Source organism: Canis aureus, chromosome 11, assembly GCF_053574225.1.
Source record: "Canis aureus isolate CA01 chromosome 11, VMU_Caureus_v.1.0, whole genome shotgun sequence".
In the NCBI taxonomy this organism is placed as follows: domain Eukaryota; kingdom Metazoa; phylum Chordata; class Mammalia; order Carnivora; family Canidae; genus Canis; species Canis aureus.
In genome coordinates, this window is record NC_135621.1 from 42336269 (window position 1) to 42408357 (window position 72089).

At 36.3% G+C, this 72089-nt stretch overlaps 1 long non-coding RNA gene across 1 annotated transcript; it reads left to right on the forward strand.

Annotated features, from left to right (window-relative positions):
- Positions 1–5481: 5481 nt before the first annotated feature.
- On the forward strand, positions 5482–39297 carry LOC144323048 (uncharacterized). Its single transcript, XR_013388596.1, has 5 exons — positions 5482–5540; positions 7378–7471; positions 16273–16397; positions 37602–37673; positions 38484–39297. It is a non-coding gene; the product is annotated as an uncharacterized LOC144323048 (long non-coding RNA).
- Positions 39298–72089: the final 32792 nt, after the last annotated feature.

Here is a 72089-nt window from a genome sequence, read left to right on the forward strand (position 1 = left end):
CGCTCAGCAGGGAGTCTGCCTGAGATTCCTTCTTTCTCTCCCACTGCCCCTCCCCCTGCTCGCTCCCACAACACACTCTCTCATAAATAAATAAGTAAATAAATAAATAAATACTTAAAAAATAAATAAAATTCTTCCTAAATATTTCTGATTCATCTCAGTGTTAGCATCAGTTGATTATCCTTTCTCTCAAATATTGAGATTTTCCTATCCCTTGGTATGACAGATGATATTCAGTTGCATGCTGGATACTTTGGTTATTGTGTGAGGAGACTCTGAGCCCAATTTATATCTTTTATTTTAGGAGGCGGCCACCCAGTTGTATTCATCCCTCAGACCTTGACCTACTTTTGTAGGCTGTAGTTTTAATGACCATTTATTTTCAGAGCCTTCCTGTTACTCTTCGGCTCAGCTCAATTTATTTGCTGCTGCTCAGGCTGTCACTGGTTGCTGTTGGCACTGCTTATGATGGTAGAGATTCCCTGGGTGAGTTACTTGTTGCTTCTAAGTGAGGGAAGGGAGGATCTGGCCAATGAATGCTTCCCAGGTGGGGTTTCTTGTTGCCTTTGTGTTCTGGCCACACAGTGACTCTTGGTGGTGGAAGAGAATCTCAGGTTCAGTGCATGAGGAAAAATTTTCTCTTGGTCTTTTACTGCTAGCAGGGTTCCCAGTAAATGCCTTGGGAGATTCTGATGGAATCGCAGTTTTGTCAGCTGATCTCCCATTTGATCAAGGGAAGAAATGAACCTCCTTTTGGCCACATTCTACGTGTAGGTTTGGATTCAGAAAATGTCAGGCCTGGGTTACTTTTTCCTATTGGATTGGCTTGTGTGATACTCTGCAACAGTGATGTACTTTCACTGACAATGTCTCCAATATTTTTCGTTCACTCTTTATTCAGGAATCTTCTTGATTTCTTCTTTATTATTTCTAGTATTTAAAGTTATACTTAGTGGGGAGGAGCAGGAAGAAAAATGTCAATTCCATCTTGTCCAGAGCAGAAATCTTTATACTATTGGGGCCTCTGGGTGGCTCAGTCAGTTAAGCATCTGACTCTTGATTTCAGTTCAGGTCATGATCTTAGAGTCCTTGGATTGAGACCTGAGTAGGGCTCCACTCTCAGTAGGGAGTCTGCTTGAGGATTCTCTCCATCTCCCTCTCTCCCTCCCCCACCAAAATAAATGAAATAAACCCTTAAAAAACAAGAAATCTTTATATATGCAATTTAAATCACATTTTAAAAGTAAAAAGATGAAATCAAATTTATTAATATATTATCCAATATACCCAAAATATTATTTAACATATATGTTGAACCACCATATTAGACAGTACAATTCTAGATATTTTCATTTATTATGTACACAGTAATTATGAGGATATTCTTGAAAAATATGGTAATATTTCTTCTTGCATAAATCCCTTCAAAGACTTTCCAATCGACAGTGGAAACATTCTAAAAATTCTGATCATAGCTTCCAAGGCACAGAATGAGGTAATTTTTCCTCATTTTTTCCCCTGTTGATTCTTAGTAACAATTCAGATGTTAGCTTAATTGTCACACCCTCAGGGAAGCTTTCCCCAAACCCCAAAATAAGTCAGGTCTCCCTGTTAATACCTCTCAACGTGCATTGTGCTTTTTTTGTACAGTCCTTATCACAAATTTATATAACATATTTAATTATGTAGCTATTTGTTTGTTGATTATATTCCCTTTTACACTGTATGCTCCATGGAAGCTGTATCTTATCTATCCTATTCACTACTGTATCCCCAGTGCCACGTACAATACCTGTTGTTCAAATGAATAAATGAATTTCACTAATTCAAATGTGGAAGCTGGAAACCAAAATCATCCTATTCTGAAAATGATAGTCACAGAACTTCTAAATGGTTAGTTTTAAAATGCATAAGGAATATTATTTTAAATTATTCTTACTGAAATACTAGCTCATTTCTTGTTTTATGGTATAATGAAATTTATATGAAATGCTTATTTGCTAGTATAGCCTATGTTCATAATCCCAAATGTTATCTCTCTAGATACTATTTGCAGTAGAAATATAAAATGGATTCCCAGAGAGACCCTATAAATTGTGTCTTAGGCAGACACTAGTAAGTATTATTATCTAACATTAGGTTGTATTAGATAGTAATATTATGCACTAATCTTAGATAATAATCAGAAATTAAGAAGTTTTCCTTGGTAGTTTTGTTCTTGAGTTCTCTTTCATCGCTGAATTAGAATATGATGACTGAAACTGTGTTAAAGAACTAGAAAGACAAGCATCCCTGATAGTGAACTTCAGCTTCCCATAATTTCAGTTATGGCCTCCAAATTGTTTCTTTAAGTTCTGTCCTACAGATATATTTCCAGCACCTTCTTGAATTATACAAGATAGGACAGAAATGTTTATTTTCACTGAATTTGTCTAGTATTTCCAGTAAGTTAAATTCCAGAGAAAATTAAAAAAAAAAAAACAACTATGTAGCCTTTTGCATCTTTGACAGGCAACCAAGTTGAGGACTTTCATTTGAAGAATATTGAGTGCATGTGTGTGCATGTATGTGTGTGTGTGTGTGTGTTACTCTATAGTCACCTTCAGTAAATTCTTTATTCAGAGTTGGGTTTCTCTTTCCATTCATCACATTTGGGATCAGCATTTACCACTTTTCTACCTACTTGAGATACGCTGGAATTTTAACTTTTTGTAATTCTCTTTCCCTCAAATTATAGTTAGAATATCACAACAGCTTAAATGTTATAAAATCTTCCAAATTCAAATATCAGTGTACACAGCTTAAATGTTATAAAATCTTCCAAATTCAAATATCAGTGTACTTTGGCTCATGTCTGATTATGTATGAAAACATATGTAGGTAGAGCTAATGTATAGAAATATAGGAAAGAAGATATAGATACAGAGTCAACTACAGATATTTTGAAAGATCGAGGAATACAGGCATTAGATACTATAATACTCAATCAAATCTACAATTCTTCCTTCACTGGGATTACTTTTCAGTAAAGTATTTCCACAATTGGAGACAGAATTCAGCGTATGAAGATTATTAGTCTGCAATTTAGCCCCAAACTTGCAATGTATATTGTTTTACTTTAATTTTTTTTTTTTATAAATGAATACAACAAAGACATTGTTACATTGGTTTGAAATACCAATTTTGACCAGAAAAAAAGATTTGGATTGTGTCCACCTGAGTTAATCCAATATTTCTAAACAATATACTGGTTAAGTCAGTGTGCCACAGTTGTTGTTACTTCTTTCCACATGGTAATTAGAAAGACAGGTGACGGTACTGTCAGCAATTTGGCTATTTCATGTAAGCAAATGGAGTACACTTTTTCTGCCATTTGAAAACATTTTGTTCACTTACCCTTAATAGTGGCAATATTTCCTTATACACCCAGTTTTAAAAAGATCACTCTAAATGATCCTCCTTAATGAAATTTTGTGGAGTGCCCATCAAGTGCATACTGCTGTATTAGGTATACTCCTTAGATAATTCCACCCATTACAGAAGATAAGATTTCCTATATGAGAATTATAGTCTCTTCAGATCAAATGAGCTTACACTGAATCCCATTTCAACTGAGCATTATTTGGGTTCTTGGTATAAATCACTTCACGAGTGAGCACAGTGATTTTAAAAAAAAAAGTCATCACTAATTTTTAAACAATTTGAGAAAATGAAAACTGCAAAGACTATTGAATATGCATTGGTTTGGAGTTGAGATTATCCCATTACCTCAGCCATGCCCTTCACCAAATTCCCTTTGGAATCATTGTGAGGAGGAATTATACGTCTTTCTCCTCATGCCGGCCAGATCAGACACGTTTTTGTATCAATGAAGTCTGTTTCAAAGGCACATTGCCAAGATGATAATTTACCACAAACAAAATAAACAAGACGGAGGATGGGATATCAGATCCTGGCAGAAAGCGTGGAGAATGCAGAGAACGAGTTCTCTCCCAGCACCATTGGTGCTGCCTCTGCCAGAGCAAACCATGGTAGCAAAAGAGTCCCTGAAAATTTTTTGAGATTCTTTTAGATTACAGATTTTATTACAGAATCTTACATAGTTACACTGTAAATATGTTCACACTAGATGTACATATATACAGCTGTATATATGCATGTTTGTGTGTGTGTACATACTACATATATATCTCTGGTTGACCCTTGAACAACAGAACACTCAGGTCCACTTACACTCAGATTTTTTTTAGATAAAAAACAGGGACAGTGCTGTAGATATACTTTCTTCTTCCTTATGATTTTCGTAATAACATTTACTTTTTCTTTAGCTTCCTTTGTTGTAAGAATACAGTAAATAACACATATAACACGCAAAATATACATTAATTGGCTGTTTACACTATCCATTAAGTCTTCTGGTCAATTATAGGCTATTAGTAGTTAATATTTGGGAGAGTCAGGGATCCCTGGGTGGCGCAGCGGTTTGGCGCCTGCCTTTGGCCCAGGGCGCGATCCTGGAGACTCGGGATCGAATCCCACATCAGGCTCCGGGTGCATGGAGCCTGCTTCTCCCTCTGCCTGTGTCTCTGCCTCTCTCTCTCTCTCTCTCTGTGACTATCATGAATAAATAAATAAAATCTTAAAAAAAAAAATAAAAAAAATAAAAAAATATTTGGGAGAGTCAAACGTTTATATGCTGATTTTTGACTGTGTAGGGGGTTAGCACTCCCCTACAAATTGTTCAAGGGCATATATATATATATATACACAAATATACATACATATATATATACACACACATATAGTATACATACATATATTATGATGGTTCAAAATTAACCTATAACTAGGATTATATAGTTTCACAAACAAAAGAAAATTTTTTTTCCTGCAACTCTCTCCTTCAGGCCTCAATATTTTCAGGGAGAAAAAAAAAAAGTACTAAAACTTTTGTCACACAGATTCAACATCAGCTCCAGCAGCTGTCTCCCTGTCACCAACAAAACAACAAAATAAATTATGCATTGTGCTTTTTAAAAATTCCTGGGGACAAAAGTGATTCGATCAATTTAAGATCCAATGAAGATGGCACTTTAATCTACTACCTCTGCTCTGCATATCAATGAGTTGTGTGCATGGTGGAGAGGAAGAGTTGCTGGAAGAACTCAAATAGATAAAAGATAATAGGACAGGGGAAGTTGTCAGTAAGTACCCAGAGAAGTGCTGGGAAAAATGACCCGAACTAGCCAGAATGAAAGACAGGATCTTCATGGAAATAAGGAAAAACTCCCAGATTAATCATTTGCCAACCATTGTAAAGAAAGCGTTTCAATCCCTGAGAAAAATGGAGCCAACATTAATAGAGGTGAGGATGACAGGCTCCGTGGAGAAGAACAGGAAAAGGCCTGTGGGAACTGGAGTTTAATACCCTGTATCCTAAGACATTGTGACATTGCGTTATGACGCAGCAGGCGAAATTACGGATGAAGGATGGATCCCAGGACGGGGGACCTGGGGAAAATAAGAGCAGCATGTCCTGGGTAAGTGAGGGCATGAAAAACTAAAAGCAGAGAGAAACTAGCTGGAGTGTAAATCCGCAGTTAGAGTTGGCAAGAAATTTAATCAGAGAAAGCGCTTAGGAGTGAAGCAGAGAGACACTCCGAGGACAAAAACCAAGGAGCCCCGTGGCTCTCGGTGGATCTCACTGGGAGAAGATCTGGGGAGGTAATGAGGTGTGGGCAGTGTAATTGAGAAGGGAACAGGAGGGAACTGAGATACATGAATAACCAACGTAGGGTTAAGAGACCATTTGGCAATTATTTTGTAGTAACTGGCTGGTGATAATTGGAGCTAGGAAGAAAATGGGATCTGCGGGTGTGACTAGACCCAAAGCAAAGCAAACAGATAAAGAGCTGCAACTATGAACATTGCACTGGCATAGTCCAGTTGTAGATTTCAATACATAATCACAGTTTTATTTGCATCAACTTCATTATACTTTTCACAATTGCATCACTCCTCCCCCCCCCCCCCCAGAAGTCTGGGAGTTAGATCTTGAACATGCAGTGTCTTGTTCTTTGTGCTTTTACACACACACCCCCACCACATGTACATGTTCACGCAATTGAGTTCAGATTGACATGTATCAATATTCAAATGGATGTGCCCTCTGTTCAATATGTGGTTCAGTTCTAGGTCTGGAAATGAGATGATCCTCTCTTTAAGAAACACACAATCTAGAAATGGAAGAGATGGCTCCTTTTAAAACAGCCTAGCAAGTTGGCAGTTGCTATCCTAGTAATGGAAACAGAGTAATGAGGGAGCCTACAGAAGAGAAGCAATTAGCTGCCATGGACAGGAAGTGCCACACTATTCCATCCAATTAAATAATTTGTATAAAAGAAGAGTTGCTCCCTATCACATGCCTGGATTATCATTTGGAGTAAATGTATCTACATTAGTGGTCCTGCCATTGCTAGTTGCAGAGTGACTCCCATCTCTTGTTTCTCTTAACTCTGCCTTCGCGCTTAGAAGGAATCTCTTCATTATACCTTACTTCTGAGTGTTCCAGTGGTTTCCTGCATAGTGTGCAGGTCCCACAACCTTCCTCCTGATGTTTGCAGCTGATGTGCCTCTTTGTCTTAAAAATAAATCCTGACTAAGTGTAAATAGTAAGATACATTTTTTTCTTCCTAGAATGTCTACAGTTTGTAGATAGATCATGGGATACTGCCATTCATGCACTCCATTATATTGAGGAATTAACATGGTCACAACGTTTTATCAGCAAACTTTTAAATTTGTTTACTCTTATTTTATTTATGCTACTTTTATTTTATTATTTTATTTTACTTTGGGTTAGATAGGGTTTGCTTTGGAGAAAATGAATAAGAAATACTGGAGGAAAAATAGAATTGCCTCCTGGGTTTTTTTCCACTCCAATACCCAAAACTCTTAATATTGCAGCTCCTGGAAAATAACAGGTGCTGCAGGTGCCTTTTCACATGATTTTGATTATTTAGGAGCCATTCAGTTCAATGTTGTGGCTATGGGACTGAATTTTTGGATACCTGGTGACAGAGTTTTATACAATAGGTGACACCCAACTTTAAAGTGACAGCTTTGATAATTCGTAGCTGATGATTACATTTCCTTTAGATGTGAGTGTCCACAGCACCATGAGTGCCATCGTGAGTGGCATGCTGGAAGGAAACAATTGCACAAATAAGCACTAGGCTTAATATTAGCAGCAAAGTTTCAACTTGGGCAATGTGCATCTGCCACAAAGAAAACACATGTGGCATGGTTTTATCATAAAACATAAACTTTCTAAGGTGGTAATCTTACTGAGAAAATGTTTTTATCTTGAACTTATAGCCGTCATAAAAGCTACTCTGGAAATTCTTCAATGGCCCAGCATTCCACCTATTTTATATACTCTGTGTCCCACAAAAATCCAGTGAGTACTGAGGTATGAATATTCATCTCAAATATGAAAACATTAAAGCTATCTTGAACAATAGCTGCTAAGAGACAATTTTACATGGACTAGAAACACTCTCTCATTAATGCCTTCTACATGGTTGTTTTCCAGTACACATAGCCTGACTTACTAGAACAACAGATCCATTATAGATATAAGAGAAAAAAGTATTTCTGCAGAAACTACGTTTATATTTATTGATCCATATTAGTTAACCTCCTTTTAAAATATCTGTCAAAATAAAATAAAATAAATAAAATAAAATAAAATAAAATAAAATAAAATAAAATAAAATAAAATAAAATAAAACATTTGTCCATGCATCTCTTGCTAACTGAAAGTGAAGAAGTGGAATGGATTTGCTCAGGGGAAGCAAAGGAGGGAGGGAAGGAGGAGTGACACAGGTCTATGTGTATTTACCAGCCTGGGGACCTTGCAGGCAAAGCAGCACAGGCCTGAAGTGATAACTTTCAGGCCGATCACTTTCTTGTTCTGACTTGGGGAGGCCACTTCCTGCCTCTGAAATAGGCATCCCCCTATGTGAAATGGAATGATGGTATGTGCTTGAGCCACATCACAAGCTTGCTGAGAGAAGCGAGTGAGAACATTCTCCTGAAAGCACCCTGAGATGCCCAGAACAGCACCCTGCCCGGTTCTGACTCCAGGATTCACATGGGTGACTTTGGACTCATTTGCCTCACTTCTCTCTACCTGGTTTCCAGATCTGGAGAACCGTGGTGCTGAAATCATCTCCTCTTAAGGAGCTGTTGTGAGGATCGTATGAGATCATGTGTGTAAAACATTTAGCAAAGCACCAAATCTGCTGTCATAACCCAACAGATGACTCCATCATTATTCTTTCTGTCTAAGCATTGAAAGTTTACTGGGGAAGCAATTTGACTGAATTGCAATCCTTTGCGTTTCTTTGCAGTGTATGCTGTATACACGGGAATGGTTTTTATGGTTCTTACTGTGTCTTTGCCCTTAAATCACATGGATTTCGGCAGATGATTTCCATTCATTAGGGTGCTCCTGGAACAGTATTGTTTTTCGTAGCAGAGGGAGAGCTTGCTTCGTTGATCGATAGCAGCGAACCTCCCTGGGATTATGTCACGTGATGAAATAGGCATTAAAACAACAACTAATGGGCACCTCCTCTTTTTGTTGCTTGCCTTTGTTACAATCTCTCTGGTGCAATGCTCTTGGCATAACTCAGGCAGCCTGCTAGCAATGCCAAGGCTAGCACTGTGGTGAAGAAGTGAAACAAATCTCTGCTAAAAGTTTTAACCAGATTTCCTCCATTTAAAAATGATGATTTATGGTTACGAGTCCTCAGTTTAATATGCATTAAGAATTCAAATGCTATTGCGATAATTTTTTAGTAAAAGCTGCTTTTTAGGACTACCTTTGCACATTTTCTTCACAAGCAATAATTCTTCATCTGTGGAGTAATTTATTTCTTCTGGTTTTAATATGTTACAGATGAATGGTTGTATGTCTTTCCTGTTAGAGCATTACAAGACAGGCCACTTTTGCATTAGGCTGGTACTACAACAGATACCTGTGGTGCTCTTCATGGTTCATGTGGTACTAATTTAAATGGGAAGTTGCACATATTTCATTGAAACACTTGGTAAAGCCAGCTTTCACAGAAGGGTGCAAATGATGGACTGTTCTCTGTGTGCAGCCGAACTGCTTTAAATGTGTCAGAGAGGGTTATGGATCATTTCATTCACCCATCAACTCTGGTCCGCTGTGTGTACAAATCACAGCATAGTGTCATCCAACAGAACATTCCTGACAATACTAGAACATTTATAGTACTGCCATTTTTAATAGGAGTTCTGCAACCCCGCTTAAATAGTATTACCTCTTTAACACTTTCCTTCCTGACCCTTTGCTCCAGCTGGCTTGGCTGAGGTTGTAAGGTTGACTGGGGTTTATTATCACCATTTAGTCTTGGTTAGAGAGTGTTTGGGTAAATCTCACCTCACACCACAGTTGGGTCCTAACTTGAGCGATACCTATACTCCTATTAGGTGCTATATGTACCTCTTTCTTTTATCAAAAGCAATGCACTGATGTCTCCGTGGTTTGTTCTCAGGCACAGTGCCCCATAGCATCTCAAACAGGCAGCTCTGGTTTCCAATAAATAAATTGAATAAGTGGACTGTAAGTGTTATTTGATTACTAAATCCCTTGCTTTGCCTTTAGTATTATTAGCTAAGAAAACTAAAGCATTCCATGATTATAATTTTTTTCCTAATTGTGAGACTCTGTCAATTGTTTTAAGATTTTGTTTTATTAGGATAAAACAGCTTGGGGACTACTGAAAATAAGTGTATTGAGGTCTGTTTTCCCCAGCTTAAATTATAGGCTTCTGGACAATTGGGCAAAAACCCGACTCAAAATGAAATGACAAAGATCCCACCTAACACTGTCTATACTGCCATCACGAAAGAGAGAGATACATCACATGTATTTTGGGAACTCATGGCATTGTTTATATATATATTTTTTACTTGAAGTGTAATTGGCATACAACATTATATTCATTTCAGGCTATTATTTATGTTTGGATGCTTATTTCAGCTGCCTGGCTAGTGATACGAGTAGTTGCTTTTATGTAAATTGGTAAAGAAATGTGGTTTACAAGTTAAAGCTCATTGCTGACTGAAAGAATCTAAGACAAGTTTTAAAAATGATATTATAAATATGGAGAACACTAAAAAGGCAAGATGAAGCAGATTGGCTGATAGCCCTGGGATTCTATGTAAAATACTAATCCAGGTCCTGGAGTAAGACTGTTTTGTTGGAGTAAATGGAGTCAGACATAATGCAAACATTCAGAGATCACCTGCTAGGCAACCCTCAGAACTGAAAAATTACAACCTCAGGTAAAAAGTAAGCAACATCCTTCAAAAAAAAAAAAAAAAAAAAGTAAGCAACAGATATTATTCATAATTCTTAGAAATTAGCTTTGCCTTAGCCGCTGTATTTATTTACTGGAATAAACAGGAGCAAAATTACCCGAAGAAGGGTTCTATTTGGGATGCATGGGTGGCTTGGGGGTTAAGCGTCTCCCTTCAGCTCAGGTCATGATCCTGAGGTCCTGGGATCAAGTCTCGAATCAGGCTCCCTGCAGGGAGCCTGCTTCTCCCTCTGCCTATGTTTTTCCTCTCTCTGTGTCTCTCATGAAAGAATAAATAAAATATTTTTAAAAAGAAGGGCTCTATTTGGAGCATGACTCTCTCAAATTTGAGGTTTATTGTATCATGAAATCTGTGAGCCAATGACCCTTATTTTCCAGTTCTCTTTTGAGGTGAATATTTAGTCAGTGTATGCACTGTTAGTTTCAGTCAATAATATGAATATGACAAAAATTGGAAGAGTAATGCCATCCTGTGGCCTCCAGGGAGATTCTGGCTGTGGTAGGACCTCAACTGCACAGCTTCTTGAAATGAGATGGAAATAGTGGGATCTATCATGAAGAAGGAAAGAGGACCTTGAAAATCCAGCCTGGGGGATCCCTGGGTGGCGCAGCGGTTTGGCGCCTGCCTTTGGCCCAGGACGCGATCCTGGAGACCCGGGATCGAATCCCACATCAGGCTCCCGGTGCATGGAGCCTGCTTCTCCCTCTGCCTATGTCTCTGCCTCTCTCTCTCTCTGTGACTATCATAAATAAATAAAAATTAAAAAAAAAAAAACTTAAAAAAAAAAATCCAGCCTGTAGCAAAACATTAGAACATCCTAGCAGTCAATGAAATTTTAAGGTGAAAATACTCTGTGATTGTGGGATAGGAAACACAAATATTTTCCTGTGTAATTAAAGTAAACCGAAAGATAACTATTGATCCCTCAACCATTTCTGTTAAGGCAAGTGATACAGTAATTTGGTATTGCTTAGAATCAGGAAAGAACTATTCTCCAAATATATCTGAAGCATGCTTTCTCCCAAATAAATGAATATGCTACTGATCAATGACATCGAAGTATCAGGAAAATCAGTATATTCAGTATTCTTCTGTTGTTTCCTTGAGTCGTCAGGGTCCAGAAGTGGTCTCCAGAGATCGTTGAGGTGAGGAGAGTTTAAGAGGTCTTGGGTGGAGGGCACCTGGGTGGCTCAGATAGTTAAGCATCTGCCTTCGGCTCAGGACATTATCCTGGGATCCGGGGATCGAGGCCCACATCTGGCTCCCTGCTCAGCCTACTTCTCCCTCTCCCTGTGCTTCTCTCCCTATTCCTTCTCTCCTTCTCTCTCTCTCATAAATAAAATCTTTAGGAAAAAAAAGAGGTATAGGTGGGATTCGGGGAACAAATAATAGTGTTACTGCCTCTGGTCTACCTCCCCTCAGAGGCCAGAAAAGGGAAGAGGCTCACAGGACAGAAGTCCTTGCAAAGGTGAAGACAGACTGGTAGCAAAAGTGGCGTATGGGCCCAAACTGGGATAAAGCCTCCCCCAACTTGTCTGTTTCTCAACCCTCTCATCCAGACTGGGGCCTCTCATTGGCAGAACCCTACTTGAAGCCAGAGAACAGCCCATGAAGGTTAGCTTCCAAGCACAAAGCCAGGCAGACAAGTGTGGAATAGCCATCTGGCTGGAGAGAGAGGGAACTCACAAAACAACAGGCAAAATAGCCACATAGGAAAGCAATATAATTTAATTATCTCTGTTAGATAAGCCAAACAACCACAATCAAAACACTCTTATAGTCACCTTTTCTTCCCATCCTTGTCTCTGGCTGTTTAAATCCTTAAAATCACCTTACAGAGCCCTATTTGGGCAGGTGGCATGTTAGAGCCTATGGCTTTTTTCTACTGAGGTTCCTCATCTGAATTATGGAACACAAAACATAATTTTAGGTCATTTTCTCAAGTCTCCCAAGATTCATGACTGCTCCCACCTGAAGGAATGGGAGAAAAAATAATTTATTACATATGGTGAATGCTATTGGCATTAGTATTTGATTTCCCAGAAGAACCCAGAGGATAAATGCCAGAGAGCCAATGTTCTGGATCTTTGATGGAACTCCTGATATGTGAGTGGCTCCTTTTCTGACAGAGGTCCCATTCTGTCACTACTGGACTCTCTTGTTGGTGAAAACACATCGTGGCTTTGCTACATCTTGTGAAAATAAATGTTTTCAATAGAAATACCTTATTTCCCTGTGTCTAATGCAGAGCAGGGGCAAACTGGTGGATGAGCAAGTGAGTGAATGAATGAATACATTGACGTTTGGGCTGCTAAGTGAGGTCAGAAACCAACTCTCAACTAAAACATGGAAGCAACTTGAAAGAAAATCGTGGACACACAACTTATAATGGGCTTTATTTTGGTGATTTAAAGAATCAATTTGGAGAGGTACTTAAATATCTCTTTAAAAGGAGCAACACAGTCTTTCCTTTAATACCATCATTCCACTCATGTGTTTGTCATGATTTTTTTTTTTTTTTTTGCATTCCATTTATTTCCTTCCTGTGTCTTGAGTCGGTTAACTTCCTTAAATGGCCAATTTTCTAACTTTGAGTGTCATTTGAATCCATGTGTTGGCCACTTTCCCAATCCTTCCAAACATAAGTGCTCAAATTTAATAAAATGCATGGCTTCCCATCTGTGTTTTAATATCAAACTTCTAGAGAAATCAACATGTGAAGAATGTTCAAGGCTGTCAGAAAACATGGTCATGTTAGGGTGAAAAATTGAAAGAAAGATTTGAGGAGGAACCAAAGCAGAGAAGGCCTGTGTGTTCCTTCTCGGGCTCTGATTTTTCTATGGCTGTGCGGCAGCACTGAAAGGCAGCTAACACTCCCCATTGAATAGGGAAGGGCATAAATTCAAGCCCTGAATGTGTGAACTGCATTGTACCCTCTTTGTGAGCATTTCTGAATGCTACCCTGTTGTAAGCATTTAATTTCATTCTATAATAATTCAGTTGCCAAAGTCTTTGTCCTGGCTGCCTAACATATGCCCCAAAGGCTTGTTTCTTGCAAGCAGATGCCATTAAATATGTTTATTAAGCTTAAAGATAGAAAATACTACCTAAACCTGCATGTATGTTGTATTACAGTTTCAAAATTTAATGAAATATTCCCTTAAGAAAGTATTACATTGATTTCTATGTGGCATCAAATCATAGGCTTCCATAATTTCAAGAACTAATTAAGCAGATAGAAAGTAGTGCCTGTGGCTTAATCCTGTGATAAATCTGCATGAGCCCCAGACATGGGGGCATCTCTCCTTTGAATTTGCATTGGATCGACAAAATAAACTAAGTTCTGGAAGAAATACTTATTGTATAATTATAGTTTAAATATATGCACTAAAGTAATTATTTCAGTAAACAGGACTTGCAGACAATTCATGGAACTACAAGAAAAGGAAGAGCTGTGAATTCTGTAAACTGTAAATGCTTTTCCTTAGAAAGAATGTGCAATAAGCAGGTTAGAATTGGCGAAATTCCTAAGCAGTGAGAAAATCTCTCACTTGTTTCCCATTGATATGCCACAAAAGAACCAAACTTGGAAACCAATGTGGTTTTTCGGGAATAACTGAATAGAACCCTCAGGGGCATGCCGTTTTCAGGAGTTGGCACGTTGTTCAGTTTTGTCCAATTATCAATAAGTGAGAGGGATTAGCTGTTGGTAATAGCGCAATGGATAAAAGGCTCAGGTCATAAGCAGTGAATTTTGAAAAGTGAGAGTGTACTTAGGGGGGGAAAGCTTTTCTAAATTAGCAATAAAATGAGATGATTAGGTTAACTGTTTAGTTTCTAAAGTAGGTAAATCCTGGTGATATGAATTATACCCTGAGTGGTATGTCAAGGTTCATCTAACTTTTATTTCCTTACTGAAAAATAATCACTTAGGCCTTCGTCTAACAGGCAACAGAAGACCCCGAGTAAAATTTAAAATGCCTTTGGAAATGGCAGAAAATGACCTTGAGGAGAGAAAAGGACAAAGACAAACAGAGGAAAGCAAAACTCTGAATGGTTAATATAAAGTTTAGATTCAGATTAATGATTTTCTTTGTTTAAATGCCAGTGCTTGTATTCACATGAAAATCTGTCCTTAAAAGTACAGTTAGAATGCATCAATCCTTAAATGCTGCATACCAGAGATAAATGAAAACTCATTGTGCCAAAAAAATGTTGATTTATGGCTGGCAGGAGCTGACTACTAGCTTTTCTATCATCATTTTGGGGTATCAGTTTAACAAGAAAAATGTGCAAAGATAATTAAGAGAGGCAGAAAATTATGAATTTAGAATGCATTTTGAGACGTTTCTAACCATCCACACTATTCACATGGCATGAACTAAAGATTAAAGGCAAAAAGAGGTGAAAACACTTTTAGTTTATTCCTCAGTCATTTAAAATTAACCTGTATTCACAGTACTTCAGTGGATCATATTTGCCTCTAGGAGGTGATCCAGACTTGATTGGGGTGGGGGTGGGGGTCACGATCAAAGCCGTCCAGCTTCACTGATGTCCTAGTACATGTGACATTTCACCATCTTGCAAACACACTCTTCAATAACATCAGGAAGATCCAAGAAGTGTTACTTGTTGTTGTTTCCTTTTTTTTTTTTTTAGAGCTTTCCAAATGCACAGAGAAAGCACACAGTTAATATTTGTAAAAGCTTAGCAATAGAAACCCCAGCCAATGGAACATTATGTGAGATCTGACATCACGTGTTGTATAATTAACCGACGAAGTCCACCAGGCATTCTCTCTTTTGTATTGTGTAAGACATAGCAGTAGTTGCAAATCCAATTCACAAGCTGTCTGAATGAATAATTTGTGGGAGGAGTGAGGAGAGAGATGCTAGTATTGTAATATATTTTCATTTAAAAATGCCACCTTTTCTGCAAGCTGGGCCCCTGGACTTGGCGAGTTTCACTTCAGTACATAGAAATTGATACTTCAAGTTAAGTTAACTCTCTAAACAACACCACAAACATGGAAATGTCCGATGGGTGTTTCGTCGTTAAAAATGACTAATTTAGTGAGCTGTCTCTTAACTCATTTTTTTTTTTTAATTGTAATGAGTGTGCCTAGCAAGGAGATTAAGGAGCTACTTCTGTCTGCTTTGTCTCTGAGATTTGATCTACAAGGGGAAAAAAAAATTGGAATAAGACAGATGGGGGATTCTGTTTTATGGAGAATCTCCTGGTGTTACATAGTTTCAGTATCTTAAAATTCAGTATATTTGAAATTAACTATATTGGTGCTAGAAAAAGAAATGCATAATGTTACCCTTTTATCAACAATTGCCCCGCCTACTCCAAGTCACCCTCTTACCCTCTACTGCAGTGACCTGTTAGTAGTACAAATAGTACATCTCTCTCTATATATATATATATGCATTTAGTTAGTGGACAATCTCCTTTTGACCACTTAAGATATAATTAAGCCTTTGTTGGAAAAGAATATGTCCTTATGTAAAGTTTGAAATTTAGGCTAAAGGTTTGGTATATTTTAGGTATATAGCCTGGGACATGGCAAACATTTGCTAAACAACTCATGCTCATTGGCAAGCATTTTATGAATAGAGATAAGACACTTACACAAAACAAATATAAGAGAATTCGGAGGGAGGGGGGAAGTGCTGTTTGTTGTTGGAGTAAATGAACTTTAAGTAATAGAATCATTTATTCTGTATGGAAAACCTCCAAAGACTGAAGTCAAGAATGCCAGAAAGAACACCAAAGTTCACTTGTTTCAAGAGTTTGCATGTATATTTGACAGACTTTTTTTTTTTTTTTTGTGCTGGGCACATGGTAAACAAGGAGATGGCCTGCTGCATGCCCCCAAACCCTCTAAACTATGACTCTTGTTAATGAACTGCAAAAATGTGCGGTGCATTGCACCAGACACCACACACACCACCTGAGCCTCAGCATTACCCTCCAAGGTAGGTACAATTAAACTTAATTGATATGTGAAGACAGTAAGGTTTAGATAGCAGCAGTAACTTGCCCACATCCACAGTCAGTGGAATACCATAGCACGGTAAGCAAGTTCATATACTTTTCCATTACTACTAAAGGATAAGACTAAAGCCTTGCCCTTGGAAGCCTAATGGGAGAAGAGGAACAAACTTCTCAAAGGGAATGCACACCCATGTGAAAATTGCTCTAGTCACAGACTCCTAGGGCTTTCAGATAATAGCACAATGCAAGAAGATGTGAAGTTCAGAGTTAATTCTGAAGGATAAGTAAGAATTTCCCAGAAACATGGAGCAAGAGGGCAGTTTGTAGGCCAACTAGCAAGCATGGCGATGTTGATTTCTGTGGAATGCATACATTGTGAGGGCAAAATGGCTTACTGAAGCCCAGACAGTATCATGACTTTTGTTTTTTATACTATCCCATGATTTGAGAAAAATATTTCAGGGGGCACCCAGGTGGCTCAATTGGTGAAGGGGCTGACTTGATTTCAACTCAGGGCATGATCTTGGGGTCCTGGGATGGAGCCCCAAGTCAGGCTCTGTGCTCAGCGGGGAGTCTGCTTGAGATTCTCTCTTCCTCTCCCTTTGCCCCTCTCCCTGCTTGCACATGTGCACATGTTCTCTCTCTTTCAAATAAATAAATCTTTTTAAAAAATCTTTTAAAAGTAAAAAATACTTCAAATTCACTCATATAGGACAAGCAGATAGATGTACATTTCAACTCCCCTCTCTCTCTTTTTCTCACTCTCATATCATTATATGTATATATATTTGTGATATACATAAAATTACAGATGAGTAAATTCTCCTTTCCATAGAGAGGTAGACAGTTGTCCTTTCATTCAGTTCAGAGAGTTCAGATAAGCTGTTCTTATTGTTGTTGCTTTTCTTTTATTAAAAATTTACCATTATTTATTGTGAATGGTAATGTAGTTTAAGGCAGTCTATCATTACAAGCTAAGGATCACAGCTAATATATTAAACCTGCGTAATCCGGGTTATATTAATATAACCGGTTATAATATATTAATAATTCATCTCACCTTAAGAACAAATTAATTTTATTTCAAAAAGTCAACTTCTCTAAAGAAGTCCATTCTCACTATACCTTTAGCTCATTTCCATTCTTCCTTATGTATATAATTGTGCTTTCAAATAGCTGCAAACATTTGGAAGTTCCATCTTGGCATACTATCCTTGACAATGTTGAGTTCTTGATGTAAGCATCGGATTCTTTAATCATTATGTTTAACTTTCTGTTAAAAGATAACATTAATACAGAAACAATTTCAGATTATAAATGGAGAGCTCAGTGAATTTGCACTGAGTGGGAGGGCCATCCAGATAAAGAAAAAGACCATCACCTAACCTAGAAGGTTCCTTACAAGCATTCTTCATTTTTTCCTATAGCTTCTCCATGGTGTCATTATATTTTCTGTAGTTCCTATAAATTGACTGTTGTATCTAGAGGCTTAATCAGATCTCTTTGTTCTCTTTCCTTCCTTGCCCCTCTTCTCCCCTTTCTTTCCCTTTTTGGGGGCTATTTAATTCAAAGTACTATGGGTCTCCATCAAGAGGCATATTATATTGAATTCTCCCTGTTTGTGAAGTGAGCAACCACTGCAATGAATGTGAAATTCCATTATTTTGTCAGGGATTGAAAATATTCATATTCTAATTTTGTCATTTCTTATTCATTTCTTATTTGGAATAATTCAGTAAATAGTACATGCGTATTTGTTTTAATATTGTTGCTTTGATATCTTCATCAACTTAATGACTTAAATATATTCAATATGTTTCAATTCATTGCCTTTATATTTATTGATGTTCAAATTATCCCATTATTTGTAATGAGGACCCTTACAGTTGACACAGCCCTTTTGACATGACCCTCTGTCATCTTTGTTAGATTCCTTATTATCTTGTTTGATAAGCTCTTCATGCTTATTTTGTATATCCCTACTCTCTTCTCAGGGAGCTCTGGAGGTAGTATTAGAAGTCAATGTTTTGGGTGCTGGGGTGCTTGTGATAACTGAATTAGTCATTGTTTCTAGGCATTTTCACTGGGCAAAGGAAGGACAGAACTAAATATATCACAGGTTGATACTGATACTAGCAAATGAAATTCAGGATTATAAACTCGCTTTTACTTAGACTCCTCCATATTACAACTTTATTTTGTCCTTCCTCCCCAGTGGGTTCCCATTCTCAATGACCTTGGGAATAATGAAATCAGCATACCTTATGTTATTCATTTACCACATCATCTATGATACACATAACAGTTTTATAAAAATAATACTGACACTACCACCAAGAATATAATTACAAGAAACAGTTTAAGATTTCTTTTTCATATTCTCAGTGCACTAACAACGTACAGTTAATTACTATTTTAAAGTTTTAAAGTTTTTTTACATCATTCTTACCTGATAGTTATAACACTAATCGAATGCATATTTACATTCATGGCTTCTTAAAATTTAGGGATTGTTTTTAGAATTTAATTTTCTTTTACAATTATATATTTGAATGATTCTGACATCAAATTTCAGTAAAACATAGTATATAAAAGAAATCCTCTAAAGGCATTCCTATAAGAAGCTACTTTAAAGCTACCACTTGGGTAACACAGTCGTTAAGCGTCCAGCTCTTGGTTTGGCTCAGGTCATGATGTCAGGGTCGTGAGATAGAGCTCCACATTGAGCCCTGCACTGGGCGGCGTCTGCCTGAGATTCTCTTTCCCTCTCCCTCAATCCTCCTGCTCATGCTGTCTCTCTCTCTCTCTCAAATAAATAAATAAATCTTCAAAAAAAATAAAAATAAAAATGCTTTTACAATTTAGCTTTTTATTTTTTGAAAATATAATTGTACATCTGTATCTGCCTATTATCTATCCTCTTGTCTGTCTATCTATATCTCCCTTCCTACCTAGTTATCTCCTTTCATAAATAGTAGCACACTATACATACTTTTTTCTACTTTGATTCACACTTACTAAATAGCTTGGAGATTGCTCATTAATATATATAGTAATATTCATTATTTATTTTCACAACTTCCTAAAGTCCACTGTGTGAATGTGCTAGAATTGATTTGGTTGGTCCAGTTGGAATGATGGACATTTGAGTTGTTTCCAGTCTTTTGCTCTGTTTTCTGCAGTGAACATCCTTGTGCATAAGTCTTCCAATATTTTTTGCGAGGCTAAATTTTAGGCAGTTTGCTAAAATTGGGACTACAAAGGCAAATGTAGGTGCATATGCACTTTTGCTGGAGATTGCTAAACTCTTCTTCATGGAATTTGTAACATTTTTATACCTACTAGCAATGTATAAAAGTCTCATCAACAGAAGGTTTTACTGATTTTTTTTTTCATTTCACCAACTAATAGATGAGAAATGATTTCTAGGTATGGGTACTTTAGAATGCAATCTTTTGGGGATGCCTGGGTGCCTCAGCAGTTGAGTGTCTGCCCTTGATTCAGGCCATGATCCTGGGTTCCCAGATTGAGTCCCGCATTGGGCTGCCCACAAGAGCCTTCTTCTCCCTCTGCCTGTGTCTCTGCTTCTCTCTCTGTGTGTGTGTGTGTGTGTGTGTGTGTGTGTGTCTCATGAATAAATAAATAAATCTTAAAAAAAAGAACTGCAATTTTTCTATCATGAATAAAGTTAAGTATCATTTTGTAAAGTTAAGAGCAATTTGAATTTTTCTGTTGATTGCATCTTTATTTTTACAAATGTAATTAGAAACAAGCCATTTGTTTTCTTTCAAATATTTTTATTTATTTATTTGAGAAAGAGAGACAGTAAGCACACAGAGAGGGGGAGAGAGAGAAGAATCTCAAGGTGAGTGTGAAGTCTGACACAGGGCTCCATCCCATGATCCTGAGATCGTGACCTAAGCCAAAATCAAAATCCAGATGCTCAACTGAATGAGCCACCTGGATGCCCCAGAAACAAACCATTTCAATAATATTCACAAATATGTACACATACCACATATGTATGTGCACTAATGCATATATGTACATATACACATGTGTAGAGTGGGAAATATATGTGAACATATGCATACATGCATATGCACATGTATGTGAATATATATTTATTAGCATCTATCTCTAAGTTACTACTTACTGCACACAAGGGTGTGTTTTGTATTTGTGAATCATTGAGCTATAAACTCACTATTGTGCTTTCTTGTGTTTGTGATAAACTCCTCTGTAAAATGTAAAAACAAATATAATAAAATAGAAATTAATTAATTTTTCCCTAATGTAATCAGAATATTAGAAAAGCCTGTATGTTGCTTAATTGGGAAAAGCCAGAATCTTTCCCATTAAATCAAGAATAAGACTAGGTTGTCCATAATTCCCACTATTTAATATTACAGTGAAGTAAACTAGTAGATATGTCTTTCCTATCTTTCGTATCAGGGACACATGATACCAATATGATTTATCATTAGTGGTGTTTACCTTGATCACCAGTTAAAACAGCCTGATTTCTCTACTGCAAAATTACCAGTTTTCTCAAATTACTAGTTTTCCACTCTCTTCTCATTCAAAGTAAGTCACTCAGTCCAGATCTTGCTCAAGTAGACAGACGTTGAATCCCATCTCGTGCTGGGAACAGCTTCAATGAATTGTGGCCGTGTATGAAAACAACCAAGCAATTGGTAAATATAGGGGAGATATTTTGAGGCTTTGCAAGCATACTATATCCTTTAAAGTTTCTCCAACTAATTTCAACATTGCCTGATGCCATGTTACTGTGGTATTCTAGTAGAAAATTTCCACTTAGTGATATTTAGTTTCTTCTTTCACTTATAATCCAATATTATATTTAATATTCTTCACATTGATCATGAAGACATCTTTCAGGTTGGCTTCTGTGTCCCATGGCATGCCTTCATCTTTTTTTTTTTTTTTTTTAAGCAATTCTTTATTGTCTGGCACTACAAAACACTACAGTCTTGTCTAGTGTCTTGTGTTTTCTCCTTCCCGGAGCTACATTTAGGCCTTTCTCCAAAGAGCCTTGGTTTCTTTTAATGAAGAATGTATAAGAAACCAACATCTGGGTGCTGGGTGTATATATGCTGCTACTGGGGTGTTGCTGTTTTTGGGACCCCTCAAGAGGCACAATTAGGACATATATGCATTTATACTAATCAGCATATACACTTCTATCTATAATTATTTCCACATCTGTTTATTTATTATACCTTTGTATATTAAAGTGCATAGGAGTTAATACTGAAATCCCTGAATCTAATTCAGGCCCATGCATGGTCTATTCTAGCCTTTCTTTCTTGTTGCTTGTAATTTTTTCTCTGTTATAGAGAAACTTGGATTCTTATTGTCTAGATTTTATTTGCATGTATTTTTTACTTCTACTGTCCATGAGAAATTGTTTCTGAATTGTTAACCTGGACCATCTGAGAAACAAATTTAGCAACTTGATGGCAATGTTTATATGCAGACCTTTTTGTTTTCAACTTTATAACTTCAGGTTAAAGCACTTTTTTCCATGGTTGTTTAGTTCAACCTCTTTTTCCTCTGTTGCAGGATTGCAGAGTTCTTGTCTCATGGAGTCAAAAAATGAAATCTCACAGGCACAAAAGGATGAAGTGAAGTGAAAGTTTTTTAAGTGAAAGTGAGAAGAGAAAAAAAAAATCTGGAGTGAGCAGAGTACCAAATGAGTTGTTGTGAGGGCTTTTATGGATGATCTTTTATAGAAAACTGATCAGGGAATTTGGTCTCTAACATTTAAGACGAGCAAGGTGGATTTGTAACCATCATGTAAATATCTCATCCATATTTAGGACAAACAATGTAGATTCTATGTTCCCTTCTCTCTAGTTAATACCTCATCTATAACATTTCTCCATATGTAGGATTTCTGTGAGACTAGTTAGGGGAATTGGGGGCCTCCTATCTTCCCTGCCTTTACTTTAACCTATTCCTTACTCACCCCCACCCTCCTCCGTAGCATTATCACACATTTGTATTACAGTTAGAGCTATTTGTCACACTGCATTCAATCCTAGGATCACTGAATATCCTGGGTACTATGATTTTATCTGAGCACAGTTTAATTTGTTATTTTTTTGTGTGTGTGTACATTCTGTGGGTTTTGATAAACCCATAAAATAAGGTATCCACCACAGGAACCAGTTCCTTCACCCTAGATATTGGTTTTGGGGTTCCGTTGTAGTCACCTAATCTGCTTCTTCCAAACTCTGCCAGCCACTAGTCTATTTTCTATTCCTATAGTTTTATCTATTTTCAGAATGCCATAGTATGCAATATGGATCCTTAGAATTTAGCGACTTTCACTTAGAAAAATGTGTTTAACTTACATCAAAGTTATTGTGTAATTCAGTTCTTATTATTGCTGAATTGTGTTGTATGAATGTAAATTTTCAATTAAGTTATGGAAGTAGGGATCCCTGGGTGGCGCAGCGGTTTGGCGCCTGCCTTTGGCCCAGGGCGCGATCCTGGAGACCTGGGATCGAATCCCACGTTGGGCTCCCTGCATGGAGCCTGCTCCTCCCTCAGCCTGTGTCTCTGCCTCTCTCTCTCTCTCTGTGACTATCATAAATAAATAAAAAAATTTAAAAAAAAAAGTTATGGAAGTAGCTTGGAGGTAATTATAGGTCATATGTAAGTGTATGATTATCTTCACAAGTGGCTCACAAATTGTTTTCACAGTGGCTGTACAATTTTGCATTCCCACTGGTGTTAAATAAGCTTCCCTTGTGCTTGGTATCTGTTACTAGTTGAATTGTGTTCCCTTCAAAATTCACATGTTGAAAGTCTACCCTCAGTACCTCAGGATGTAATCTTATTGGATACAGGATTTTTACAAAGGTACTCAAGTAATCAAGTTAAAATGAAGTCATTAGGATGGCCCCTGATTTTATATGACTGGTATGTTCTTAAAAAGGGTATAAATTCAGACACAGAAACACACATAGAGGGAAGATAATGTAAAAAAACATAAGAAAATGATCATCTACAAGCTAAGGAGAGATGCCTGAAACATATTGTTAACAGACCGCTCAACCCTACCAACTCCTTGGTGTTGGACTTCTGGTTTCCGGCAGTACATGACAATACATTATTATTGTTTAAGTTCCCCTAGTTTGTGGAACTTTGTTACAGCAGCCCTAAAAAACTAACACAGATTTCTTGTCAGCACTGGGTATGCTCAGATTTATTTTTTTAACCATTATCAGAGATGTATAATGGCATCACACTACTTTCCATTTGAAATTCCCTCATGACAAATAATATTGAGCATCTTTTGGTCTGCTTACTTTATGTTTATATATCTTCTTTGGTGACATAGCTGTTCAGATTTTTTGCTCTTTTTTTTTTTTTATAACTTAGATTTCCCCCTTCACTGTTGGGTTTAAGACTTATTTATGGGGCAGCCCCAGTGGCTCAGCGGTTTAGCGCTGCCTTCAGCCCAGGGTGTGATCCTGGAGACCCGGGATTGAGTCCCACGACAGGCTCCCTGCATGGAGCCTGCTTCTCCCTCTGCCTGTGTCTCTGCCTCTCTCTCTGTCTCTGTATCCCTCATGAATAAATAAATAAAATATTTTTAAAAAAAGGCTTATTTATGTATTGCAGATGTAGGTCCTTTATCAGCTATATGATTTGCAAATATTTTTCCCTGTTTCAATCTGCATACTTTCTACTTAGCTATATTCCAGATCAAGAGTCCTCTCTTTAGCTGTGTCTAATCTGTTCTTAAACAAAAGAGTTGAGTCTGTAATTTCAGTTACTTTATTTTCAAGTCACACAGCCACAAGTAAATCAGTTTGGCCAACAACCCAAATGAGCTTAGAAATGACTATTTTTCCAGTTGAACTTATAAGTGAAGACCTAGCCTGTCTGATGGTGCTTATGACCTGTGTGACTCAGAATAGGGAATGCAGCTAAACTGTGCCTGGACTCCTGACCCATGGAAACTGAAGAACAAAATAAATGTGTGCTCTTTGAAGCCCTTATGTTTGTGGTAGTTTGCTATTCTACAATAGAAATGCGTATAACTTCATCGTTTATATTGTTTTTATGGTCATCTATGTTCTTGAATATGTAAATCAATTATTCTGAAAACTGTGTATAATGATCTTAATAGCTTGATTGCCTATTGGTATAGTTCACTGTCATATATCTTAGACTGTTCACTGACTCTTTAATGAATAACAGAAACCTTATATTAAAAACAGGTATGAACTCAGAGTGAAATTTTATCTTCCAACCATCAATTTAAAAAGGGAGAAAATCATCTTAATCCAATCAAAAGCTAAGCTATTTCAGGACTAGGTTTCCATTTTTGTAAGGACTCATTTATTTCTTATTCACTTTTAGGTCTCATATTTCATTTATCTCAGTTGAAAATCTACAGTTTTCCAGAATCACTTAAAGAGCTCTATACTTAATTTGTTTCTCCTCAGCCCTTTGAGACAATCAAAAGCTGTATTACACTCCTTTATTTCATGGCTCCTGTTTTTATTCTTGGTCTCTCATGCTCTCTAGTTAATACCTCATCTATAACATTTCTCCATATGTAGGATTTCTGTGAGACTCCTTTATTTCATGGCTCCTGTTTTTATTCTTGGTCTCTCATGCCTAGTGGCCATAGAGAGAATACCTTGAATGATACGGCAGGTCAGACTTTTAGGCTCACTTCTCTATGACCCTCTTCTCTAAGGTAACTGAGTAACTCCCTCTTCTTTAAGGTAACTGAGTAACTCCCTCTTCTCCCCTCCTCATACACAAGTTCTGGCTACCTTAATAGACCTAAATTTCATATTTTTTCCCCTAAGCCAGTGCAATTCCCAAAATATCAGGAAAAATTATAGGTCTCTTAGAATTGCTTAATTGTTGGCTTCTTAACTCTTCTTTTGGAGTGTTTTAAAAGTATCAAGTGGTTTCAGTAAATAGATCTATAGAATGTTGGTCTCATTTAAATAACTTTTCTTTTTTCCTGGAATCTTGGTCCCTAAGTTCCCAATCGCCTTGGTCGTTTCCTGATTACATTTTTTTTCTTAATGAATCAGGCTTTTCTAATTTTTCCTCATTTCAGTTGGCTACAAGCAAGTGTACCATTACTACAAATGGAACCTTTCTATCACAGTGCTGTGCAGGAGCCTGTTTGTAGTGTCTCACAAAACATGAACTTGCACATTTTTGTCCCATTTCCTTGTGCAGTGACATCATGTTGGTAATTTGAAATTATATTCAGTGGCAGTATTTGTGGCACAAGTTTGGGAAATGGTGCAAATCTAGGTGTTTTATTTGTTTTATTTTTTCAAAAGCTAGTTGATCTACATGCTACATCTGTGGTATGTGGTATGTGGTATCTGTGGTTCAGGTTTAAGGAAAACTAGGCAAATTGAATTGTCCAGTTATCTGTGAATGGCTCACAAAACGTTGTGTGGAGAAGAATTTACTGTGAAAATTAAAGATTTAACTTCCTGAGATCATGTCTGAATATTATGATATCAGAAATCACATTTTTGTGATTATCATCTTTGTGAATTTGTGTCATGTGAAGCACTGACCTAGTTTCCTTCACTAGGCATGTAGGCAAAATCTTGCCACTTTCTGACTTTCTTTTTTATTCTTTTATTTATTTTTTCTTTCTGGTTGTGTTTTAACTATCTTGATTACTGGTCTGCATATATGGCTTTTTTGGTCTACTTAGTGAGGTAAATATTTCCTGGTGATTTTCTCCTGCTTCTCTTCCCTTTCTCACTTTCTAGTGGATCTGGCATTTCCAAAATAATTTCTGAAATCAATTTCCAAATGTGTACCCCTAAAATATCCTAAGCCCTTTCAAAGACTTTAAGGGAATCAGTTCCCAGATTCTCAGCTACAATATGTACTTTCCTAAAACTGATGTGCCTAAGAACTCCCTAGTATCACATTGCCTCTCAATTCCCTTCTCACTTCCTTAGCATTACTATTGTTTATTTCCCCAGCATGGAAAGTATTTGAGATATCAAACAAAAGGACAGTTTGAAATCTTCATATAGGTATTACAAAAGTAGAAGACCTCAAAGTCGAGGTAACAAATACTTTTGTAACTCGGTTTATTTCCAAGTCTTTTTTTTTTAGTAAAACTCCAAAAAATACTTAATCCAGCAAGAAATTGATAAACCTCTAAAAAATTTTTTTGATGACAGATCGCTATGAAATTTTTGGCAAAGGACATGGAGGAATTGTAAAGGAATGGCATCATTGTAGCAAAAGTATACCATTTTCATTTTTTAAATTAAGGACAAACTTTCTGGTAGCTTACAATTATAGAAATAGAATAAATAAATGAGGAATAGAATAGTATTGAATTCTTTTGCTCATTCCAGCAAAAATTTATTTAACTTCCCTTTTTAAAAGATTTTATTTATTTATTCATGAGAGACACACACACACAGACATAGGCAGAGGGAGAAGCAGGCTCCCTGCAGGGAACCCGACATGGGACTTGATCCAGGGTCTCTAGGATCACGATCTGGGCTGAAGGCAGCACTAAACTGCTGAGCCACCAGGGCTGCCCTTAATTTCCATTCAGTAAAATCATGGGATACAAAATCAACATGCAGAATTCTGTTGCATTTTTACACACTAATAATGAAGCAGTAGAAAGAGAAATTAAGAAAATAATCCCATTTACAATTGCACTAAAGATAATAAAATAATTAGGAATAAACCTAATCAAAGACCTGTACTCTAAAACTATAAAACATTGATGAAAAAAAATCAAAGATGACACAAGGAAATGGAAAGATATTCCACATTCATGGATTGGAAGAACAAATAATATTTAAATGTCTACAGTACCCAAAACAATCTACATATTTAATTCAATCCTTATCAAAACACCAATAATATTTTTCAAAGAACTAGAACAAAAAACCCTAAAACTTATGTGGAAAAGAGCAAAAACAATCTTGAAAGAGAAAAGCAAAGCCTGAGGTATCACAATTTCACATTTCAACTTACACTACAAAGCTGTATTAATCAAAACAGTATGGTACGGGCACAAAATAGACACATAGATCAATAGAATAGAATAGAAAACTCAAATATAAGTCCACAATTATATGGTCAGTTAAACTTTGACAAAGCAAGAGAGAGTATGGAGAAAGAGATGGTTTCTTCAACAAATCAAACTGGGAAAACTCAACAGCTACAAGCAAAAGAGTGAAACTGGACCACTTATGTCATAAACAAAAATAAATTCAAAATGGATTAAAGACCTAAATGTGAAATAAGAAACTATAAAAATCCTAGAAGAGAGCCTAGACTAATTTCTCTGACATTAGCCTTATCAACATTTTTCTAGATATGTCTCCTGCCTGAGGCAAGGGAAATAAAAGCAAAAATAAATCATTGGGGCTACATCAAGATAAAAAGCTTCTGTATAGCTAGGGAAAACAATCAGCAAAACTAAAAGATAACCTATTGAATGAAAACAGGTATTTGCAAATGATGTATCTGATAAAGGGTTAGTATCCAAAATATGTAAAGAACATATATAATGTAGTACCCACCCCCCAAAAAACAAATAATCCAATTATAAAATGGGCAGAAGACACAAATAGACATTCTCCAAAGAAAACATCCAGATGGTCAACAGCACATGGAAAATGCTTATCATCACTCATCATCAGGGAAATGCAAATCAAAACTACAACACAATATCACCTCACACCTATCAGAATGGCTAAAATCAAAAGCACGAGAAACAACATATCTTTCCATTTGCAAGGACATGGATGGAGCTAAAGAGTATTATGCTAAAAAAAAAAAAAAAAAAAAAAAAAGTCTCCAGAGAAAGACAAGTGCTATACGATTTCCTTTGTATGTGGAATTTAATAAACAAACAAAAATGAGAAAAGGGAGAGAAACTAACCAAGACATAGGCTCTTAAGTTTAAAGAACAAATTGATGGTTACTGGAGGGGAGGTGGGTAGGAGGGATGGGTGAAATAGGTGGTGAGGATTAAGGATTGCATGAGTACAGGGTGATGTATGGAATTGTTGAATCATATATTGTACATTTAAAACTAATATAACACTGTAAATTAACTATACTAGAATTTTAAAAAATTTTAAAAAATTTATCCATATACTCACTAAATAATTTTTAATTACTCCACTCTGATTATTTAATTACTCCACTCTGATTAAAATGTTTATGTTAAAATTTTATTTTTATGTTTATAAATTGTGATTAAAAACTTAATACATTTTGATTTCATTGATATTAAATATAAAAATAACTCAATCCATATTTTTAATACATAGAGCTTATGGTCATAGGAAACTAGAAAAATTAATATTAAACTTTTATTCACAATTTTATAGCAGAAAATGACAGGGTGATAAAAGACATAATATTGGAATTTTTTATTGGAGTTCAATTTGCCAACATATAACATAACAGCCAGTGCTCATCTCATCAAGTGCCGCCCTCAGTGCCTGTCACCGCCACCCCAACCCCCCCACCCACCTCCCTTTCCACCACCCCTTGTTTGTTTCCCAGAGTTAGGAGTCTCTCATGTTCTGTCACCCTCTCTGATATTTCCCACTCATTTTTCTCTCCTTTCCCCTTTATTCCCTTTCACTATTTTTTATATTCCCCGAATGAATGACACCATATAATGCTTGTCCTTCTCCGATTGACTTACTTCACTCAACATAATGCCCTCCAGTTCCATCCACATCGAAGCAAATGGTGGGTATTTGGTGTTTCTAATAGTTGAGTAACATTCCATTGTATACATAGACCACATCTTCTTTATCCATTCATCTTTCGATGGGCACGAGGCTCCTTCCACAGTTTGGCTTTGTGGACATTGCTGCTATCAACATTGGGGTGAGGTGTTCCAGCGTTTCACTGCATCTGTATCTTTGGGGGTAAATCCCCAACAGTGCAATTGCTGGGTTGTAGGGCAGTTATATTTTTAACTCTTTGAGGAACCTCCACACAGTTTTCCAGAGTGGCTGTACCAGTTCACATTCCCACGAACAAAGCAAGAGGGTTCCCCTTTCTCCACATCCTCCCCAACATTTGTTGTTTCTTGTCTTGTTGATTTTCACCATTCTCACTGGTGTGAGGTGGTATCTTATTGTGATTTTGATTTGTATTTCCCTGATGGCAAGTGATACGGAACATTTTCTCATGTGCTAGTTGGCCATGTGTATATCTTATTTGGTGAAATTTCTGTTCATGTCTTTTGCCCATTTCATGATTGGATTGTTTGTTTCTTTGCTGTTGAGTTTAATAAGTTCTTTATAGATCTTGGATACTAGCCCTTTATCTGATATGTCACTTGCAAATATCTTCTCCCATTCTGTAGGTTGTCTTTTACTTTTGTTGACTGTTTCTTTTGCTGTGCAGAAGCTTTTCATCTTGATTAAGTCCAAATAATTCATTTTTGCTTTTTTTTCCCTTGCCTTCATAGATGTATCTTTCAAGAAGTTGCTGTGGCCAAGTTCAGAAAGGGTGTTGCCTGTGTTCTCCTCTAGGATTTTGATGGATTCTTGTCTCACATTTAGATTTTTCATCCATTTTGAGTTTGTCTTTGTGTGCGGTATAAGAAAATGGTCTAGTTTCATTCTTCTGCATGTGGCTGTCCAATTTTCCCAGTGCCATTTATTGAAGAGACTGTCCTTTTTCCAGTGGATAGTCTTTCCTGCATCATCGAATATTAGTTGACCATAGAGTTGAAGGTCCATTTCTGGATTCTCTATTCTGTTCCATTGATCTATGTTCTGTTTTTGTGCCAGTACCACACTGTCTTGATGAACACAGCTTTGTAGTACAACCTGAAATCTGGCCTTGTGATGGCCCTGGCTCTGATTTTCTTTTTTAATATTCCCCTGGCTATTCAGGGTCTTTTCTGATTCCACACAAATCTTAAGATTTGCTCCAACTTTCTGAAGAAAGTCCATCATATTTTGATAGGGATTGTATTGAATGTGTACATTGCCCTGGGTAGCATTGACATTTTCACAATATTAATTATTCCAATCCATGAGCATGGAATATTTTTACATCTCTTTGTGTCTTCCTCAATTTCTTTCAGAAGTGTTCTATAGTTTTTAGGGTATAGATCCTTTACCTCTTTGGTTAGGTTTATTCCTAGGTATATTATGCTTTTAGCTGCAATTGTAAATGGTATTGACTCCTTAATTTCTCTTTCTTCAGTCTCATTGTTAGTGTATAGAAATGCCACTGATTTCTGGGCATTGATTTTGTATCCTGCCACGCTACCAAATTGCTCTATGAGTTCCAGCAATCTTGGGGTGGAGTCTTTTGGGTTTTCTATGTACAGTATCATGTCATCTGCAAAGAGGGAGAGTTTGACTTCTTCTTTGCCCATTTGAATACCTTTTATTTCTTTTTGTTGCCCGATTGCTGAGGCGAGGACTTCTAGGACTATGTTGAATAGCAGTGGTGAGAGTGGACATCCCTGTCGTGTTCCTGATCTTAGGGAAAGGCTCCCAGTGTTTCCCCACTGAAAATATTTGCTGTGGGCTTTTAAGATGCTGAGGAATGTTCCCTCTATCCCTGTATTCTGAAGAGTTTTGATCAGGAATGGATGCTTTATTTTGTCAAGTGCTTTCTCTGCATCTATTGAGATCATATGGTTCTTGGTTTTTCTCTTGTTGATATGATCTATCATGTTGATTGCTTTACAAGTGTTGAACCAGCCTTGCATCCCAGGGATAAAGCCCACTTGGTCATGGTGAATAATCTTCTTAATGTATTGTTGGATTAAAAAAAATGTACTGTTGGATTCTATTGGCTGGTATCTTGTTGAGAATTTTTGCATCTGTGTTCATCAGGGATATTGGTCTATAATTATCATTTTTGATGGGGTCTTTGTCTGGTTTTGGAATTAAGGTGATGCTGGCCTCATAAAACAAGTTTGGAAGTATTCCATCCCTTTCTATCCTTCGGAACAGTTTTAGTAGAATAGGTATTGTTTCTTCTTTAAACGTTTGATAGAATTCCCCTGGGAAGCCATCTGGCCCTGGACTTTTGTGTCTTGGGAGGTTTTTCATGACTGCTTCAATTTCCTCCCTGGTTATTGGCCTATTCAGGTTTTCTATCTCTTCTTGTTCCAGTTTTGGTAGTTTGTGGTTTTCCAGAAACCTCAACTTCCTAGAAGAAATTTCTTCTAGATTGCCAAATTTATTGGCATATAGCTGCTCATAATATGTTTTTAAAATCGTTTGTATTTCCTTGGTATTGGTTGTGTTCTCTCCTTTTTCATTTGTGATTTTATTAATTTGAGTCTTTTCTCTTTTGTTTTTAATAAGGCTGGCTAATGGCTTATCATATCTATCTTATGAATTCTTTCAAAGAACCAACTCCTGGTTTTGTTGATCTGTTCTACAGTTCTTCTAGTCTCTATTTCATTGAGTTCTGCTTGAATCTTTATTAATTCTCTTCTTCTGCTGGGTGTAGGTTTTATATGCTGTTCTTTCTCCAGTTCCTTTAAGTGCAAGGTTGGCTTGTGTATTTTAATTTTTTCCAGTTTTTTGAGGAATGCTTGTATTGTGATGTATTTCTCTCTCAGGACTGCTTTTGCTGTATCCCAAAGATTTTGAACAGTTGTATCTTCATTTCATTAGTTTCCATGAATCTTTTGAATTCTTCTCTAATTTCCTGGTTGAACCTTTCATCTTTTAGCAGGATGGTCGTTAACCTCCACGTGTTTGAATTTCTTCCAAATTTCTTCTTGTGATTGAGTTCTAGTTTCAAAGCACTATGGTCTGAAAATATGCAGGGAACAATCCTAATCTTTTGGTATCAGTTAAGACCTGATTTGTGACCAAATATGTGGTCTATTCTGGATAAAGTTCCATGTGCACTTGAGAAGAATGTGTATTCAGTTGTGTTTGGATGTAAAATTCTGTAAATATCTGTGAAATCCATCTGGTCCAGTGTATCATTTAAAGCTCTTGTTTCTTTGGAGATGTTGTGCTTAGAATATCTGTCATTTGTAGATAGCGCCGTGTCAAAGTCACCAAGATTAAGTGTATTATTATCTAACTTTGTCTTAACTTTGGTTATTAATTGATTGTCATACTTGGCAGCTCCCACATTAGAGGCATAAATATTCATGATTCTTAGGTCCTCTTGTTGGATAGATCCTTTAAGTATGATAGTGTCCCTCTTCATCTCTTACTACAGTCTTTGGGATAAACTTTAATTTATCTGATATGAAGATTGTTACCACTGCTTTCTTTCGAGGACCATTTGAATGGTAAATGGTTCAACTTTTCATTTTCAGGCTGTAGGTGCCCTTAGGTCTAAAATGAGTCTCTTGTAGACAGCAAATAGATGGGTTTTGCTTTTTTATCCAGTCTGAAACCCTGTGTCTTTTGATGGGATCATTAAGCCCATTCACGTTCAGAGTTACTATTGAAAGATATTAATTTAGTGTCATCATGATACCTATTCAGTCCCTGTTTTGTGGGTTATTTCTTTGGGCTTCCTCTTTCTTTTATAGAGTCCCCCTTAATATTTCTTGCAGAGCTGGTTTGGTGGTCACATATTCTTTCAGTTTCTGCCTATCTTGGAAGCTCTTTATCTCTCCTTCTATTCTAAATGAGAACCTTGCTGGATAAAGTATTCTTGGCTGCATGTTATTCTCATTTAGGACCTTGAATATATCCTGCCAGCCCTTTCTGGCCTGCCAAGTCTCTGTGGAGAGGTCTCCTGTTAATCTGATATTTTTCCCCATATAAGTTAGGGATCTCTTGTCTTTTGCTGCTTTAAGGATTTTCTCTTTATCTTCAGAATTTGCAAGTTTCACTATTAGATGTTGAGGTGTTGAATGGTTTTTATTGATTTTAGGGAGAGATCTCTCTATCTCCTGGATCTAAATGCCTGTTTCCCTCTCCAAGTGAGGGAAGTTTTCAGCTATGATTTGTTCAAATACATATTCTGGACTTCTGTCCCTTTTGGTGCCCTCTGGAACCCCAATTAAATGTAGATTTTTCCTTCTGAGGCTGTCATTTATTTCCTTTAACCTTTCCTTGTGGTCTTTTAACTTTTTTTCTCTTTTCTTCCTCAGCTTCTTTTATTGCCATCAACTTTTCTTCTATGTCACTCACTCTTTCTTCTACCTCATTAACCCTCCTCATTAGGATCTCCAGTTCAGATTGCATCTCATTTAATTGATTTTTAATTTTGGCCTGGTTAGATCTAAATTCTGCAGTCATGAAGTCTCTTGAATCCTTTGTGCTTTTTTCGAGAGCCACCAGCAGGTTTATAATTGTGCTCCTGAATTGGCTTTCTGACATTGAGTTGTAATCCAAATTCTATAACTCTGTGGGAGAGAGTAATGTTTCTGATTCTTTCTTTGGTGGTGGGTTCTTTGTAGTCATTTTGCTCAGTGTAGAGTGACTAAAAACGATTTGTATTGGAAAAAGGAAGAAGAAAAAAGGAGAAAAAAAGAAAAAGAAAAAACAAACAAAAACAAAAACAATAAACAAGGAGGGGCATCCTCTGGTTCTACATACTGTAAATCCCTCGACTTCCCCTTGAGCTTTCCAGTGCTGCTCGGTCAAGAACTTGCTCTTCCCCTGTCCTTCCAGCTGGTCTTCTGGGGGAGGGGCCTGCTGTGCTGATTCTCAGGAGTGTGCCCCTGGGGGAGCTGCAAGGCTGGGTGCTGGGCTCAGCGGGAGCTGTTTGTCCTGTGAGGCCCCTGTTCCCTGGTGGCCCTGCTCTGTCCCAGGCACAGGGTGACACAAGGAGGAAGAACAAGACTGGTGGCTGCCAGCTATCCAGTCCTGGAGTCAGCACCTGCAGTAACTCCTACAGCTCCCAGGCTGCACTGGCCTGGATGCTCCCAGGGTGGGGGGGCTGACCTGCACAGCTCGCCTGGTGGCAGGAGCGTCCTCGCTGTCCTGGGGGTTCCCCGCCTCCACCTGTCCCAAGGAAAGTGCAGGATCCTGGCCGGTGTTCCCCGGCACCCTGGGATCTGGGGCCTGTGCCGCTGGAATCGCGCTTCCGGGCCACGCAGCCCCCTTTGCCCTGAGCGGCCGCCTGAGCTGCTCCCGAGGCCTGGCTGGGCGCACCCCAGCCCTTTACTGGGCTTGGTCAGCGAGGTGTGGTGCCCTCTCCCCCAAGGGCGCACCTCTTCTCTTAGTGACCCCAGGAGCCTAGAGGCTCCACTGCCCCTCCTGGGATCCTGACCAAGTTCCCTGCCAGTGCCTTTCCCACCGGGAAGAATCTGGTGCTGATTTTTAAAAAGTTCCCACTTCTCTGGGCCTGGGCTTTCCTGTCCTGGAGGATCTCGCAGCTCGCTGGGCCTTAGCCCACCTCCTCATGGGGGCCTCTCCCCCACTTGATTCTTTTTTATTTATTTATTTATTTTCTGTCTTCCTACCTTGTTAGAAGTGCAACTCTTCTCTGTAGCATTCCAGCTGTTCTCTCTTTAAATCTCAGGCCAAATTTGTAGGCTTTCAGGATGATTTAAAAGTTATCTAGGTAAATTGGTTGGGACAGGTGACTTGGGGACCCTAATCTTCAGCCATCTTGCTAATATTGGGATATTGTATATAGAACAAGAAAATGAAATTGTGAACTTAAGAAAAAAAGTAATTTAAAATTTCTGACTTTAAAAAACGTTTATCCTTTGTTTTTAAATGATTTTTCATAAATAATTATGAACATTAAAGACTTTGGAAATATAACAAAGTTATGGAAAGTTTCTTTTTTAAATGTTATTTCATAATACTAGGATTTACATTTTTTCATAAAGTATATATTTCTTTTATATACATATAGGTTTCCTTTCATGTAAGAATTGGATTGCTCATTATTAGTGATTCATGACCTAGCCTCCCGAACTCCCTACTCAGCTCACGGTTAAACAGTTTGTGATGTTCCTCATCTTCCTCCAATCCCATCCCCCCAGATCCCGCATCCAAGGTCACTGTATTGTGAGCCTCATGTTTCTCATTCTCTTGATTTTTAAAAATGTAGTTTTATATTTTATGTGTAGTTTTAGTTTAAAACAGCAGTAATGTTCCTATACCTACATAGGATAAGTAGAGCATTAGAACGTGTATTTTCAGGGCTGCTGGGAAGATTCTCTTTCTCTCATTCCTTGAGGATATTGAAAATTCCTATTCTCTTCCTTGTAGGAGATTTGCAAGAAAGCTTATAAAAACACAGGAGAACCCAATCTCAGTGTTGGACTGTGGAAAGCAAGGTCAAGAGAGAAAAGAAATAGGGCAGTTATTGACCACTGGTCCACTGGAAAATATCATGTTTGGAGTCCACCTTACTCTTTGTTTGCTTATTTGATGTTTTTTGTACTTGTGTCAATATCCTTAATGTCCATCATTTTCTTGTCCTTGAGTTTGAGTTGGTTTTGTAGATAAATCAACTGATAAGTACACTCCTTTCCAACCCAACCCTGCCCCACTCCTTGCCAGTCCAATCCATTCATTGCCTCTGAACTGTGCCCCCATACCTCCGATCTGCCTCTCTCTTCTTCTTCTTTTAGGCACATGATATTATCTATGATGGGACTGTGTCTGTTTCTTCATACCAAAGAGTCAAAATAAATCACTTTCCATCCAGCTGCAAGCTATGGACAGAGAAAGCTGCTTTTCTGAAAGAATGTTACTACATATGGCAATTGTTCAGAAAGTCCCCATGATAAGTTTTTGCATCTCTAGTTTCTGGGAAGATGTTGAGATATGCCAAGAGCAGGTACCCAGAATCTACCCTTCCTGTGCCCATCATAGCACTTACCATGTCCACATGTATGGTGCCTATGTAATTAATCTTCCAAAACAGAACTCTTTTGAGAGTAAAAGGGAGGAGAAGTATTGATAATTTTTCCATGAGTAGAAACTGAGACTGTCCCAGAAAACCTGGGGTGGTTGGTTACCCTGCCCATGAGTCTTCTGTAGAAGATGGGGAAGGAGATTAGGAACCTCTAGGCATTCCTCCTAACAACATTCTAGCATTATTTTTCCCTTAAAAGGCAGAGAAAATCATTTGACTTCCTTAATCTCTCATTTCTATTAAATTGCCTCTCTACACAGGAGGGTTAATTTTATTTTTATTATTTCTAAATGAGCAAATTGAAATTCTAAATGGGAAAACACAAATAACTGTTGCATGAATTGAAGTCGGGCAGCAGGGTGGGAGTAGGGGTGTTTTGAAGCAAGAAATATTCTGTTGGCTAATTAGACATCTCGGTCTGGTCCTCAAAACATATGGAAGCTAGGTGCGAAGTAGGTGAGTCTGTTAATTCGTTGCAGGGCACAGTGCAAAATAAATATTGGGACCCTTTGCTCATAACACAGGAAAAAAAATGTTGTTAGAGGTTCTGAAATATCAAATTTTACTTTTTCTTTGGTCTCTTTCTCAACTTGTCACAGTGTTCTTTATTTATATTTAAGAAATCTTTGCATCTGAGGGAGAATTCATTTTACGTGCCAATCAAGAATAAATAAAAATGTTAGTTCATAATTTTTTCAGAAAAAAACATTACATTTTAACATTTATTGATTTCAAAAATGCATTAATGATGAGTATGGTTTTATGCATAGTATCCACTGCTTGCTTTCTTCTTTTTTTTCCCACTTAGTGAAGTAATCCTGACAAGAACACTGATAAAATAATAGCTCATTGCTTATCACTTTTATTTATTCTCCAAAAATTAATAAACAAAATAGTAGTTTGCATTATAAATCTGTTTTTCAGAATTACAAAGGGCAGAGTTCACTAACAGGGAGGAGTTTGCATCCACTTTGAGGTTATAAATAACTTCATAAGAGAATACCATTATGTTTAGTTCTGTACATCTGATAGTACAAAGATGATGTCAAGGGAAAGGAGGTGAGTAGACTGATATTTGGAAAACAAAACCAGAGACAGATCATCTTGACTTCTCTTTATATCTCTGCTCTTGACAAGAAGTAAATACATCTTTATGTCACTATTTATATTACCTGGAGCTGTACAATCATGGTAGGAGAAATAGAAATATATGAAAGTTATAATTGTGGTGGAAGTCAAAATGTATTCATAGCCCCACCAATATGAAAATTGCATTTGTGTGTGTGGGGGGGGGGGGGGTGTTTCAGACTTTTCTTTCTTTATAGACCCAATTCCTAATATTCCCATTGGACGTGGTATGAAGACTGCTGCTTCATCTCAACTCTAGGACAGCAAAGGTGGACAAAGGACTGCGAAATTTAAACTGCAGAGACTCTCTGAAGTCACTTCCAGTTCAATACAGTTAGAAACAATTGACACACAGATAAGCTTCAAAGCATATTTGTGAGAAATTTGTGGAGAAAGTTTACCTAGGTTTACTTTGGCATCACTCAAATAACTAACTGCTTATTTATACCCACCCATTTCAAAACAAAACTAATTTCTGAGTAGCACACCTATAGTAAGAATTCTCAAACTTTAAGGATATGACCCACTGGAGAATCTTATTCCAGTGGAAGTTCTAATTTTAGCTGTCAAGGGTGGGGCCTGAGAATCTTCCTTTCTGAAGGAGTTCCCCTATGGTAAAGTTGCTTTTCCTGGAACCATATTTGTGGTGTCAAAGCCCTAAAAGACACACATGCAAGTATAATATAAAGACAAGTATAGTTAGATTAAATGGTTAGAAAAGGTAGTTTCTTCAGAAATCCCAACCTAAGGAAGTACCTGATGTCTATCTAGTACAATATTTTGCTACAAACTGGCTCTCAGTCATGGTGAGAAGGAAGCGCTTTTATTTCTCATTGTCATTTTTTTTTTTTTGGCAAAAGTAAGCTTTTTTCTCAAACCAGTGTTTTGTTTGGCTCTTAAAGCAATATTAAATAATGTAATAGAGATGTCTTTGGTAGAAAATGCAGAACAGATGCAAAAAAACCCTTAAAATAACTATTTATTATTATATTCTTGTTTCACATTTAAAAATAAAGACTTGTATCCTTAGTTCTATGTCTCTCATTTTTGTTTGTTTGTTTCTTTCTTTGTTTTTACAGATTTGTTTTCCTCTTCTACCTGGGTCTGGAAGAACTGCAGTCCCCACCTGATTCTCCCATTGAAGGATCCTTCAACAACCACAGAGAAAGCCCTGGTCTTTTCCTGAGCACTTCAGTGGATCTGAGATAAAAATCACTGACATTCCTTCAGATAATCTGATCCACTAGTACACTAAGGGATGATATATTCTTGATAATATCTGTAGGCAATATACAAACTGGCACTATACTACTGATTTACATACGTTAGCTTGTTTAATTCTTAAAACAACCCTGTGAGGTAAGTTCTAGTATTCCCATGTTAAAGATGGAGGAATTGTGGCACAGAGAAGATAGCTGACTTGTCCAAGTTCACATAGCAACATATGGTGCCAAGATCTTGGCCCAGGATGCCTTGCCCCAGGGTCCTTACTGCAAAGGGTGGAATGTGTGGAGAAATGGTGAGAAAAATGCTTTAGATCCAGATTGAGTCACTACACTTACTTAGAGGTCTATATTCTCCCCTCCTTGCCTCATTCAACAGAAAAGAAAACAAAAATGTCTTGTGGCCCAGCATCAAAAACAAAGGACATTCCTTATTTCAGGATGAACATTAAATAAGGGAAAAGTTTCACAAAGCCCTTGCATGCTAACCCAATAACATGGAAGCACAGTGAAGAAACAAGGTCTTCCCAATGAAGCACAGTGTACATGGTGCTCTGTACCTCATTGTGCCATTCTGGAACTTTCAGAGTGAGTGACTGAACATGCTTCACCTCATCCTTCTGACTTCTTCCTTCAGTACCTGATGTAACCTTGCTATTTGCCCCTAGGCCATCGTATAACATAGTACATGGAAATATTTACTCCCATCTCTTGTTCATTTATCTTCACTATTCAGATCTCTGCTCACATACTTCTTTTTCAGATGTTTTCCTGAATCTTCCTTGCTCATGTCATTTACACGATTTCATAGCTTCCTATAATTTTTGTTGGTATTTTGCATAATACTCATAATACTGTGAATAGAGATATTTATTTAAATATTAAGTGTTGGTTTTCCATTTTAAAAAATGGTAACCGAGATCTTCATTGTTGAGGACCATCTTGTGAGGGCCTCTCATTTTCCATGGAGGGTCTATGAGAGGTGATATCAGTAAGAGAAACCTCCAGACTCTAATTTCAATACTTCTGAGGCTCACCTGATACTCTGGTAGCCTCTTTTCTAATTCCAGTTACAGATACAGTGAATAAAATCTGAGGGCTCCCAATAATTTTGTGCCACCAGTATTTCTTCTCAACTGTACACATATCTCTTTCTGCCTTCACCTGGTTACTTTGACAGCTCCCTCTCAGTACTTCCACATGTGTGATGAGCTCATATACAAAGCAGTTCATGCCTATGGGGCACCCTCAACCAATGGGGCAGAGGTAGCAACCAATGGACAAGTGGTCTCCCTTTGTCTACCCACATGGACAACTCTGAAAAGATCTTTTCATCAAACTTTTATCTCAGGTATATTTTTGGGGAACCATGGCTAAGAAATATTCTCATGCTATTGAAAGCTGCTTCTTCAGCATAAACTTAAGCCTCGCCCTGGCGTTAGTCTTTTATTTATTTCCTTAAGAGTTTGGAGACCTGGGTGTCCACCATTTTGTCTTTTCATTGGTATAAAGTTTAGATTCACTTAAAACATATTATAGGAAATCAAAGTTTCTTACATTTCATTTATGTTTAAATATTTTATCTGTGAAGAGATTATTTTGGAAGAAGCATGTGGTACTTTGAAAACTTATCTGGTAGAAGAAGGACGTTTGGTCCTTTTGTGTCTATTTATCAATAATAATATGCTTCCTTGGTCATCTGATTATAGTGTTTTCTTCAGCCTTTTTACAACTCTATTAGGATGTTGACATTTGGGTTGATTTTTCAGGTAAGAAGGACAACTTATTGATTTAATTAAAAGGGAAACTAATCCAACACAAGTAAAAAAAAAATTATAACTTTGTGACCATGATAACCTACAGTTAATACATTTCAAAGTACTTATGGTAGATGTAATTCAGACTGCAGGTGAATTGATTATCTCTCTTACATATGACCAAATATTATTTCATATGTTTTTATTATTAATTGATGTGAACATGACCATTTTGATTTATTTCTTACAGAAATCCGATAAAATTGCTATACCACCTTCCTGAGCATTTGATGTAACTCAACTTTATTTTCCACTTCATGGAGGAATAATCACCATCTTTATTGACATGTCAAAGAAATTTTTTTAAAAGAAATTTCAAAAAATAATCTCTGTCAAAAAAAAGTTAAAAGAATTAATAGCATGTAAATGCCTAGGAATTCAAGGCTTTTATGAATTGTTCCACTCATGTCATTTGCTGTGACTACATGTAATAGTATGCATATGATGTATAGACTCCTTATCATAAGCCTTTAGCATATGGCAAGTATGTGGGCAGGGATAGTGAGTTCCTTCTGATTCTCAGTAGCTAGCAAAGAACATACTAAAATAGAGACATTACTGATAATTCTAGAAGGAATTAATTATTTTTTCTAATACTGTAGTGCTGGTATTCAGTAAAATGAATTAAACATGTTTGATGATATTTCTAGCTTTTTTAGTCCTTATGTAACTCTAAAAGTGACCAAAATTTCTAAACCTCATTGAAATCATCCTAAAAACCACAATATGGAAGGAAAGGGATTATGTAGATATCCTCCAATTGTCCTAAATAAAAACGAGCATCTTCTAGGTGTAATCCAAATGTTTGGATGCTCTGAAAAGTAAAATGAATGAAAAACTACCTCTTGTCCTTAGGAACTTACAGGCCATCCTGGGTGGTGTCAGACAGAAAACAATGTACAGAGGGATTGGTTAGACTTAATTTGGAGTAGCCTGGCCTAAAGCACACGGGAAAGTGAAATCCTCTCCCAATTACAGCAGAACTCTATTTTTTAACCCATCAAACAGTCAACTGACCACCATAAAACTAATTTTCCTCTGCCTTATCTCTCTACAGTTTTATGACAACTACATTTCCTTAAGCTTCTGAAAATTCTTTCCCACCCTGAACATCTACCACTACATCACATCAACTGCTACAAAGATGTCTCCAGTTTTTACAGTGCTTTGGTAGCTAAAAACTTTAAATTACAAAAAAATAATCACATTAAGCATTTGAATCAAACCTTCAGTAAACTGGGCTGGGTGAACTATACAGCTCAACACGGGATGATATATTAGGCTGTGCTGTGCCTTTCCAGTCTTTATTTGGTGTTTTTAACAAGCTTTATTTGGCATATTTAATATTTCCAGATCTTTCTTTGGTTTGGTGAGGACATCTGCATCTCCATTTTATGTCTATCTAGATGAGCCAAAGAATAGAAGCTCCTTATTAGAAGGACCTTCTTGGTCTTGTTCAAATCTATATCTCTACATCCCAGAAGAGCACTTTGGAGTAAGGAGAGTATTCAGTACCATCCCCTGAATAATAAAATACATTCAATGCTTCAACTACCTGTAGGTGGGGTGAAGGGGATCCTGGAGAATTTCTTCATCAAAGTTTTCAGTATTGAGATTTCAGAGAGAGTTTTATGGTATCCTAGAGTATCCAAGTTGGGTAGACCAAATGGGATAACCTTCTCATCATAATAATGGCTCACATGGTTCCCATAGGGTCACTGAGCCCAAGACAAGATACGTCAGAGGTTATTTAGAACAAACCTTACTATTTTTGATTCTTGATTTCTGTCTTTAATCTCCATCAATCAATTGTCTGATATATGGCCATTCCTGTGGCAGAGGAATCATTTTGCCAAAAGTTATGTCATGTCAGACAATCTTTTCTTATGCTAAGGTGAAATATGTTCCCCATACGATTTACTTTGTTGTCCTTTTGGTGACTCTTGGAATCATTAAAAAAAAAGTGACTGACCTCTTTATAGTGCAATAGTCCTTCAAATATTTGAACTCAAGGAAATTATTATTAGCTGCCCTAACTTACAGTTTTGTATTTCTTGAATCACACACTTGCCTTAGCTTTTGTGTGGAAATAAATCCTTATTTTTTTCCATTCCTAATAATCATAATTTCTGCTAAAGGAAGTTATTAATGGTAACATTCCGATGATAGTGTTTCTCACACTTGGATCAAGTTTCCTGTTATGAGTGAATTTTTTTGCCTCATCCATTTTTCTTCTGTAGTTGATAATACTTCTTATTATGTTTTATTATGTCTCTCTTATGGTTTTACCACAAATATTTTTTACTTGCTTAAAAATCATCATGTAATCCTGCCAATACTCTGCACTTTACTGGAGCCTTCTTCTCTTGACCTTGTCTTACTAAGCCAGGTTGTGGGGCTTCTATGCAGCTGCCATATTGAGGCTACTTTTTGCTGTCTTCCTGTTTGCCATACTCTGTTTTTCTTTTCTGCGTTAAACTGAACTCACCAGTAATGTCCTAAAAAAGGATTCCAATGAGCTAAGTTATCATGAACACATTATTGTGTTGCTATATTTTATTGATAATTTGACAAGACATAGGACTCTAGGTGAATGTCTTTTTTCTCTCAGGATTTGAAGGGAAGCTGCATCACATCTGGCTGCTATCTGTGCTATTGAATAGTCAAATGCTGTTCCCCTTAGTTACTTGGTATATGGCCTTATTTTTCCTCTTCTCTGTAATCTTATAGGCTTTTTTTCCTTTAAATCTCTGGTGTTCTAATATTTCAGCATGATATCCTCTGATGTGGGCATTTATTTTTTATTTGTTTTGCCTGGTGGATCTCTTCAACAATATACATTATCTCAGTTAATCCTCAAAATGAAAGTGGCTGTTATCATCTTCATCTTTCAGATGGGGAAAGGGAATTTTGAGTAAGCTGTGAGATGTCTCCAGGACCACACAGCAGAAATAGCAGAATGAATTCTGAAACCTGAACTTTAACTACACATCTACCTACTCTTCCCTCATACCATTCCTTCTGGCCAAGTTTTTGTCCCCCCTACTCTGACCTCCAATCGTGGGGTTTTCCTTATTTGCTTATAATTTCTGTGAACCATTTATTGTAACCACTATGTAATTCTGAGTCAGTAAAAATGAAAAGCCTTCTCTAATTTGACCAAATAGTTCTGGATGCCGACTATGCCATTAGTTGCATTATTAATTGCTCTCAACTTGATGTCATCTCCAAACCTGATAAATAAGGCATAATTCCCTTTCGATAAGAATTTTCCCTCCAATGACCATAAACCTGTCACTTTGGGATACTTTTGGTAAGATAATGTTAGAATAGCCTGTGTGGCTTAAAAACATGGGTCTTGGATTCAGACAGCCCCAAGTTGAGAAAGCAAACATAAAATGATTTCTTAACCTTTGAGAGATTCCTGATACGGAAAATTTATATGAAAACAAATTGATATAAGAAATGTAACAGGACTATTTAAGAAGTGGCTATTTAGAGTTTTGAAGGCAACTTCTGAGGTAGTTGGTAAGTATTCATAAAGGATATAAAATATAATTATGGTATATTTTGCATAGTATGGAGCAGAAAACAATCTTTCCCTCAAAATACTTGGAATACTGTGGAATGCAAAATATACATACACATTATTATTTTTTTTTAAGATTTTATTTATTTATTTATTCATGAAAGACACAGAGAGAGAGAGAGAGAGAGAGAGGCAGAGACACAGGCAGAAGGAGAAGCAGGCTCCATGCAGGAAACCCAACGTAGGACTCGATCCCGGGACTCAGGGATCACGCCCTGGGCTGAAGGTGGGTGCTAAACCACTGAGCCACCCAGGGATCCCTACATACACATTATTATATTAGTTATAATAATCCTCTTATAAAGGGATTAGATTTAATTTCTTTTTAGTTAAAGAATAGCATCTGTAATGTACTGAGCAGATGTCAATAATAACTTTCATTAGAGATAATTTATTTTAAGGAATTTTCAAGCTATATGAGATTAGAATATTTAACTCTTGGCTAACTATCAGGACTCATATTTGAGTTAAGGAAACTCATCTGAAGAAAAAAAAAAGGAAACTCATCTGTGTATATGTGTGAGGAGGTACGGTAAGTCTCATTCTGGATAGCATTGTATGTTTGATCTCACCTCACAGTGGTGTCACTGTGGCTTTAGGTAATTCTTGCATATTATCTCAGTGATGGGTTCTCATAATCTAAAATACATATGTGAGATGGTTATTTAGAACATTATTGATTTTGTGTGTGTGTGTTTGGAGAGAGAAAGTGACATTGATTTTTTTTTTCCCTGAAATATCTAGTTTCTACCTTACTGAGGAAGTTGTATTTGAAACATCATGTGATTCTTTCATTTTGATGTTAGATCCATGTGTTTGGATAATGTCTTGAGAGTTGGATCCGAACAAACAACTATGAAAATATTGGTTTAATAAATCTCTTATCAATTAATTAATGCTGGGTAATAATAAGAGGCTCCTGTTTGCTTAGAAGAGACTGGATAACTTTAAGTGGAGTCCAAGGAAAATTTATCACTGAGATTGCTATTGCTGATATTTATTAAAGAAACCAAGGCTAAGAGTCCAGTGGTCTCCATTGCCATTTGTTGATTGTCTTAACAATCATGCTTCTATAAATGTTCATAGTCCACTAAGTTTTCACCCTAGAAGTAATGGTAGCATTTTATTTTGGGGCAGAGACCTTTTCTTTCTTATCAGTTCGTCTTGACTAGATCTGTATTAACTGTGGATACATTAAACACCACAGGCAGAGGTGTGGGAGAAGCCCAATGCAGCCACTGATTCAGCACACCTGTTGTATATAACTTCCCCAATTAGTCAAACCTGCTCTATTGAGAACTACAGTTAGCTAATAAATTTGGTTTCCAAAAACTTTAAGAGAATCTGTCTCGGCAGAATAATAGTTGCTATCCCTTTTCTTATTTTTAATAATGATTCTCATTGCTGCCCATCTGCAGTTTATGTCTTGAGAGCGATCCAATTGGTGATAGTGTTGATTGGGTCCTAAGAGCCATGTATTCATGAACCTGAAATGAAGAAGAGCAGCCATCTGACAAAATGGTTCCTTGTTTTGTAAACATCAAAATAAAGCTTAAGCTAACTTAATGGTTTTCTGCTTACATATATGTAGTATTGCTTCTCATAATACAATCTGGAGGATTTTCACATATTCAAATAAAAAAAATTGCCGAAAGGTGAAGGGGAAACACTAATTATAGGGGCACAAAGTGAAGACAAAACAAACATCAAAGAAATGTTCATTCCAGGTTGAACTTGCAGCAGCAACTAAGAACTTAAACATATCTGAGAGCATTGCATGACAATTAAACCACTGTCACAGTGTGAGTTCTGATGTGAAACAACAAAGACTAACCCAATGAAAGGAAAATAAATCTATTTTTCTCTCTTTCTCCATCTATGTGTGTGTGTGTGTGTATTTACATATATGTATATACACAATATGTACAAATATTTCTATTTGTTACATATATTTGAAAATCTCTATATCCACAAAGAAAAGTCACAATCACTGTAAGGTTTAAAAACAGTAATCCCATGAAGTGAGAAATAAAATCTGTTCCATCTTCCTCCTACATGGCTTTTAAGCTTTCAGTTTGCAGGAAGTAACCTAGAAGCATTTAGATCAGGCAGTCTTTTATGCTTAGAAAGGCAAGCTCTGTGATGATATTGATTGATTTCAAGGGCATATTAGAGATGAAGCCAAGCCTCTGGAGAGAGGTTGCCATCACCTTGGCCTTGGGTCAGCGTTAGACCACTGACCTTTGAACCTAAAGACCTATCTACCAGATTCTGATATCTTCCATGCCACCCGAGCAAGTCAGCAGGGGACACACGTCGATGTGGCTCTTGCCAAATCAGAATTGACTGGCCAGTAGGAAGCCTGCGAGCAGCGGGAAATGTGGGTTAAAGTATGTCAATAATGTTTCAGAAGAACGATTTCTCCTAAGAATTGTAGCTGTTGGAATGTTTTGACATTTATTCGGTAGAGAAATGTAGCATGTTTTGTGAAGCACTTCAAGAGAGCTGCTGCTAACTGCTGTGGTATATTGATCTTTCTGTTAAATTGCATGGGCACACTTGGGAGATCATTGAGATTCAGGCAACAGGACAGAAAGGACCGGCTGCACCCGATGGTCACTAATGGTAATTGGTTTCGATCCTTGCACTTGAAGAAGCCATGATTTACTTGGTTCACTGATGAATTGTAGACACTAAATATTTTGAAAAGAAAAAAATACATTTTTTTTAACATTTGCAAGGCAGCACCTCCATTCTTGAATGTCTCATACATAATAAATTTGGCAATGTGGAAAATATACCAAGTTATATTGTTGAAAGTTCTAATTTTCTTGCTGCTGTTGCTACTCTATAAGTATACTATTTGTTTATTGGTTTGTTTCTCAACTTGCTCAAAGATGAATTTAAGGTAGTCTACTCTCTTTATGTGTTTTCACTTAAACTTTATTTTATAATTATAAATGAAATCTATCCTCCTTGTGATGGGAAAAGAAAGAGGACATAAGGGCATAAAGTAGAAACCACGTGACCTTTCCTTCATTTAGTCATGTACTTTCCCTCAGATTTTTTTATACTACAGAATTTTTTAACTTACTATAACACAAATGCTTTCACACATATACCAATAATTCATTATTTGAGTGATTACATGGTAAATAATAGTACGGTACTCATTTTCGACCAGTAGTTAGACTACTGCTAGGTATTTCATTTCAATTCTTTTGCTAGTTCAAAAATTCTGCAATATATTTCATAATGCATGTGTGTGTACTGTATATATAATCCATGTATTATATATATAACAGAATTGTTAGAGCTAGCAAAAAGAATTTTAAGATTACCCACGTATTCTAATATTCTGAGAACTGGTGCTGGTTTATCCTAAGTACATTCCCAAAAATGTAGTCATTTTAATCTTTTTTTTTTCATTTTAATCTTAATAAATATCACCACATTTTACTTTAAATAATTGTACCATTTTATATTTTTAGACCATTCTTTATTTTTTCCTATCCATGTTTATGATCCTAAGATAATACTAACTAAAATGACTTGAAAGGCTTCATTAATACTAATATAATTTGGGAATTCAAATATTAAATAAACATTAAAATTAATTGGAGAAAGAATGGAATCATAGCCTTTATAAATCAACGAAAGATCTTAAATTTCATTCATATTACATTATTCAGTTGACTTGCAATATCTTTCACATTCGTATTATGGGTTTCATAATAATTCTGTATAGGAAAAAAGTCCCCTATCATCTAAAGTACAGGTGAACTTTGATTTAGGGTCTATTTCTTTAACCCACAGTTGAATGAGAAAGAGATCTTCCTGATTAAAAGCATAGAAGAAGAAAGAGAACTGCCATTGGCTATTAGAATCAAAGACATTCTGCAATCTTGTGTTACATGGGAAACTCCACATATATTTCAATGAACCACATTCATGAGGAATACGTAGTCCTTAGTGGTCTCCATTGTGTTAAAATGTAAAATGTTCACTAGAGCCCCTTGGGAGGCTTTTGACCATGAAGGTAAATAACACCATCATTTCTTTGGAATCTCATTTTCTATTTCTGGTTAAAGATAATGTTCACCAGAGCCATCAGCAGGAACCACTGGAGACAGACTCTGTAACCACTGCCATTAGGGTACTGGCAATGAACTGGCCTTACAGATTCCTGACAAGTATTCCAATCTTCTTTTCTGGAGGGATCAGCACTAGTGGAGATAAGATTTTCCTTTCTGTCCATCCCATTCACAGGATCACATCCAACCTCAACAATAAATGTGCTAATTAATGCTAATTGCTCTAATGGGCACTAGTCTAGCAGGACCTAGCAGATACCACCAATTCACTCTGAGAGGATAAATTTTGTTGTAGGCTAGGAGTGCATGGGTTTCAGCAGTTTATTTCAAAGTCATAGAAAAATATACTTCCAAACTTCTCATAATTTCTAATGCTTGTTTCTTTGTGTTTTGAAAGAATGCTTAAAATAAAATAGTTTCTGCTTGATTTTCTAATTTCACCAATGGGGAAAAGTAGTTATCTCCCATGGCAATGGATTTGTGCAAAAGCAGTGTGAGACCAATTATGATGCTAGATTCAATTCCAAGTTTCCTCTGTTCCTAATATTTCACATTCAGTTCTTTCCAGCAATTTTCATATTCCCTGATATCTTCCACAGAATTATGTGTGCGTATTCCCCCTGTCGCTGGAGGTTTCCCAGCCTGTAGCTTACAGGTGATTTCTGAATCTTAGATACATAGAGAGAGACAGACACACATAGACACAGATATAATATACAGTTGACCCTTGAACAACACAGGTTTGAACTGCATGCGGGTCCACTTATATGGAGATATTTTCCGTAAACTCATTAGAGTACTATGACCATATTTTCCCTTCTTATAATGTTCTTAATCACTTTTGTGGATAAAGCTTCCTTTTTTTTTTTTTTTTAAAAAAAAGCTTCCTTTTTTTATAAAGCTTACTTTGTTGTAAGAATACAGTATATCATACACAAAGCATGCAAAATATTCATTAACCAACTGTTTATGTTATTGGTAAGACTTCTAATCAACAGTAGGCATTCATAGCTAAGTTTTGGGAGAGTCAAATGTTATACACAGATTTTTGACTGTGCAGGGATTCAGTGGTCCTAACTCCTGCCTTGTTCAAGGGTCAGCTGTAGATAGAGGTAGAGGTAGATCTAGCAGCTTGGGTAAGTGGTTGCCCTAACCCATGAAATAGAATCATGACCAGGTTCCTGGCCCTGCAGCTGAAGCTCCTAGCCTGAATCACATTCTATAAAGAGTTTGAAGGTTTCCCAAAGCTTAAGGATATTACCCACAAATCCTTCTTATTCCTATCATCATCATATTATAATTTTGAGTCTTTTTGCCTTTCCATATATACTTTAGAATCAGTTTTTTTTATTTCCACGCAGTAACTTGCTGAGATTTTGATTGGGATTCTGTTGAATCTATACATCAACTTGGGAAGAACTGACATTAACTTAACAATATTGAATCTGCATATACATGAACATGGAATATTTTTCCATTTATTTAGATCTTTGATTTCTTTCAACATCATCATATTCTACAATTGGCTCAGAAATGCTGTCTTGTGTGTGTGGAGAGTCCTTGAAAAAGCAGAAGTAACCATATTAACCAAAGAAATAGCTCTCAAATAAAATAGAAGCTATTTGTAGGAAAGAAATTGTTAAATTCTTTAAATTCACAATGAATATTCAGGGACCTGGTCAAAATTACACAGACATTCTCAGCACAGTACAATAGAAGTATTTTCTGTTATACAATTTAATAGGTCCACTATATAAGAATGTGAGTTTTTTAAAAAATTATTTAAATGATAAATATTTTTCTCACACTTCAAAGAATCATTCCTTCTCTAAGATGGATTGTGAACTACAGTTAGTTGGTGCTTTTCCAATTTAGACCTTTTTGTGTCAAAAGATGAGGGTGGTCAGTAGAGCCAGTATATGGATATGCTATTACACACACTTATGGCAATGTGATCTCTTGGAGAATTTGGTGAACCATGGTGGTGCTAAATTAAGGAAAGTGAATCAGTTCCTCCCAATTTCTTTTTGACTCTTTTAAAAACTTTCCTCTAAGATTAAAGATGCCATTTTTATAATGTTGAAACATTGGATCAAAACATGATATGATATAAGAAAAAATGTTAGGAGAAATAAAAATGGATTGATTATAATTTTAATGATGATGCATCCTTTTCAGCACCATTGATGTGGTCCCTAGCTCCATAGCATTTACAATTGATTACACACAGCTCCAACTTTTGAAATATTTACAAACGTTAGATAACAACAACCCCAGGAGATAATGTGGAAAGCAGAAAGCACACAGAAGATAGCCCAGGGCAATCACTGATTAGGTCAGATCTATGTGGTCTGTAGGCTTTACTGGAAATCCTTTGCTAAAATGTCTTCACACATGGTTTTGGGCTTTGGGATGAAGGAACTGCTCACCAAAGGAAGGTAAGGATTATTTGTTGCCATCAGAAACAGGAAATCCAATATTAAATGATACAAAGGTTATTATCTATCACACATGGAATTTACCAGAGCTGTTTGGCAGTTCTCATAGCAACAGATCCCATCTTTAGCTGCTCCAAGCTATGTTTCAGATAAAAGTTCATGTGATCACTTTAAAGGACTGTGTACTGCTAATCAAGAAATTTTGCTCCAGGCACCTTGTTTGTTTTTTACTTCAGGCTATTCAGCACAATCCAGAAAAGGCTGAATCCCATGGGTCTGCAGCTGAGCATGCTTCCATGGGCTTATGCATTTGTGTCAATAAGAGGCAGCAAGTGAGTCTGGGAGTTGATGTGGCTGTAGCCAACTATTGGTTAGAAAACCAATGGATAGAGAAAGATTTTACCCACTTACCAAACTAGATATTTGAATGTTGTTTCTGATATCATGTTAATGCATATACATATTCTGTACTCAAGTTCTCTGTTGGCTTATCTGTTTCTGGTATCTGATGAGAACAATTTCTCCAATGCAACACTGAGGGGGAAATAAAAACTTCAGTTGCTCCAATATTGGTAGATCTTCTAACCCAGAATTCTGCTCAAGTAATTAGGTCCAACAAGCTCTCAAGATTGCTATTATGAAAAATTCTTACAAATTTCCAACAATAATTAATGTGTTATTTTAAGCATCTCTATTTGTCCAGTACTGTGTGACATTCTTTATATTTATGTTGTTATTGAGGGAAGCATAATTTGCATTTTACTTAGGAGTGAACTGAGAACATCTAGATAGTAAGTAGTGAAACTCTGGATTCAAATATACACAATGCAAAATCAGTATCCCGTGTTAAGATGTGATTTATTTATTCACCAACAAATATTTATTGAGTGTGAACCATATGCTTGGTCCTGAGGATACAGTTATATCTTCATCTAAATAGAGCTTATATTCTAGAAGGGTAACAATGATTGTCAATCCCACTCTACAGGCACCTATTGAGACAATCAGGTCCTTGGAGTTGGAAAGCAGCCCCATCTGCACTCAGCTCAATGTCAACAAATCCACTCTGCCACCAGAAGACTTTTTCAGGCCACCAGCTCTCTCTCTCTTACCCAACTCCACCATTCTCAGGGTACATGTCAGTGAAGTGACTCTTTTCACAGTCCTGAATTGCATGGGATCTTTGAAGCTCCCCACAGGCCTACACACCCATTTGCTATGTCTACTTTAAGTCCCACAGAGAGAAGGTAATGTTTTTGACACAGGGTTGACTACCCTCACAGGCCACCAAATGGGAAATAGTCACAGCATTCTAGCTTCTGCATTGGGATTCTGTGATCCAGTATCATGGTCCCAACTTTGGGGAGAGGTTCGGGTATAAGGTTCCTTTTCTGAAATCCCACAACACCTTTTTTCTCTCTGCTACTTCCTCTCCCAGCCCAGTCAATCTAATCCTATTGCTGACAGAACTGTGGATGATTTCGACCTAAGTTTTGTTTAGGGACTAGATTGTTTACTAATCTAATCTTGTTTTTTTGTTTTTGTTTTTGTTTTGTTCTGAGCCAAGAGACTACAAAATTGAAATATTAGAAATATGTTCTGGTAGTCATATAATGTATTCCATATCTCTTCCTGGCATGTTGCATATTTGTATACAGCAGTACAATTTTCTTTCTAAAAAGTTTTGGGAGATCCCTGGGTGGCGCAGCGGTTTAGCGCCTGCCTTTGGCCAAGGGCGCGATCCTGGAGACCCGGGATCGAATCCCACGTCGGGCTCCCGGTGCATGGAGCCTGCTTCTCCCTTTGCCTGTGTTTCTGCCTCTCTCTCTCTCTCTATGTGACTATCAAAAATAAAACAAAAATTTTAAAAACTTTAAAAAGTTTTGGAATCTAGTGTATGGCCTTACTTAAAAGATTGTTGCATTCTTTTATTTTTTTATACTACTTTTAAATGGATTTTCTTTGTTGTATTTAATATTCATGGTTATATTTGGAATCTCACCATTTATACTGAGGGCTGATACACCATTGACACCCAGATAGGAACCGATGTATTAGTATAAACATTTACATATCTTCGTATTTTTACGTAAAGCAAAAAATGTATTTCATCTGCAAGCTTCTTAAGGAAGAGTATTATTAGAATTATTTTAAAGAGAAAAGCCTTCTAGAGAGAATTCTAATAACACGTATCGCAGGGCTACATTACCTACTTCTATGATCATCAAACTTTTCAAATGTAGGAGTTTGGTTCCACTATATCTTATCAAAATGCTGCAAAATCTCTGTTCAAAATTATTGCTTAGGGCAGCCCTGGTGACTCAGCGGGTTTGGCGCAGCCTCCAGCCCAGGGAGTGGTCCTGGAGACCCGGGATCGAGTCCCACGTCGGGCTCCTGGCATGGAGCCTGCTTCTCCCTCTGCCTGTGTCTCTGCCTCTTTCTCTTTCTCTGTGTCTCTATGAATAAATAAATAAAATGTTTAAAAAAATTTATTGCTTAGAGTTAACAAATGTAATTTGTGCTGTTGTCATTTAAGTCTGTATATCTTCCTTATCCATTAGTCATAAAAAAAGTTATCCTTGACACTGCAATAAAATTTTTTCCATTAATCTTAATGTCATAGAATATTTTCAAATATACGTATAGATTCTGTTACATGAGTCTGTTTACTTCTACTTTTGTTTACTTATTAAAGCTACATAATGCCTTCAAGATCAAAGATTATCATAGTTCAAAGATGTCTTGGGAAGTTTAATACCAAAACTAAAGTTGTTTTTTTTTTTTAATTTTTTACTTAACTTTAATTTAGATAACATGTACTGTTTATTAAATTCAGGGTAGAATCTAGTGATTCGTTAGTTTTAGATAACACCCCGTGCTCATTACATCAAGTGCCCTTTTAGTGCCCATCACACAAATACCCCAACCCCCACCCACAGTCCCCTCCAGCACCCTCAGTTTGTTTTCTATATTTAAGGGTCTCTTAATGGTTTGCCTCCCTTTCTGTTTTCTTTCTTTCATCTTTCTTTCTTTCTTTCTTTCTTTCTTTCTTTCTTTCTTTCTTCTTCTTTCTTTTTTATTTCCTTCCTCTTTCTTCTTTCTAATAAAGTATGTATTGTATTATAATATAGTCTAAAACTAACAACTTAGTTAAGGTTAGGATCTTAATTGTTCTCATTTGAAAAATAAGATTGTTAGGTTTAGATGTCTTCAAGGACTGAAGTTGTAACATTCTTTGTCACTATTATCTGCAGCCACTATGTTTGGGAGTGGTTACATAGCAATAGATAAATTACAGGACCTGGTAATACAACCCAGGAATATGGGGGAGTTTATGACTTAACCAAAGAGACAGTAAAATGCAAACATCCTTCAGATAAATTCCTGACTTTATCTGCACACTGAACTGATCTACCTGTACAGTTGTTCATAGATACTTATACTGATTTGACTTTTCTCTAAAGGAAAAAAAGATACTCTTTTAAAATTATTTTAGGGCAACCCGGGTGGCTCAGCTGTTTAGCACCACCACCTTCAGCCCAGGGCCTGATCCGGGAGACCCGGAATCGAGTCCCCAGTCGGGCTCCCTGCATGGAGTTTGCTTCTCCCTCTGCCTGTGTCTCTGCCTCTCTCTCTCTCTCTCTCTGTGTCTCTCATGAATAAATAAATAAAATCTTTAAAATGAAATAAATAAATAAGTAAATAAATAAATAAATAAATAGAATTATTTTAAACATTCTAGGATACCTGATAAATACCATCCTTAAAAACCTAAACATATAAAGTAATCACTAGTATACACATTAGCCCTGGGGAGAAAATAAATATGGGTGGGGAAGTGATGCTTTCCACATGCTATGATAAGATGTTCCAATTAAACATTCTCAGATGATTATGAATCTTGTTTGTTTTTAAGGTATAGCACACTGAGCATTATCTTTCCTCTAATTAAAATATTTTTAAGACTGTGATATATTTAAAACTGCCATTATCCTTTCAATTGCATGCCAGAGATTTTTTAAAGCAAAATTGGAAGTTTTCATTAATTTCCAGTAATTCAGTTTAAGTGTTAAGAATTATACAACATTATCACTAGAGCTCAAAATTAGAAGAAAATAAACTCCTTCTTTTAGTAATACTATCTACCTGTAAGAAAAAATAAATTTATTAATTTATATTCTACATAATAAATATATGTTCAAAATATTGAGGTTTAAATAAGGAGAGTATGGTGTAATTCACTTTTTAGAGGATCCATAAATGTGTATTTAATTAAGTCCAATAGTTGTATAAATTTTGCTTAGTCTTTTCTAATTAAATAAGACTTAGGTTTTTGATGACTGGTAGTAGGAAATGTATCCTCGCATGGGCTTAATAGCAGCCCCTTTCTGAACATGTGACATGTCCAAAGAGCATAAACTGTATCATTTTAATATTTGTATTTTCTGCCCAACATCACAGCTGGCATCCAATAGAAATGTAATAAATGTTCTCTAACAACATGGCTCATAACACCAATCATCTGAAAGTACTTAACCACACATGATGCAAGCATACCTATGCCAAATTTTATTTCTTTTAATTTTTATGATATTTTAAATAATATAAAACAAGAGAAACTACAAATTTAAAATTATAAAGTGACAAGCATTGAAAGGGCTCCTCATTCAAATATGAGGAGCCAAAGTAAAATCGTTTGCAATCAACAAGTCCTACACATTTCATTCATTTGATAGTGAATTACGGTGAAAATATATTTAAATATTTCAAGACGAGGGACGCCTGGGTGGCTCAGTGGTTGAGTGTCTGCCTTCAGCTCAGGTCCTGATCCCAGGATCCAGGATCGAGTCCCACATCAGGCTCCTTGCGGGTAGCATGCTTCTCCCTCTGCCTATATCTCTGCCTCTCTCTCTCTGTCTCTCATGAATAAATAAATAAAATATTTTTAAAAAATAACTCAATTAGTAGTGGCAAAAAAACATTATTAGAAAACCGCATCAATATTCCAGGTTAAGGAAATTGTTTCTTCCTTTATAAGATATTAACTCAAATTTTAGGTGCATAATATCACATTTGACTTTAGGTTTCTGATAAAATTATTTTACTTTATTTTTTAATGTTATTTTTAAAAATATTTTATTTATTTATTAGGGAGAGAGAGACAGTGTGAGCATGAGCCAGGAAAGGGGTGGAAAGAGGAAAGGGGCAAGCAGACTCCCTACTGATCATGGAGCTGGATGTGGGGGCTCAGTCCCAGGACCCTAAGATCATAACCTGACCTGAAGTCAGACACTTTACTGAGTGACCCAGGTGCCCCTTGGATAAAATTATTTTAAAAAAATGTATTATGTATACTTATAATTATAGTAAGTGATTATTGAAGGCAATTTGGAAAATGCATAATGACCAATGAAGAATTTAAACTTGTCTGTGTTCTTAACACCTAGTTAGAGATTGTGTCTAAGTGCAAATTATGACATTTTTTAGAGTTCAACATTATGGAAGTTTATTTCACTGTCATGTAGAGGTTCACTCCATGCTGTCAGGGAGCTAAGCTTTTCTCCGATGCTGAGCCACAAAAAACCTTGACTGCATGGTTCACTCCAACATGGTAACTTCCACATCCCAGATGGCAGAATGTGAAAGTAACAAAGACAGCAAATGATGAATGTGGGCTGTTTCTTAAAGAGTCTCAGAAATTGTGACTTAGTCATATTATCACACCTAATTACAAGCATCACTGGGACATGCAGCCTATATTCTGAATGGACACTGCCATGTATTTTTTGTAATAATGTGAGAAAGGCACTCAAGATTGTTAAGGGAAGACTAGCAATCTATGCCACACCCATGATGGCCTCAGTTAAAATATTAATGTTTTTATTTTTTATAAGATTTTTTTAAATTTTGATTTCAGTGTAGTTAACATACAGTGTTATATTAATTTCAGGTATATAATACAATAATGTAACAATTGTGTATATTTACTCAGTGCTCATCAAGGTAAGTACACTCTTAATCCCCTTCATCTATTTTACCCATCCCCCCTCCCCTCTGGTAACCATCTGTTTGTTCTCTGTAGTTAAGAGTCTGCTTTTTGTTTGTGTCTTTTTTCCCTTTATCTTTTTTCTTAAATTCCACATAAGTGTGAAATCATATGGTATTTATCTTTCTCTGACTTGTTTATTTCATTTAACATTATATTCCCCAGCTCCATCTATGTTGTTGTAAATGGCAAGATTTCATTCTTTTTAATGGCTGAATAATATTCCTGTGTGTGTGTGTGTGTGTGTGTGTGCATGCACACACACTGTATCTCCTTTATCCATTCATCTATCTATGGACACTTGAGCTGCTTCCATAAATTGGCTATTGAAATAATGCTGCACTAAATATAGGGGTGTGTATATCCCTTCAAATTAGTGTTTTAATATTCTTTGGGGAAATACCCAGTAGTGTGATTATTGGATGATAGGTATTTTTAATTTTTTGAAGAAATGTCATACTGTCCTTCACAGCAACTGCACCAGTTTGCATTTCCACCAACAGTGCATGAGAGAAGGGAAACAAAGCAAACAAAAACTACTGGGACTACATCAAAATAAAAAGCTTCTGCACAGCAAAGGCAGCAACCAACAAAACTAAAAGATTGCTACTAAATGGGAAAAGATATTTTCAAATGGCATACATTATAAAAAGGGTTAGTATCCAATATATATAAAGAATTTATATAACTCAACACACACACACAAAAAAACAGATAATCTAATTAAAACGGGCAGAAGACATGAACACACATTTCTTCAAAGAATCCATGCAGATGGCCAACAGACACATGAAAAGATGCTCATCATCACTCACCATCAGGGAAATGCAAATCAAAACTATAATGAGATATCACCCCACACCTGTCAGAAAGGCTAAAATAAAAAACTCAAGAAACAAATGTTGGCAAGGATGTGGAGAAAAAGGAATCCTGAATGTCTCTATTTTAATTTTTTTAAAGATTTTATTTATTTATTCATAGAGACAGAAAGAGAGAGAGAGAGGCAGAGACACAGGCAGAGAGAGAAGCAGGCTCCATGCAGGGAGCCCGACCTGGGACTCAATACGGGGTCTCCAGGATCAGGCCCTGGATTGAAGGCGGTGCTAAACCACTGAGCCACCCAGGCTGCCCCTCTATTTTAATTTTATTTCTATGCTTACATATGCATAGTTTTATGTAACACCAAGAGACATACTGAATTTATTCTTAAATTTAAGTTCATTGACTGATATTCTTCAATGATAAGCATTCCATTTTATGGATAGGCCTTAATTTATTTAAGTAAATTCCTAATGTTGAAAATTTAGCCTTTCTCAAAATTGTGTTCAAATAATAAATTTGTTGTAACAAACATTGTCTTACTGAAATGTTTTCATATCTGGTCATTCCCTTATAATTAATTATATTTTAATTATCAAGGAAACCTCTTTGGCATGAAAAGGAGTGCTTACATTAAACATATACTTTTTCAATCAGCTGTATGTAAAATCATTCAAATTATACCTTAAAAGTTGAAGTTGTAGGGGCACCTGGGTGGCTCAGTGGGTTGATCATCTATATTCGGTCATGATCACAGGGTCCTGGGATAAAGTTCTGTATCCATCCAGCTCCTGATCAGCAGGGAGTCTGCTTCTCCTTCTTCCTTGCCTCTCCCCCAATTCATGTTCTCTCTCTCTCAAATAAATAAATCTTTAAAAAAAATTGAGGTTGTGTTAAGCTTTTAAGCTAAGTTTAGAGATCATGTTATGTAAACCAATAACATTTTCAAATGTAGTAGTATTTGTAAATATAAAATCAATCCCAGGACACCTGGGTGGCTCAGCGGTTAAGCATCTGCCTTCAGCTCAGAGCATGATCCTGGAGTCCCTGGATCGAATCCCATATAGGGCTCCCTGCATGGAGCCTGCCTCTCCCTCTGCCTGTGTCTCTCTCTTATGAATAAATAAATAAAACTTTAAATATATACATATATATATATATATATATATAAAATCAGTCCCTTCTTCATTTTAATTAACTTTTGATTTACTTATACATTTAAAAATAAAATGTCCCTATTATTTAAAGAGAATTATCAGTTTCATTAACCAAGTTCTTTTAGACATTGTAAAATAAATTTCAAATCTATAATGGCAGAATTACATATCTAACATAATAACTCTTTGTAAGTACTTAACCTTCTTTAAAACTAATAAATTAATGTTTTAAGGATTTCATAAATCTTTTAAAAAAATTAAATAATGATTATACCCTCCCTTGTTACTATCATACTGCTTACTAAAAATATATATTTTTTTATATAACTTCCTGGGATTGTACATCTACTCTTACCACCATGAAAAATCAGTTACCGTTATCTGAAATGTGAATATTCAAATCATCAAAAGGCACTATATATATTTAAAACAGAACAAAACAAAACAAAAATCAAAGACTTTATTCATCCTGAGGTATATGTATAATGTTACTACAACATCCAGTGGATTTTTATTTTAGACCTGGCATTCATACTAGATATGGTGATTTCTTGCCATTTGGTATACGAATATATTCATTAGCAAAATGAAAACAGTGACATTGAAGTACTTTATTCTATCTATGATGTATATAATGTTACACTTTACTCACTACTTTTGTTCCGCTTTCACACACATATCTTAATCTCTTTTACACACTGAACTAAAACTGATATTCTAGGAGATAACAGTGACTCAAATAGGCAGATCAACGCCCCTAATGATTGTTATGTCCTAACCCTCAGGACCAAGCATATATTACCTTATATGGAGATGGGAGCTTTCAGATGTGATTAAAATTATGGATCTTGAGATAGGTACATTATCCTGGATTATCTTGGTGGACTCAGTCTAATCTCAACAGTCCCTAAGTTTGGAGAATTTTTCACACCTGTGGTCAGAAAAGAGAAATGTGATGATGAAAGGAGAATCATAGAGATGCAGTGTTGCTGGTTTTGAAGAGAGTGAGGGGATCCCTAGCCAAGGAATACAGGTGGCTTCTAGAAATTAGAAAAGGCAAAGAAAAAAATCCTCCTTGAGACCCTTTAGAAATACTTCCCTTCCAACACTTCACATGTAGCCTAGTGGGACAGATGTCATGTTTCTATCCTATACAACTGTAAGATAATAAGCTTGTGTTTCTTTAAGCCAGAATTTGTAAAAATTTGTTATAGTAGCAATTGAAAACTACACAGTGACCTCTATAGCACTAAACTCAATGGCTTAAGCCAGGTAAAATTCTTATGCTCCCATATATCATCACATGATTCCCTTATCTGAATTAATGATATTATAATCTCCCATTGGACTGTTTATCCTTCAATAGACTCCCAGTGGACAGAAATTAAATCTTGATTAAAGTTGTCTTCAGCACGGTGGACAGTACTCAAAAAGTTGAATTACTCTATTTTTCAAGTTTTCGTTCCCATCACCTTCTGCACCATTTGACCCAGTTAAACACTTGTTAATTAATTTAACTCCCACAAATATTTAAATGACTATTATACACAAATTTTAGTTGTTTAGGGAATGCAAATTGAGGTAAAACAACCTCTGCCTCCAAGGCATTTGTAAATCTAGTAGATAGATTGGGAGCTCAATAGCTAATTAAGTAAATTGATAGACTAGACCAGAAAATGTCTAATCAAGAATAACCATGCCAAAGAGGAGAAAAGGTATTGGGTGAAGGGAAACAAAGTTGTAAATAATGGAATCTGGAGACTATGAACATAATCTAATCACTGAGTTAATCTTGTTAGTTATCTCATATATAATTTCATACAATGGTGCTCCCTATTATATTTCTACACTGTCAGCTTGAGTCCCATCCCTTCCTCAGTGTACTTCCCCTACCCAGGTATGTGATAGCTCTAACAGTCTTTTCCTCTTCTCATGTGTCTAGCTTTCAGAAATATTTATTAATATTTTTCCTTAGTCTGAAATTATATTTGACTAAATTTTGTTTGGATGATTCCTATTCTTCTGTTCCCACTCCACATCCTTTAGTTCAAGTTATGAACTTCTGCCTAGATATTTTTTCCTTGACTTAATTCTGACTCGATAGCTGATTCCTTCATGGGACTGGGATTCTCTGTCTTTCTTTAATCATCCTTGATGAGCTGGTACTGAAAGAAATGCCTGGTTCCAATTACTCATGAAAAATCTTCCAGATGCAGACCACATGGATAGATACAATTCGACTTGTGGCTCAGGCCTATACTGTGCTTTTTAGCAATATTAAGATGCACTATTCAACACTTAGCCTGAAATTAATTGGAACAACTTTATTTTGTTTTCTCCCACTCCCCCCCCCCAAAAAAAAATGATTCTCAGCATATGCTACTGGAAAGTTTCCATGAACCTGTTGTTTCTCTGAGAAGTTTTTAGTCCCAGGTTCTAGCTGTTTCTTCTCCTTCTGTCCTGCTGCCAATAATATTACAAAGACTAACCAAACCCTACAGTCACAGTTAGTGGATAAATGGCCCTACATAACTAAGATCACTTTACTACTGATTCATTCATGGATTGCCTTGAAAAACAAGTGAAACCATTAGATTTAACCTTAATAATTATGGCTTTTATGATATATCCCCAGCCTATTTTCCCAATCTTCTCTCCTGTGTTACTTATATGTAAAATCTGCATTTATTCTAACCAAATCCTACTCTCTATTCTCTTCTAAGGATACTTTTGTTCTTTGTCCCCAGAATGTCCTTCTCAACCACTTCTGCCATTCTTTCTTGATGTGTTGTAATACCACTTAACTTTTATATCCTTTCCTGGAAGCTGCTTCATCCCTGTAGTTACCGATAAGCCCTATTTTGAATTCTTCCTATAATTCCTATACTACTTTCTGTAAAATTTATTAATTTATGATATATTAGTGTAGTTACCAATAAGCCCTATTTTGAATTCTTCCTATAATTTCTATACTACTTTATGTAAAATCTATTAATTTATGATATACTAGTGTATTATGTCTAATAATGAAGTTCTTCTATTCCAGATAGTCCAAATTACATTGTAAATTCTTTGGCTCTCAGAATAGAATAGAATAGAATAGAATAGAATAGAATAGAATAGAATAGTTTAGATTAAGTTTGGTTGTGGTGGAAAAATAAAAATAGCTTTGGCTTAAATGAAATGGCAATAGACTTGTCTTATACAAGTCCACAATTCATTGGCATTGAGTAAGTAATGCTCCATGAGTGCTGAGACCCACTGCCCTTCCATAAGTGCTTTTCATAGGTGACCTTTATTTGCAGTCTGACCTCATGATTTACCACAGTCAATCTAATTCCAACTAGGAAGACTGCATTTATCCAGCAGGAAATTAAAAGGAGACAATGACTTTTAAGGGAATGTATGTTTTTAAAAATATTTCCTAGAAGTTGAAAACATTATTTGCACACCTCCCACTGATACATGACTACTGTAACAGAGTCTGACTTAATTTTCTTACGTTTGCTATTCACATTTTTTAAGCCTCACTCCTCCCTCTTGCCTTTCATGGCAAGCTGATGAGAAAGCCTAAATGCTTTTCACCAATTCTGGTGGAAATTCAAGCCAAAAAAGCCTCTCCCATACATGAGAACCCTCACTCTAGCTCCACTGCCTAACCACCATAAAAAAGTCAAACTAGTATCCTTTTACCACCATTTCACTCAAGCCATTTTGGATCTGCTCTGGAGTCACTCTCCTCCCTCCTCTGCCCAGAAAACCCCACTATGTGAGTAATAATGCTTTTTGCACTCTTAGTGTGTGTAGATAAAAGCATCAGTTTTGCCATCGAAAGCATATTTGGGGTGGGATTTCATAATGTTTCTGCAACTACCCAGCAAGGAACACGGAAAAACATAAAATTTTTTGTGGGCCATTCTGCACTCAGCAAAAATCGGGTGGTTCCAATACCAGAGAAGATGGGGTAAAGCTGAACATGACAACTAACAGTTTATTTGGCATATCTTTACTTTGTATGCGATAAGACTCTGCATTGAGTAAATTTGCAGTACATACCCATTAAAATTATTGTATGCAACTATGTATTGTAATTATAGTTTTAATATGTATATAATGTGGTGGTTTGTATTAGATTTTTCTCGAGCTGAGCATAAAAGGACTACCAAGTTAAAATATTTTTACCCACACATACAAACATACACAATGATGCTTAAAATACCTTTTCTTACAGCTTAAAATAAAACTACCACAGAACAGACCAAAATGATTCACATTATGAGTCAAAGAGGCCCATTTCAGGAGGGCAGGAGGAGGCCAGGACTTTCTACATTATCTCATTCCCAGGATACATCACTGATAAACCTATTCACATTTTATAACTAAGGCAAGTTTTAATAAATATCTGCATTAGACATATTGCAACTTGGATGTGCTGTATGTATCAATTTAAAGGATAGTCTTAATTTATTATTCACCAAGCTTTTGAATCATGTTAACATCATTCAGTTTAAATATTAGTCTTTCTTTCATCTATCTTTTTTTGTCATCTAGAAGCCTTCTTTACAATCAGTAGGTGCTAACTTATTTCTTTAATTTTATTGGTTCCATTATTTCATACAATAATAACTTGTTTCCTTGATTCCAAAGTCATTAAAAAAATAACTTTGACATCTCTCAAACTAAGTTGTGTCTTAAAAGCAATAGCAAATAATCATTTCATTTGCAATGATTTTTTTCTCTCTGCTGGGACAAAAAATAATTAATGCGGTAATATCAGATATGTACTTTTGATTGCTTGAGATAATGCTATTCTTGGACAATCATCAATAATCAAAAGACTTTAAAAACAAGATGCTCTAGGCCATGGGAATTTCTCATTATGTAAAGAGAATCTCTGATAAAAATTTCCTCCTCACTGCTAGGCATCTCATTTCAATTGGTTGTTTAATGGTTCACAACCCAAGCAGAAATATATATAAGGAAATTACTGTAGTGGACAATTTACAATAACTGCTTTCTAATTTATTCTCAAATAATAAAACTATGGATGAGCTCCTATGTGCAAGAAAGGTCATCTGTACCTCTGAAATGAGTGAATCAAGGTACATTTTCAACTTTATTAGGCAGCAGAAGTAAAATCTAGTTCCACTGGTCTTTTGACCCTGATGAAATAATTTAAGACTTACAATTGCAAAGGTTTTATTTTGAGATAACATAGCAGATCATCTTTTCTGCCCCAAAACACATTGCCGGAGACACATAAAAAGCTCTAAAGATATATGCACCATTAAACAATAGATACATTTTTACTTAGGCTTAGTTTCAGCTACATGATATAGTAAATCCAACACTAGTGCCTTAAAATGACAAGGGTTTATTTTTGGGACTCATTTAGTGGCTCCACCGTCTTCTCAGTTCCCATGTTCCATATCTCCTTCTGCCTCCCAAACTTATCTATGGTTCTGATGTCATCTTCAGACTTGTTATTTCCTCGGTACAAGATGGTGTGTGATTCCACTAGACTACACTGTGACTGGGATGAGTATATGCTCCCTACCATCTTATCATAGCATCCAAATGATTCGGTTAAAAAACTTAATCTGATGAAATTATAAGAGGACATCATCTATGAGTCATTAATTTGACACTGATGGGGATGTCTTAGGTGGAAATTATGGATCATGCAGGTAGGAGGGTCTATTTCAAGAAGAAATTATATAAAATAAGACATAAAATATCCACCCTCATACTGCTATGTTTTATGGAATTCAGGTGGAAAATACATTAGAAGGCTTGGTAGTTGGACAAATATTACATAAGATCCATTTTATAATCTGGTTTAGAAAAATAGACTCTTCCCAAAAGGAAAGAAAGAATGCAAGCCTGGAGAAGAAAGTCATAGAGGATTAAAGAAAGGGAAGAATAGAGAGAAGAAAAACAGGTAGAGAAGGAGGGAAAAACAGAAACCCCAGCAGGTTAATAAATTCTGTCATCATGAAATAGCAATAAGGGTCTCCCCAAAATTAGGAAGAATTAACAATAATGATGAGGCTAACAACTAGGAAACGTGTCCCACGGAAAGAATAGTTTGCAAGTGTTTTTGATGAAAATTTATGAAATGCAAATGCCCAATCAGATGAACCATGGCTAGAATCATAATGTTTAAAAAAATCTGTGTTCCTATAAATGTACTGACTCTGTCTGAGGAAACTGCATGTTTAAGGAAAAGTGATTGTCTACATGGAGTCTAGGAAAAAAAGATGATCTAAAGAACAAACAATTGGCCATCTGTCTCCAGCCTTCTTCCTGGTATAGAATTCTCTGAGAAGCTGCAAAAAAGTCTCCAGTCAGCTCAAAAGTTCTATCTTTTATTGAAAATTAATAAAGTGGAATTACGATATATATCTGATATACAAAAAAAACATGTATTCTTAATACCTATGTTTATCATATTAAGGTTCTAATCTGGATGAATATTAGTTAGCCATCAAAACATTTTCCAAAAAAGAATACTAGATGTCTGAAAATGTTACATCAGTTGTGAAATCGCATTTGTAGTTCCTTAAAATAGGTTATATATCTTTTAAGCTCTTAGGAATGAATACACATATATATGGTTGGGTTAGGCTGAATAACTGCTTTTCTTTTATTTCAATACTGAGACCTTCTAAGCACACTGAAGTTAGTACCATATTGCTATTATCAGGAATTCTTTGATGTAAAATGCTATTGAAAGATTGAATATTATAGGAGCCAGAATTCAGAAATGCTATCTTAAAAATCGCTGCCATTGCAACATAATGCAGATGTATGTGTAAACTAATATCATGGGGTTCCTAAAGGCACTTGTGAAATAAATATAAAGGAATATCAATATACCATAGAATTGCCCTTGTTGACAGATTTATAATGGCAGAAAAATCAGACTTATCTAACGGATTGGTTTCCATGTCAATACTACATAAGAAATGAACTTTACAGTGAGATATTTAAAGCTATCATTGAAGATACTATACAATTAATGGAGACTGCCCTCCCATCCTTTTTTTACCCAAAGTAGCGAATGTCGACAAAAATTGAAGTATTTTATGTTTCATTCTAGAATATAACATTTTTTTTAAAAAGGCTATTTCTTCCCTATCCTCTTCTCTCTGATAATAGACATGCAGCAGCAGCATTTGAAAACTCTCCTATTGACTAGCTTAATTCCCTCTCTAGACCTCATTTCCTTATCTATATAAAGTAGATATTAACACTTAACTCATAGGGTTGTGTGAGAATTCAATTATAAGTGTTAATGTAATTTAAAAGATTAGCAGAATGTCTGGGACATCAGGATGTGCTTGATAAACGGTGGCTATTACTATATGTGTTTATGATTATTTCAGTTTTGTTATTTGAGTTACAAATCTCTTCCCAAGTCCAGAAAAATTCCGCTAAAACTTCATTTTTTCCACTAGCATCTTTAATGTCTGAAGTATTCACCAATAAAAAAAAATGATAGAATATTTCATTAGCATATTAGTTTTCTACTGCTGCTGTAGCAAAATCGCACAAGCTTAGTAACTTAACACAACACAAATTCATTCTCTTATAGTCCTGGAGGTCTAAAACCAAGGTGTCAGCTAGGTTGCATTGATCTCAAGGCTCCACTTCCTTATCTTCTCAGTGGTTAGAGACCACTTGCATTCTTTGATTCCAGACCCCCTGCTTGCATCCCTCCAACCTTTTCCTCCATCATCCCATCTCTTACTACTGACCCTGATCCTCCTGCTTCCCTCTATAAAGACTCTTGTGATTATATCTGTCTCACCCAGATAATGCAGGATAATCTCCTCATTTCAAGATTAATCACATCTCTGAAGTCATTTGCCACATAGAGCACATATTCACATGTTCTGGCGATTAGGCCATGGACACCCTAATACCCACATGGGGCATTTTTGAAGGGTCATAATTTGACCCACCTCAATATATATTATTTGTAATCTAATTCTACAAAAGATCAACAATAGTTTCTGTGAAATTTAAGTTCTATCATCCCCACCACATGCTACTCTCTGTCATAGGCTGGCCAAGGCTGTCCTTTTTCCCCATTATTTAATAAGTAAATCTCAAGAACAGAGAACTTACCAAACACTTGAAGGTTCACAGAATGTATTTGCCTGCCAACCATACCCTGTCACTTTCCAAGTGATGAATCTGTTAGTCTCCAGTCATCTTATGATACAGGTTTTTTTCAGATGGGTTTGACCCAATCAGATGAGCTCTTTAAAAGAATAACATTTTTTTTTTCTGGCTCATGAAAGGAGTAAAAGATTCATAGCATAAGGGAATTCAAAGTATGGTGGGTAGCTTTGAAGAGAAGAGACATTGAATGACAAGGAACGTGGGTAGCCTTAAGGAGCTGTGAATGGTCCTCAGCTATCAATCAGCAAGCAAATGAAAGAGATTCAGTTCTCCAGATGCAAGGAACTGAAATGGAGCTTGGCCAACAACATAAATGAGTTTGTCCATGAATTCTTTCTTGGAGCCCCTAGGGAGGAGACAAATTCAGCTGACACCTTGATTGTGGTCTTATGAGACCCTAAGCAGAGAACTATCTGGACCTACCCCCAAATTCTAACCCATGTAACTGTGAGCTAATAATTGATATTGTTTTATACTGTTTAATTTGTGGTGATTTGTTAGGCAGCAAGGGAAAACTAACAATTTTATTAAGTGTGGTAATACACATGGCAAACAGTTTCTTATGTTCTTCAGAGTTTTAGCCTGCTTGGTAAGGTAAGAACTATTTTGTCCAAATTAACAATAGGCCATAGAAGGAAGTATCTTGTTTGAGATTTTTGGGAATTGAGTCAAGGCTATAGTTTGAATTTCTAATTCTTATTTGAGCCTGATTTTCATATTTTATTCATTGTTGTATGAAGTATATGCTTGATATTTTATTACTTTTGTTTCTCATCACTTGGTGCTGTATTGAATCTATCCTGTCACATGATATCTAGAGCAAATGTCAAGTTCTTTATTTTCCAGCAGTTTTCAGTAATTAAAACTAGTCTCTTTAGTATAAAACTTAGATGTTATATTTAATTCAGAGCTGCTCCCCTGAAGTAGCTCTGGACTTGCAGGCTGGACTTGCAGTCTGAGGAACACAAGGCTAAAAGAGGGTGTGAAACTGTTACTTTTTCCTTCTTCCCTCTGCTTGATTTTGTATCCTCTACTGGTAAGGACTCTTTAATGGGGTAAATATGGGGCGCCAGGGTGGCTCAGTCAGTTAAGCATCTGACTCTTGGTTTCTGAGCAGGTCATGATCTAGGGTTGTGAGATTAAGCCCCATGTCAGGCTCCACACTCAGAGTAGAGTCTGCTTGGGATTTTTTTTCTCCCTCCACCTCGTGCTCACGTGTACTGTTCTCTCTTACAATCTCCCTGTCTAAAATAAATAAATAAATCTTTTTTAAAAAAAAATAAAGAGGTGGTTAGGAAAGCAACCCACTTTCTGAACTACCACAATCCTTTTTGCATTGGTTTTTGTTGGACCTTTATGCTAGTGATAACTTTTCATTAATTCCTTTGGGAGAAAGTGTCCAAAAGTAGAGTGGTATAGAGTGGGATCTCTGGAGAGCTCTGTCACAGCCTCCAATCACAGCGTCCCTTGGCTGGCCCTGTCAAATCCCCTCCCCATGACCTTCATCAGGACTTCCCTTCATTCAGTTTTGTTTCTGGGGGCCCTTGACTGGAGTCTTTTCTCTGGCATGTAGTATCGGCAAGGCTTCTCAAGGTAGGAACCTTTGCGATGTTCACAATAAACTAACACAATCTTGCCATATCCGGGACTGGGTCTGTAGCTGTAGACCTCTGGCATTGCTACCCTATGCTTTCCCTCACCATCTGCTTCTCCCTGATGAGTAGGCATAGGGGATGGTGAGCACATTTGTTGCTTAAGGTGACTTCCCAGAAGGGAATGCAAAGCGAACCACTGCTTCTTATAGTCATCCATCCATAGCTGATGTTCTGATTGTTCTCTCGTTTGCTCCTCAGTCCTCCCTACTTTTTAAATACAGATTGGGAGAGGTAACTAATAATGATAGGGGCATTTCTGCCACCTTATTGGCAAGGCAGTATCTGGCATATTATTGGTTGTTTGCCTTAGAGTATGGACCATGTGGTGGTATTTATTTTCAGCTGAGTGCTCCCAACTCCTAAGTCTGGGACAAACTGAACTAGGTATTTATTACATTACTTTGGGACATTCTGTTCTAGCTCAAACCATGGGAGAGGGAAAGAGAAGTGACTCACCTAAATGTCACATCAGAATTTGGGCTTAAACCATTAATCTTGGTTTCTAATTCTATTTCTTTTAAACTTGATGATAATAAATCAGTATTCAAGAAATATTAATATGATCACAATAGGATCTGCATTTCCATTGTTATCTGTGAGTGCTACATTATCTGAGATCTTTGGAAGTTTATTTTGATTTAAGTATTTGAATACGCAATAAAATTTGGGGATCAGAAAAAAGCAGACTTTGAAAGATGAAAAGAGATCATTACGTTTAATATGGCTGATTTTGAAGTACCCTGGCACGGTGAAAAAATACAAACTGATGGTGTGTTGGACAGTTGAATTTTGGAAGGAAAACAGTGAAATGAAGAACTCCAATTCCTAAATTATGTATAAATCTGGATGTAGTTGTACTCAGGTTCTTATCATGTCTTTATTTAAGTGACAAATTTGTAGGGAGCTGGCAAAGGAGGAAGATGGGGGAGAAATCCATGGCTTATGACAGGGCCTCCCTAGCTTGATTGTGAGACAAGAAACCTAACAAAAAAATAGGGGAACCCTCTGGAATTGACAACCAAGCTGAAGCCAAGTTGAAGTCTCTAGGGCTGTCAGAGTGGAAGGGGAAAGGTCAAGAGCACTGATAAAATTTGAGGTGTCCTGAAGGAAAGAATTATTAGTCCAAGATGGCACATAAATTATAGCCTCTTTCTGGCTGGGAGATGGTGAAAGTGCATGGGAAATATATCATTATTATATTTTATTTTTTGAGTGCTGTGCTGGCATTGGATTCTGGATCACATTAAGCAGGATGGATAAAAACACTACTGTAATCCAGTGCAGTAATGGATTGAGTTACACAGAGCAGCAAGAGGGTGAAAAATGATGCAGTCACCAACAGTAAATGAGATAATGCTCCCCTCTTATTTTTACACTATTTGTTTTCCTCAAAATAAATCTTTACAAAACCCTTATTCATTCATTAATTCAATAAAAATTTGTTGATTTGATCTTATGCAACTGTATGAGGCACTGGGAAAACAGATATAAGATTTATGTCATATCCTTACAGAAATAATAATTTAGAGAAGAAAAGGGATGTGAAAAAGTAGTAATTAACCAGTAATTAAAATTGCTATTAGATATTAATTTTAAAATAGTAATTAAAACATTACACACTAATCGTCAGAAGTGAACATCATATTTTCTTATAAGAGCAATATTGTTTTTTTTTTTTTTTTTTTCTGAAAAACAGCATTGCCCTTGACCATAGGTAATCATGGTTTCTGTATGTCAATTACATTACCTGGTCCAGAACCCAAGCCTGACCACTTAGACTCAAAACTTTTCTCATTGTGATCAAGGAAGAGGCTCAGCCCCTCCAGCTGGTGAACCTAGAGGCTAGACATCAAATGTTCCCATGAGTGGAAGGAACCAGGCTGCTTTAGGGGATTGTAAAGCCAGTCATTTGAGAGATACATAGGAAGACTGAAAGCTCCATTCTCTGGTCATTCCTGAGGTTCAGATATGCTCTCATCTTTGGTGCAACTGTTTTTTTAAAACAATATTTTTTTTTTTTACTAAGCTAAATCTAGTTTATTTTTTTAATCAACTATATCAAGAAAAAGATTGAATTTCTTTGAAGTTACTATTTAGACATGCATTTTTGAAATTGTCATATGTGGCATATGGGTAATAGAATCGTATGAAAGGAAATGAGACCATGGCTCACAGTTAAGTATAAGGATTCTTTTCCTAATGACCCAAGCAGCAATTTGTTTTGTTCCAGGTATAGAAAAACAACAGTTGATACTATTCCATCCATTCTGTAAAGGTGTTGTCTGGGATTCAGGGATTTAGTGTAGCAGAAAAACGGTAATCTTCAGGCACAGCGAGAAGTGGCAATGAAAACTAAGACAACCAAAGAAATCACACATGCCTTTCAAATGATTAAAAGACAGAAAATCAAAGAAAGAATGGAAAAAGGAAATGACTAGATGGCTCCAGATGGCAAAATTGAGATTTTAAAAGATGTACAAAGAGATGAGAATAAGTCATAAAAGCAAGGTCAAAGTAGAAGGGAGATGGAAATATCATCTTATTAAAGGATAGATCTTAGCTTTTGAGCCAAATATGAGCAGGGGTAGGAATGAAAGAAAAAAAAAAAAACTAACTAAGATGAAAAATTCAGCCTTAACATGGACTTAAAGAGAAGTGATGGAAGAAATTTGATAGGTATTTTGGAGATTATAGAAGCCTCAGTTCACAGAAGCTGAGGAACAATTTTCCTCGAAGATTTCAGTTGTAAGCTTTGAGATTCAGCATATTCAGAATGTTCTTCATTTCTAGATTTCTACTTCTTAGTTTTAAACTTATTCTTGAAGTCAGCAGTTGTAGTTTTGTATAAAATGCAGAATTTGAAACCAGAAAAGAACACTTTATAAATAGACTGCCCTTTGAAATATCACCTTGTCCTGGACACTAACACTTAATACTTTATTTCAATGAGAAGAGACATTAGCCTATGGTGTTGTCAAGCCCATGCTGTATAAAATGCAAAAAAAAAAAAAAAAAAAACGGTTGACAACAAATGACACATTGTTTGTAAATTTGAGCAAAACCCTTCTCTTTAGGAAAATCAGAACTGAGAAAGCAAGGTTTTTTGAATCATTTATACAATATTCTTAAACTGTGTTTACCAACAATGATGGAATATAATAAAAGTTTTAAAAGGATGATTATAAAAGCTATTGCTGATGACAATATAAAACCTGATTTCATATCAATGACTTAGTGCCTTTATTCAAATATTTAGGAGAATAGTTTGTTAGAAATAGATTGGCACTAAAGCTAACGAAATAAGATGTTCTTGACTCAGCATTATAGGAAACTTCTATGGTGATCAAGTTCTTACAACAGAAGAAAGCAAACTTTTTTCTTTAAAAGGCGAGATAACAAATATCTGTTGGTCATATTATCTGTCCCACAACTACTCGACTCTGCCATTTCAGTTCAAAAGCAAGCATAAATAATGTATAAACAAATGAGATGGCTGTGCACCAATATAACTTTATTGACAAGAAACAAGGGTGGGCTGTGTATGATCCATAAACCATAGCTTCCTGACCTCTGCTTTACAGGAAGCAAAGAGAAACATGACTTTTATAGTTATACTTTTCCCTATTTCTTCCAGTTGATTGTGCTTAATAAAAATAC